Source organism: Zingiber officinale, chromosome 11B (genome assembly GCF_018446385.1).
Source record: "Zingiber officinale cultivar Zhangliang chromosome 11B, Zo_v1.1, whole genome shotgun sequence".
Classification (NCBI taxonomy): domain Eukaryota; kingdom Viridiplantae; phylum Streptophyta; class Magnoliopsida; order Zingiberales; family Zingiberaceae; genus Zingiber; species Zingiber officinale.
The window spans coordinates 62,276,444-62,343,890 of NC_056007.1; the positions used below are offsets into that span (position 1 = coordinate 62,276,444).

A 67,447-nucleotide genomic window follows, 5' to 3' on the forward strand; every position below is an offset into this window, starting at 1 on the left:
AAAGATAAATGACATGGTTTACCTATGGTGATCAAGTATGGTTCACCTATGCTTCTCCTAAATTCCACTAAGCTATTTCTCTCCCCCCACACTTAAGTTTTTGTCCGTCTCGGACAAAACACTCACCATGTACTTCCAAAATATCCACATCCATGAGAAGAAAGCAAAAGAGGGAAATAAATGGAAGAGAGAAAAAAATGAAATGCTCAAAGATAAAGGAATTATTCAAACAACATGTGATAACAAAAGGAATGAATAAAAGGAAGTGAGATAGCCTTCATAAAAATCATGCAAACCTATGATAATGTGGCCTCGAAAGAATTAAGCAAGTTCTAGAGTAGCATTAACCACAAGTGCATCACACATCAATAGGAATAATAGGCTTAAAAATATCCTCACTAGGTATATCAAAATTATCATCTCAATCTACCGACATAGAATCCATCATCAAGTTGTAATCACATGCAATCCCAGAATCCAATCATGACAATAAATCATCAAACTTGACAATCAAATTTAACTAACTTTCATAATTTCTAAAATGATAAAAAGAACGTATAGGGAATTTATTGTGAATACTGACAAGACAAACTAAAAATAAACTATCAAGCAAAAACAAACAATGCAAACAAAGCAAAGAAAGTAAAGACATATATACAAGCAAAAAGAGAAAGAAGAAATAAGATGGAATAGACTCCCCTGAATTTCTGGCGATCAGAGTCGATTCAGGTCAAGAAGCCAATCTGGAAGTGGAATGAATGTAGGTGAAGTGAGGATTGCTCCCTCCACCTTCGTCTGCTTAAAAATTTTCTCCGGTGGCCGAAGACGGTTCAGTTGGAGTGTCCACTCTAGAAGCTTCATTATTGTATAAAAGGTTAGGGCTTTCTTTAAATGATAGAATGCATCCTTACGTGATTGACTGCAAATGAAATATCTGTAGAAATCCTGCACACTAAAAAGAAAAGGATGCATTCCCTGCACGCATGCTGTGTGAGAAGTACTATAAACAATATCAAAATAAACAGAGCATGAATCAAAAGATATGTCACATCCACTACAATCAAAATGAATTACCTCTATGAAATTTGCTAAAGATTCAGAAGAAATATCATCCTTACCATCCTGAAAGGTACCTGGAGGGTCTAAAACAGTGAATGCAACATTATCTTAGTCAAGTAAAAGATCTGGCTCTGGATCAGGTACAATCAATGGAAGTGATTCTTGAGTTGCCCCAACACTTCCATCATCACTAAGTACAACTGCAGGTTCAACTGGCTCAAATGGTGGTAGAATAGTCAAAGGAAGCGATTCTTGGGTCTCCCCTACACTTCCATCATCAAAAACACTTGCAACATCAAGAATATCTGGAATAACAATATCATCAACAACAACATTATCAGAATCAACTACAGCATCACAACGTAAAAAACTAGAAGAGTCATGTAGAGTAGCATAATCAAAGTCAAGGATATCACAAACTCTACGATCCATCTCCTCGGAAATTGATGCAGTAGGTTGATCTGATAGCAACTGCAACTGTGTCGATGAATGTGTTCTTGGTTGGAACTGTGTTTCTTGATGTTGCAAAAATTATTGTGACTGCTACCAAAAATGCTGCTCCCACTGATGCTGAAGATATGACTGATAATGTTGGGACCAATCAGAATTCCCTTGTTGAGTGTTCCCATACCCGAATCTTGCAATGAAATTATACATGTCCTGCTGATAGATCTGATAAGACTAAGGATCAGGCTGAAAATACTGGATCTTGGTAGGGAGTACACTGGCAAAGGAATGAACATCCTCGGTAATCGTCGGTCTAGTCCCATATTGCAGATAATTTGTAGTCATAATCTCGATAAGTTCTCTGGCCTGAGTAGATGTCTTGTTAACTAGAGCCCCTCCACTAGCTGCATCAACTATACTCCTGTCCATGGGAAGCAATCCCTCATAGAAGTATACAATCAGTAGTTGATCGCTAATTTGGTGCTAAGGGTAACTAGCAACAAGTCTTTTAAATCTATCCCAATATTCTTGAAATGGTTCTCCTTGTTGGAAGATCGGTGGCCGGCTTGAAGGGGGGTTGGATAGCTAGGCCACCCCCAAATCGATTTCTTCTCTACAGTACGTTAGTTTGCGCAAGCGGAAATATAGAAACTAAAACAATGAACCACAAACGAGAATACAAACGCTAACACGCTCAATGTAACGTGGTTCGGAGATTGCTTGCTCCTACTCCACGACGTGTCCTTGAGGTGGACGAGCCCTTGATCCTTTGGTGGATCAGTCCCCGGCAATCTCCGGCTAAAGCTTCTCCTTCTCGGTGGAGCAAACCTCTCACAAAGTTCTCTTCCTTTTTACAAGATGAAACTTAGGGTTAGAAGGAAGAGAGTTGGCTTGGAAGCTTTGGGCAAGATTCAGAAGGTTTACAATGAGTATCAGTAGTCCCTTCAATGCCCCAAAGCTCCCCTTAAATAAGAGGAAAGAGTTGATCACCAATCAATTCAAACCCTGACACCAGTCGACTGGTCCATGCACCAGTCGACTGGTGCTAGCCGTTAGGCAACGCCAACGGCTCTCTTTAGAGCCCGTTTTCTGCCAACGGTCATGTACCAGTCGACTGGTCTTAGGACCAGTCGACTGGTCCCTTTAGTCGACAAGCACAGAATGCTTCTGTGCATTCTGTGAAGTTGGATCAGTCAACTGGTCCCATGACCAGTCGACTGGTCCCAGTACATTCACTCCTCTCATCCTTTCCGGAGTCGCCTTTGAAGTCCTCTTCCTCGGCCTTCATCCCCAGATGCACCCGAGCCCGTGGCTCCTCTCCGTGCCATCCTTCATGCTGCCTTGAAGTCCACTTCCCTCGGCTCCACTCCATTACTCCTTGTCTTGCGGTCCTTCGGATGTCTTCCACACCACCCTTCACCGACTCAACGATCCGAGCCCTTGGATGAGCTTCCCACACTTGGCCGCACCAAGTTCTCATGTGTTCCACAAAGTCCTGCAAGACTCAAACACATATCAAATACATATGAAAGCCTAACTTAAACTCTTTGACACACACATCAAAACCTAGGTCGATTGCACCAACAATCTCCCCCTTTTTGATGTGTGGCAATATGTTTAAGTTAGGCATAAATAACAACTTTGAAAATTTTGAAGCAATATGTAAACATGAAGCATAAAACCCAAGCTCCCCCTTAACACATGCTCTCAACCTTAATTTTCAAAGATTTGTACACAAGTAAACCAAGTAGGTTACTAACTTAACTTAACCTTCCCTTTTCTCCCCCTTTGACACCATCAAAAATATTGTACCAGACACGTACACATACTATGGTATCAATTTTAATCAATGTTGGACCAAAAACTTGATTTCAGAAACCCTCAGAGTGCTGTAAGGCTGGTACCAGTCGACTGGTACCTGTCACAGTCGACTGATACATGCTGAATTCGAATTTCAGCCTTCTGAGGCCAACTTCAGAAATGCATAAAAAATTCCAGAAAATTCAAAAAATCATGAAATTTTGAACACATATTTCTTGACATGTTCTTCAACAAGGAAAAAATATGTTTTCATGAAAAGTCAAAGTATTTTTGAAATTTTGACCAAATCTCAAAAATCTCAAAACCATGCAAGTTTGTATCAATTTAAAACTCAGTTTTGCACTCATATGTTTCAATATAGCTATACCATAGTAAATAAAACATAGGATTATTTTCAAAAATATTTAAAATATCCAACTATGATCTATGGGCAAGATGTCCATTAATTAAACATTTACTTTCCCCATAGTTGGCCTATGATCACTAAACATTGATACACTTCATAACTCATCAAAATGCCATAAGCATAAGTGAATTATTTGTATCATCCTAATATCTCACATTCATGGTTAGAAAATAATACAAATCATTGTGAGATAAAGGTAACCTTTACTTAGCCCTTTTGATCATAAATCTCTATCAAGGCTAAGCCCTCCCCCTTAAGGTCTCAAGTCAACCATATAGGAAAAATTTGAATTATCGACTTCCATGGTTGACTTGCCATAAAATCCTCTAACCCTTGAGGATTGATTTTGGTACCCAATAGAAATTCTTTCTAATTGGGTTGACCAAGTACTCTTTGGGGATCCATTGCCTATCTATGGTCTTTGTTTTGGATTGCCCCCTAGCAAGTAGACAATGATAGGTCTTTTCATTATTTTGTTCATTGTATCCTATCCCATTTTTCTTAAAACTTGCCCTTTGGCTCCCAATGATCATATTTAGGGTTTTAGAGCCAATTTCAAATTTCCTAAGGGCATTGGTAAGATATTCTATCTTTTCCCTTAATTCCCTATTTTCTTCTTCTAAACATGATACATTTGAACTTGAGGAAGAAAGAACATGCTTATTGTAGTCCTTAGAGCACATGGATTCTAATTTTTCTTCAAGCATGCTAATATCATGTTTCAAAGACTTGTTTTTCCTTTTTACCTTGAACAAATCATCATTTGTGCTTGAAATAATTTTAATTAAAATATGAGGAGGAAGATTATGTACCTCACTTACCGAGAAGTCCGAATCCGATGATTGACCTCCCCCTTCACTTGAGCTCCCCTCTTCATCTTCTTGTTCGGATGAGGTGGAGGCTACATCATCAATCCCCATGAGAGCAAAATTGACTATGTGATGCTCTTCTTCCTCCGATGATGATGAAGGATCATCCCATGTTGCTTTTAGGTTTTGAGCCTTCTTCCCCTTTTCTTTTGTCTTCTCCTTCTTCTTCTTCCCTTCCTTCTTTTTCAAGAGAGGACAATCATCTCTTATGTGTCCTTCTCCTTGGCAATTGTAGCAAATTATCTTCCTTGTCCTACTTTTGCTTCTTGAGCTTTTCCTAGCATGAGATTTGTTAGATGAAAATTTTCTAAAAGCTCTTCTCATTTTCCTTACCATATACGCCTCTTGATCACTATCCATTGAGGCGCTTGATTCTTCGGATTCGGAGGATGGTGGGGATGAAGACTTCTTCTTCTTACCCTTTCCCTTGTTTGCCACAAGGGCTACTCATCTTGATCTATTTGCTTCTCCCTTTAATCCTTCAACCCTTGTTTCGTGAAGCTCCATGGTTGAGAAGAATTCATCTAGAGAGCTCTTTTCAAGATCCTTTGAGATATAGAACGAATCTACAATGGAGCTCCATGTTGAGGATCTTGGGAAGGCATTGATAGCCTTGATTATGATGTCCCGGTTGGAGAGTTTCTCACCTACACTTATTAGTCCACTTAAAATTTCTTTAATTTTAGCATGAAGTGTAGATACCTTATCTCCCTTCTCAAGTTTTACATTGTTGAGTTGAGTTCGAAGGAGGTCCCTTCTTGCCAATTTAGCCTCCGATGTGCCTTCATGAAGCTCCACTAGCTTCTCCCATAACTCCTTGGAACTTGAGTAGGTTCCAACTCTTGTTACTTCTTGTTGGGGAAGAACATGTAGTAGATGATGGATGGCTTTCGAATTTGCTAGATGTTCTTCCCTTTGTTTCTTGCTCCACCTTGTTTTCTCAAGTATCTTGTTGTCTTGATCCCTAGGCACTTCGAAACCATTTTCCATGATTAGCATAATATCAAAATCGGTTTCGAAGAATACCTCCATTCTCTTATTCCACCAAGAGAAGTCCCCTTCGAATTTGGGTGGATGAATGTTTGAGCCGGCCATTGATGATGTTGTTCTTCTTGGCGATTAGTCCGTTGAAGAGCGTCCTTGCTCTGATACCAATTGTTGGAAGATCGGTGGCCGGCTTGAAGGGGGGTTGGATAGCTAGGCCACCCCCAAATCGATTTCTTCTCTACAGTACGTTAGTTTGCGCAAGCGGAAATATAGAAACTAAAACAATGAACCACAAACGAGAATACAAACGCTAACACGCTCAATGTAACGTGGTTCGGAGATTGCTTGCTCCTACTCCACGACGTGTCCTTGAGGTGGACGAGCCCTTGATCCTTTGGTGGATCAGTCCCCGGCAATCTCCGGCTAAAGCTTCTCCTTCTCGGTGGAGCAAACCTCTCACAAAGTTCTCTTCCTTTTTACAAGATGAAACTTAGGGTTAGAAGGAAGAGAGTTGGCTTGGAAGCTTTGGGCAAGATTCAGAAGGTTTACAATGAGTATCAGTAGTCCCTTCAATGCCCCAAAGCTCCCCTTAAATAAGAGGAAAGAGTTGATCACCAATCAACTCAAACCCTGACACCAGTCGACTGGTCCATGCACCAGTCGACTGGTGCTAGCCATTAGGCAACGCCAACGGCTCTCTTTAGAGCCCATTTTCTGCCAACGGTCATGTACCAGTCGACTGGTCTTAGGACCAGTCGACTGGTCCCTTTAGTCGACAAGCACAGAATGCTTCTGTGCATTCTGTGAAGTTGGATCATTCGACTGGTCCCATGACCAGTCGACTGGTCCCAGTACATTCACTCCTCTCATCCTTTCCAGAGTCGCCTTTGAAGTCCTCTTCCTCGGCCTTCGTCCCTCAGATGCACCCGAGCCCGCGGCTCCTCTCCGTGCCATCCTTCACGCTGCCTTGAAGTCCACTTCCCTCGGCTCCACTCCATTACTCCTCGTCTTGCGGTCCTTCGGATGTCTTCCACACCACCCTTCACCGACTCAACGATCCGAGCCCTTGGATGAGCTTCCCACACTTGGCCGCACCAAGTTCTCATGTGTTCCACAAAGTCCTGCAAGACTCAAACACATATCAAATACATATGAAAGCCTAACTTAAACTCTTTGACACACACATCAAAACCTAGGTCGATTGCACCAACACTCCTGTGCATTGTTGAATTCCACAAATACTCCTCCGAATAGCTACAATCCTAGAAGCAGGAAAGAACCTCACCATAAATAATTTCTTCATCTCGATCCAGCTGGTGATAGAGTTGTGTGGGAGATAGTACAACCAATCTTTTGCTGAATTTGCTATTGAAAATGGAAATGCTCTAAGTCTAACATCTTCTTCTGATATGCCAAGTAGGTTCCATAAAGAACAAACCATCTCCAAATCATGCAGATGTCTATTAGGATCCTCACCAGATAGTCCATGAAACTTCGATAATAGATGAACAATTTTCCATAGCTCGAAGTCTACCTTCAAATCGGAATAACAAATGCAAAATGAATCAACTGACAAATCTGGTGCCCAAAATTCTCTGAGAGTCTTTTCAGTGTTGTTCTTCATTTTGATCGACAAATCTGAGATCTTGATCACACTGAAACTCTAAACTACTGATAACACACAAATTTCCTGGTCTTTCCTGAAACACTCATGCAAATACAATCAAAAGACACAGGAAATAGACAAGATAGAATGCTTGAATACAAGAGATGAAATAATTAAACCCTAACAATGTTTTTGAATTTTTGCAACCACAAAAAAAAGAAACAAGAAAAGAGAGAAAATAGAGAAACAATCCTAAGATTACCAATCACCGCTACTTTTCCCCGGCAACGGCGCCAATTTCATTATTTGATGCCCAATTTCACGTTAGTCATTTTCTTCTTTTGTTGATTTGCTCAAGACGAGCAAGAATAAGTGTGGGGGAGTTGATAACATGTATTTTTGTGCATTATTTTGGCTCTTATTATTTAGCATTTTTGTCTTCTCACATGCTAATTTTGTGCTTATATTATATTTTGTGAGTATAATTTATTTTGGACTTAAATGTAAATTTCCTACAATTATGGAATTTAATCTCATGTTTTTATGTGGTTTTGTAGGAAATATAAAGAGCCATTGATTATGGTCGAGGTGGATCAAATTTGACTTGATTTGGAGGTCAAATGGAGGAGATTAAGCTGAATTAATGTGGACCGTTGATCAAGATCCAGTGAGATCCTGCCCCTTCATTCAGATCTAAATGATCCAGCCCTTCATCCTGATTTAAAGTGATCTAGACCATCCATAGAGATCATTCTCATCCAAGTCCAATTCATCTCCAATTTGGATTAAGAGAAGAGCCCAATTTGATCCAAAAGCCTACTCTTCAAACCCAATCTTCAAGCCCAATCTTAAAGCCCAATTCATTAACCCAATTTCAATCCTTATTGATTATTGGATCCGGATCTCACTTAAATCATGGCTCTTTGAATTTCCTACAAAACCACAAAAAACATGAGATTAAATTCCATAATTATAGGAAATTTACATTTAAGTCCAAAATAAATCCTACTCATAAAACATAACAAAGCACAATATTAAGTATGTGAGAATATATAAAATGCTAAGTATAAGAGCCAAAATAATACACAAAAATACCCATTATCAACGAGCTGACCAGATGTCTGGAAAACTGGTAAGTTAAGGTAAGTCACTGGAGGAGAGTGACCAAGTGAGGATGCATCCCGGTTGAAGGGATAGTAGGCGTCGATCTAGTTTAAGTCCATTTGGGATCCCTAAACTGAGACCTTGACTAGTTCCTAGTCCTGGGAGGACAAGAACTAATTACTCCTCTATATTATTATTAAATTATCCTAATACTTGTTTTGCATGGTATTTTAGACTAACATTGTTTTATAGAGTAAAGAGAAGAAAATTGCCTTCGGTTGAACAGTGTCTGAAGGTGCCTTCAAGCTTGATGGAAGACGTCTTCTATGAATAGTACGAAGGCGCCTTACATGGCTATGGAAGGCGCCTTCCACGGGATAAAGTTTGGTCGAAGTCATGGATGAGCACCAGGCTATTTAGGATCGAACTTGCCTGGCGCCTTCCATGCCTTTTATAAGGCTGTCTCGAGAAGGCATTGAAATACAACACTTATACGAGCTACTACGCATTCATTTGAAGTTCCGACTGCTTCGGGCTCCTGTTATGACTCTACTGTAAAGCTGCTGAGCCCGACAACTAGTCCGAGGACTTTCGATATATCATGGACGACAGACCGACATCGACACGAGAACTTCTACTTTAATCTTTAAGTGTCAGTCATTTTTCTTTGTAATTAAATACTACAAAAGGACAAGTATAGTGTGTTGCACTTGTTCAACTTTCTTATACTCGATTCTCTTTTCTGGAGGGACCGGAAAAGGTTTTTAGTGGATTACCCATCGATAGGTGTACAGGACCTGGGTCTTGGAGTAGGAGTCGCTGAAGGCTCTGAACCAAGTAAACCTACCGTGTCTATTTTTACTTCGCTTAATTGTTTTTTCTTTTCCATTGCGTTCGTACTTTGATCTTAAAATCGAAAAGATGAGTTTTTGAAAACTACGTGATTCACCTCCCTCCTCTCACTTGCGTAATCGATCCAACACCTATCTAAGTTAAAGTTAGATGAACTTTTTTGTAAATTGAAGCTATACGAATAGACTAACACCAAACCCAAGAAAGGTGCTGATTTTATTACAAGAACATCAAAAGAAAATACCAGAACCAAACCGGAACCTAAAGTTGAGTCTAACCAAAACTCGGACGGTGAAGAATACTTGGTGAACCTGGTAAGGAAGATATTCACCAGGCGAAAGAAAAATTTCACAAAAAGGGACTTGTAGAAGATCAACTCAACCTCAAACTCCAGCAACAACAAGACGAACATCACATGCTTTGGATGCAACAGAAAGAGACACTACAAGAATGACTGCCCAAATATGAAGAAAAAGAAAGCCCTCAAGACGACTTGGGACGAATCATCCGCAGAGGAATCAGATGGTGATGAACCGAAGCACACCACCTACCTCACATTGATGGCTTACGATCTAGAATCGGAAGGCGACTTAAAAGATAAGTCTGAACTTGAATCGAGCCATGAGTCCGCACTCATTTCTAAAGGTTCCAATGAGGTACAATTTACTTTAAGCAAGAAGTTTTTAAAAATAATAGCATGTTTAAATAAAGAATTAACTATGTCTGAAAATAAAATAAACGAACTAAATCTAAAAAATAAATTACTTAATGATCAACTAAACTCAAACTCAACAGTTAAGCCAATTCAACTCGAAACCCTAACTCAAGTTGCAAAACTTGAGGAGGATAATTCCAGATTGAAAGGCAAAATACTTGAACTAAAAGAACTACCAGAAAAATTTACAACTAGATCCAAGTACCTCAACATGATACTTGGATCACAAAGAACTGTATACAACAAGTCCAGTCTCAAACCTTTATATCACTTATGGATCAAATAAGAAACTAACTAAAACCTGAGTTCCGAAAATGTGTCTAACCACGCAAGTAGGACTCAATCAATTTTATGAACCAAAAAATGAAATCCATATCTAAAACCAAATCCAACTAAAACTATAAATTCAAAACTAAACCTAAAAAATAATTCAAAACCAAACCAAACCAAAATAAAAAGCTAAATTCTAAAATTAATTAAATAAATCAAACCTAAATCTAAAAGGTAAAATAAAGTTAAACTCAAACAGAGAAAATAAATTCAAATCAAATAACTTAAATTACCATCAGGTCCCCAATAATTAAAAAAATAATCGACTTAAATTACCATCTGTTCATGAATTCAGACACAACAAGGCACCTTCTATAGGTCTCTCCTACGATTTTTCTATAGGTCAAACCTCAAAAATATTTCCTAGTTATACCTTAACTCAAACAATCTAGTGAATATTTGATTACATATGAATTTTCTTTGTCAATCTGTGCTTACATGCTATTAGGAAATGACGACATATTACTCCTAGACCTAGTAATGCCCCATATACTAATATTAGGTTTTCGTCTGAGCATTTTAGATTAGATTTTGTCACGCCTCGAGGAGTCCCTGCCAGACGAAAATCCGGCAGCATATCCCCCGTACCGGTGACAATATGAATCCCAAGATACATATATCAACATACTCGGCCCACACGGCCGACACAATACACTAAACAGAATAAGAAGACAATCCACGCAGTTTATAATGCAACCTCCGGCTGCCAACAAATATTACTAAAAGAAAAGATGATATAGAAAACATCGTAGATATATGTAAACCTACTCCACTACAACGAAGAAAACACACTCCATGAAGTAATGAAAATACCACAGCGAAAAACAAGAGTAGCAAACCCAAATGCTCAACAAAAAGTCCACAAATACAACCACACAGTCCACAGTATAATAAAACTCAACAAGGAACTATAAAGTCAAAAATCTAAAATTCATCGCGACGGAAGTGGGGGACTAGCGACTGGAACCTCCTGACGACCTCAACCTGAAATGGTAATATCAACGGGGTGAGTTCAATGAACTCAGCAGGTAACCAATAGATATGTACAGTAACATATAGCTACTAGCAATAACCTAAAGTACGATCTCCTAAACCATATAATAAAATGCATAACTAAATAAACTTTAGAAACCAACAATAGGCATGTAATACAGTCTCTTGAACAAAAATAAGTAATGCCAAACTGAAAATAAACTATACTCACCAGCAAGTTTTATCTGAGCATATAACTGTGAACATACAATAGGTAAAGTTAGTCAGACCAAATAAGAATGCATCCTGTATGCATGTCAATCATATGTAGTCACCAAAATGCAGCATCCAATATGCAACAATCAGATACAATAAATGCAATCTGTGCATATGATGCAATATGAATGGTCACCCCTGACCTCAATCAACCATCTCACACGCGATGATGAGACCGAGTGGGTAGGGCTATGACAACCGTGCACTCTGCCATCACTACTCCTGAGTGATCGAATGTACAGGATGCTATCGGAGTACATCTATCCTCCTACCTCAAACATAGTGAGGGAGCACAATGCTCTCATCTCCCTGAAACAATCAAGAAGAGGGATCCTTGCCCGCTACCACGCTGCGTCACACTACCCATGAGCGGACCAACGGAGCCTGACAGAGCAACATGCTGCAACACATCCTACCTGATATATCACTAACCCATGAGTGGTTGTGTGTGCAGATCCATGTAACTGAAGCGATGTACTCAACAATAATGGAGTCGACAATCACCCAGCATGCAATCATGCAAGATGGTGCATGATGCTACAGCATGCCAATCATGAACATATCCTCATCCATAATATATGTGTCGAAAAGGTAAACACATATATAACAATGATATAAGCAACATGAATCCAAGATCACATATCAAATATGTATTGCAACTAATCCATAATACAGAAGTACTATATATATCTATCTCTATGAACATAGATACGCATGGCAAGAGATAAGAGCATACAAGTCTAATGTATAGCAGCTAGTAGTAGAAGCATGTAACAGGTATCAAATAAGCTAAAATCCGAGAAATAATAAATCTACCAATTACCCCTAGTTATATATATACTACACATATCATAAGACATTATCAAGAGATAAGTCAAAGGGTACCCGCCTCAAATAGAAGATCCAATCACCGACGTCGAGATGCTGGTCTCGAATTAATGTCCTGCATTAGTCAATATATATATATTTTATTTAGCTAAATTCATAGGAATTAAATAGATAAATAAAATTCCCAAGCTAATTTAGGGAAACCCTAATCGACATAACATCAATCTACCTAAATTAAATCCAACAGTTAATTAGGGTTAGTTACCTTAACCCTAATCATTCCATTAGATTAATTCTAAACCTAAATAAATCTACACATGATCAACCATCTAATAATCATCTACAACATGTATCAAAATCCCTACACCATATCTCAATTCACAGCCGCTGTCGCTGCTGGAACAAGGTGAGTTGTTGGACCAAAGAACACCACAACAAGACCTCCCTGCTAGAATTCTTCCCCACTGGTCGGATTAAGACAACATCAAGAAGTAGAGATCACGAATTCAAGCAACAAGCTAATTAACAACCTAATCTTACCTCAACCGGGGCCTCAATTAGCAACAATAAAGAAGAAGTCCAAGACTTGATATGGGGATACAACAAGAAATTAATTTGATGCTTCCCTCCTAGTCCAGTACCGGAAAAAGATTAGAATTGCTTGATCCAGCGATGTTAGTAGGTCGAATCGAAGAGGAAGGCTTGAAGCTAGGGCACATATCTGAGAAATAGAAAGAAGAATGTTCGGTCGCTTACCCTCGGAGCCCTAAATGCCTCCTCACGCCGGCAATCGGTGGATCTGGCTCGATCTAGTGGCATCGGCAGCCATTGCACGGAGACGAGAGTGTCTGCAGCTCGGAGATGAAAGGCGTTGGCCGGATCTGAGCTCAAGCGACGTCGCAGCTAGCAACCGGTTGCGCGATGGAGACGACACGGGAGAAGAGCACGTCGAACAGAGGGGAGATCGAGGAAAAGAGGAAGAAGGGTTCGGGATCGCGATGGGTTAGGGAAAGAAAGGGAAAAAGAACTATATATATTAAAACATTTCCTCACTTAAGTGAGGTAACCTAAACAGGCTTTTCTCTGAACCCCCGATTCATCCCTTCAAACCCGTCGTACAAACTCCGAAAAATTCCCAGAAAATTTCTAAAAATTCTGGAAAATTTTGTTAAGGTTATTCATCCATTTAACCTTATTATTTATTTGTTGTATATTACATTCTCCCTTACTAATAAAAATTTGATCCCCAAATTTCGTTATCTACCATCAGCAAGCACTATAGATAGAAAAATAGTATAAATGTTGAACAGAACTCTAACCCACATACCTCAAGTAGCCTCCTCGTTAGATAGCCTGAGCTCCCAGGTAGCTTCCTCATCAGAATGATACTGCCATCCAACCTTAACCAGCCGGACAGTCTTATTCCACAGCTGATGCTCTCTGTTGTCCAGAATTCATACCGGAACCTCCTTATAGGTAACATCAGGCTGAATGGGAACTGATATATCTGACAGAACATGTGCTGGGTCAGATTTGTATCTCCTTAGCATAGATACATGGAATACATCGTGTAGGCCAGCTAAAGATGGTGGTAATGCCAGACGGTAAGCTACTGCTCCAATCCTCTCTAAGATCTGGAACGACCCAATATATCGTGGAGCTAGCTTACCTCGGAGACCAAATCTCTTCACCCCTTTTGTAGGTGAAACTCTCAAAAATATATGATCACTAGTAGAGAACTCCACGGATCTCCGTCTCCGATCAGCATAACTCTTTTGACGGTTCTGAGCCTCTGACATCCTCCGTCTGATAGTGCGAACCAACTCTGCCTCCTGCTGAGCTCGATGAGGTCCTAACAGCTGGGCCTCCCCAACCTCCTCCCAGAGGATGGGTGCCCAACAAGATCTACCATACAATGCTTCAAAGGGTGACATCTGGATAGCCGAATGATAGCTATTGTTGTAGGAAAACTCCACTAATGGCAGGTGGCCCTCCCAGCTGCCTCTGAAATCCATAATGCAAGGCCTCAACAAGTCCTCCAAAGTCTGAATGGCCCGCTCTGACTATCCATCTGTCTACGGATGGAATGTCGTACTGAAACGGAGTTGTGTGCCTAAAGGTTGCTGCAGACTCAGCCAGAATCGGGACGTGAACCGTGAGTCTCTATCCGATATAATGCTCAAAGGAACTCCATGCAATCTGATAACATCTCGACAATATAACTCAGCTAATTGATCCAGAGAATCATTCTTCTAGATCGCTAAAAAGTGTGCAGATTTGGTTAATCGATCAACGATTACCCAAATCACATCATGTCCTCGTCGAGTCCTAGGCAATCCTACCATAAAAATCTATAGTAATATGCTCCCATTTCCATTTTAGAATAGGGATCCTCTGAAGTAATCGAGCAGGTCTCTGGTGCTCAGCCTTCACCTGCTGACAGACGAGACATTTAGCTACAAATTCTGCGATGTCTTTCTTCATACCATTCCACCAATAGGAACTCCTCAAATCGCGATACATAAGGGTTCCACCTGGGTGGATAGCAAATCTAAAGCGATGAGCCTCCTGAAGTAGCTCCTCCATGACTGGGTGAGACTGAGGCACACATAATCTGCCTCTAAAATAAACAATACCCTCATCATCTCGTGTAAACTTAGTCTACTGCCCGGAAGCTATCTTGCTTCCAATGAACTGTAAATGCTGATATCCGGCCTGGGCCTCTCGAATCCTCATCCTAATCGACGACTGAGCAACCATGGTAACAAGAATACCTTGCTCTGTCCATCCCTGCTCCTCAAGGCCCAACTCGGAGAAACCCTGAATCAAGTCCGTGACTAAAACTCGGTAGCAAGCTAAAGTCCCTCTGAACTTCTTGCTAAGTGCATCGGCAACCACATTAGCTTTGCCCAGGTGGTAGCTAATAGTACAATCATAATACTTCAGGAACTCCATCTATCTCCTCTATTAGAGATTAAGTTCCTTCTGTGTGAAAAAATATTTGAGACTCTTATGATCAGTAAGAATCTCAAAAGTAATAACATAAAGCTAAGATGATGCCACCAAATCTTTAAAGCAAAGATAATGGCTGCTAATTCTAGATCATGTACTGGGTAGTTCTTCTCATGCTCCTTTAACTGACAAGAAGAATAAGAGACTACCCTGTTGTACTGCATCAAAACAGCACTCAAACCCTGTAGAGATGCGTCGGTGTAGAGCATGAATCCGTCCTCTCCAAAAGGTAAAACCAAAACTGGTGCCGATACTAATCTCCACTTCAGCTCCTGAAAGTTGGTCTCGCATGCTTCTGACCAAGTGAATTTCACTCCTTTCTGTAACGCCCGCCCTCCCTGCTAACCCTAAGGGACGGGGCTACGATACTCCATGTACAGATTTTTCTTTTTAAAACAGCGGAAGACTTAAAATAATTTTCTTAGTTTAATAAAAACTTTTCTTTTGTTTTTCTTTTCATCAGATTCGAACTACACTATCACGGCATCAATAACATGATATCAAAATTAGTAGAAACATAACATCAAGTCACACATACGGTACTACAATTCATGATACCAAAGCATAATTCTTTAAAAGTTTTTAAAGCAGGTTCTTATTTGGACGCAAGTATCTACAACCCGGAGATGAAAGGCGCCGGCCGGATCTAAGCTCAAGTGGTGTCGCAGCCAGCAATCGGTTGCGCGATGGAGACGACTCGGGAGAAGAGAGCGTCGAGCAGAGGGGAGATCGGGGAAAATAGGAAGAAGGGTTCAGGATCGGGATCGGGATCGCGATGGGTTGGGGAAAGAAAGGGAAAAGGAAGTATATATATTAAAACATTTCCTCACTTAAGTGGGGTAACCTAAACATGCTTTTCTCCGAACCCCCGATTCATCCCTTCAAGCCCCTCGTACAAGCTCCGAAAATTTTCCAGAAAATTTCTAAAAATTCTGGAAGTTCCGTTATGGTTATTCGTCCATTTAACCTTATTATTTATTTGTCGTATATTATAGATTTTCTGAAGCATACATATGTTACATTGAAATCTAGATATCTAAGTAGGAGTTTCTTTACCCAATATTGTACGCCTATTATAGAGATTATAGATTACTACAAGTTAGATACGCTAGTTTACTGTAGCTATACAGTAAATCTAGACTTATGTGCACAGTTTTATAACAATCTTGTTAAGATTGATGACCTGACCTATTCCACTAGAGTTGGTGGGAAGGACTTTCAGTTTTCCCCCACTTTGTTGTATGACAGCCTATGACTCAGGAGGTCAGCCTATCCATTTTTATGCTACCCTAGTAGGAATCTGCTATTTGGCGAACCCTACTCCCATATTACGTTAGACACTATCTACATGTATTTCTTTGGGGAGGAGAGATTACCTATATTCACTGACTTTAGGTCACTCTCACTCAGGGTACAGGACTATATTTTATATTGAGTTCTGACCACGTACATTCTGTCGATCACATCTTGCGACATTGTGATGATGCGACCATCTCATTCATTCTTCCTGTATGCACTATACCAGCACCTTGACATCAACATTGCATTACACATATTCCACAATGTCATTCATGCATCTAGTCTAGTCACTAGGTTGCAGGTTCACATGCCATACTTCCATATTTTGACTTATATATTCTCAGCCATAGGGGTAGATATAATGCAGGGTACAACCACTCCCCTTAGTGCATATGACGAGATTGGCCAGCGTCAATTTACATTAGTACATATAGACATTGCTGCTCAGGAGAGACTAGCTTAGAGAGCGGGACCACAACTAGATATACCAGGCGAGGATGAGGACGATTTTCCACCTATTATTCTAGCCGGGGGGAGGAGTTTCCGACATTCATGGAGGAGGAGCTCTTAGGACATCCTCTGACTCTGACTCAGCCCTTGACCTCAACCCAACCCTCGACCTCACTATCTGTGGAGGACCAACTAGCTCGACTAGCTAGACTCGAGGAGTCCTTCGCACAGCTCCGGTAGTCAGTCTCAGATCAATTATGCACTATTCAGGGAGAGATGACCACTGACTTCTCTGCTCTCCAGGAGGAGATGACCATTGGCTTTCAGCAGATCCTATGGACTATGCAAGCGCTTGAGCAACCTCCACCTCTAGCTGATGATCACCTGTGACTTTATTTACTATACAGTGCATATTTTGAATTTTGTAAATATTTAAACATATACTCTTTGCCACTTTTTATCTCTATTGCTTGATCAATCTAGGAATATGTTTCATAGGATAGGATTGCTATTTTTTACTTTCTTTAAAATAGTTTGAAAATTCTAAGGAAAAATCTTTACTTTTATTTTCTTAAAATTCCCATTTCCTTAGACTTTCAAAATTGATTTTAGCCTTAGTCTAGATCAGATCCATAGAAAGCATGTTCCTATAGATTTAGGACTTAAGCATCTTACAAACACACTGAGACTCCCTTGATTGTGTATTCCAAAACTTAGAACCATGTGAGATGCGTAGGCCATTTGCCTAGACTTAAAATTCTTATATTTGTGCATCAACACAAGTTTGGGTGAGAAATACCAAATTATAGTGATCATGTTAAGTAATCCATCTTAGTTAAATACTAACTGGACACATAAACTGTCATGCCCCAGAGAAGTACTCGCCCGACAAATAGATAGCATCTCTCCTGTAATAGTGACAATATGAATTATATATACAATGCCACACGACTACTCACAAGCTATAATCAACATCCCACACAGCTGGAACATATACACCCACACAGTTATATACACAGCCTACTCGGCAAGAACAAACTGATCACAACTATGTAGTTGTATAATAAACAGCCCACACGGCTATACTAAAAATATAGTGGAAAACGAAAGAAAGCCCATAAACCAAAACAACACACTGCTAGCCGGCTAGGCTTTACACACAACCACAACAAGATAAATACAAGATACCAATATAGCAAAACTCTAAAACAAAATCAAAGTAATACAATGCCAAGCTCACAAATTCATAAAGCAAGTAAAGTAAGAAGCAAAACCCAAAACCATCCTCAGATGTGACGTGGGACCGATAGACAGAATATTCTAAGCGACTCCACAATCATCTACCTGCTACCTGAGGAAAAAGACAATACACAAATGCGGTGGTGAATGTGAGTCACTCAGCGGGTAATAGATAAGATAGTGCATGGTCTATATAAAAACACAGAGATCAAAGTATGCAGTCTCATCCGGGAAATAAGAACATGATCATAAACTGATATAATGAATGTATATACCCAATCTAGATCCAACACATAATATCATGATCATAATGTCATAATAAATGAACCTACCCAATCCGGTACTAACATATAAGGTTAAGATCGTAAATGACATAATAAATACACATATCAAATCTGGAATCGATATATTATATAATGATCAGTAACTCACCGGGGATCAACAACAGATCTATTAGTAACACCTGAGCAATATAACCGATATCATATACATGTATAATAAATGACATGTATGAAGTATAGCAACCATATGCAACAATCATAGCTCAAACAAGTACAACATATCACAACCACATGTAGCTAGTATTTGCTAGACATGTATGCAAATATATCTTCACAAGATGCATCGCGCATCATATGCAAATGCACATGCATGCCACATGGTCACCCCACCACCTCTCTAGAGTCCACGACCCTTGAATAGTCGAGAGGCCTGGGTCCATGACAACTGTACTATCCTCCAGATACCACAATAGAGTGGCCGAGGCGGACAGTTTGTTATGTAGCTATCTAGCTACATAGTATCAGGGTCCTTGACTACTCACATTTCTAGCACCCTAACTACTATACCCTCCAGATACCACTATTCATGAGTGGCCGAGGCTGACAGAGTATAAGACTAAGTGGCCAAGTGAGCACAACAGGACTAGCTCAACTCCTAGCTACCACTCTCCCACAGTGGTCGAATGGGCAACTAACATGACTGACAACTAGCTCATACTAAAAGGGAGCAATGGTCGACAAACCAGCACATACCACATGGGAGCAATGTTCATCAGCATGCATATGTATATATGACTGTCAACTAGCTCATACCACAAGGGAGAAATGGTTATCAGTGTGCATATGATGCAATGATATACATGATATAAATAATCATGATACCGACATGATATCAATACAATCATCATCAATGCAACACCTTAATCCACATAAGTAACTCCAGTAGAACACATCATGCACGTACACCCTCTACAATGTAGATATAATCGACACAATATCTCGAATATCACACCAGACACATAAGATCATTAACACAGGCATTATTGACATGATTTCTCAAATAGTACATATCAGACACATGTACACACAACATAAATACAATCAACATGGTTCCTCCATTAGCAAACACTGGACATGTGTACACATACAACATGCAAATGGACAAACAACCATGTGACAACTACAACACATACCAATCATGTATAACTCAATATCAAATGTATAATCATCATGTTAACTCAGTCATCAAGATATCCCCTACAATACACACTCTACATGTGTACACACAACAGAGTCTAGATATCCAAAAGTCAAGACTGCATGTGATATAAATATATCATCTCAAAGGTCAAGCATAAGTATCGAGCAGGATAACAATACAGATAGATTTAAGGTAAAGCAACATAATCCATCAATTAAAAATAATCACGCACTAAGTTCAAAGAACTAAAAAGGCTAAGGAAGAAATACCCGCCTTTATCTATTGATCGTGATAAACCAATCTCATGTCAAGACGCTCATCCTAAATCAAAGTCCTATATTTACATGATATTCAGATTTAACTAATTACATATAAATTAAATAGATAAATTTAATCCCTATACCAATTTAGGGTAGCCACAATCAAAATATGATCATCAATTAATCCATAATTGATGATTAACCCAAATAATATTAATTCCTTAATCACCTTTAATCCTTCCCCAATTGCTTAAGTTGGGATAACCCTAAATGGTCCATAATCAACCTAGATTAAGTTTAAGCATGATTCACCTCTCGATTCACCCAAAGATAGTAGCTCTAGTTAACACACCAAATCTGATATAAATTCAGTTTCAACAATCCATCCACATACTTCTACTAGTTAGCAACTAGCTAGGCATCCAACTAACCAGATAAAGAAGCCAAACAATCTATTATTAACGAAATCTAAACTAATGCATGCATTAACTTTAGTACCTAAAATCCTCACAAATCAATGATACTGATCATAATCCCAATCAATTGCTAACCAATCTAGAATTAACATAATTCAAAGCACATCTTACCCAAGTTCAGAATCCCAGCCGCTTAGTGAAGAACACGGATTAAGTTGTGAGGAAAGTGGAGCTCCCCTTCCTCGATGGACAATCATTGCTCTAACAACAATCCACGGGTGACAGATAGTCAGCGGTAGTTGCACATCAGATGAAGCAACGACCGAAGAGGGCCACAGTAACTTGGAGGTCACACAGCAAGCCTTTTGCTCAATCCAACGTTGAGAGAGGAAAGGGTTCAGCTGGGTTGTGAGGTGCTGGAAGTGGCAGCGACATCAAGCAATAAGATCGGGAGAGAAGAAAGGTAATGCACGAGAGAGAGCTCGGGCCAAACCCTTGATGTGCATAGGTTTTATACACTTGTTTAGTATGTTTTGACGCACATTCCTATATTTTATGCATGTTTTATCTATGCATTTTCATACTCCTTGCTTCACTTTTAGCATATTTACTCTTCTTTGTTCGGAGATATGGTCTTGTTTATTTTCTGTTTACAAGAGTTAAATTTGGAGAGGAAATGATGTTCTTGCCGATTTTGATCAACGAACAAAGGAAGTCAATGCTAGCCATGTGTGCCACACGACCATGTCAAAAGAACAGGAAGGAAAATGGTCTTGGCCGTGTGGAGCAGACCGGATGTGTAGTATCAGTAGAAGAGGGGGCTGACATGGCCGTGTGGTATCACACAGCCGTGTCACTTTTGAAGCAGAATGAGAACATGGTCGTGTAGATCTATGGTAGCTATCCAAATGCAGCATGTCATAAATAAGCTCCCAAATTAATGTAATGATCGAAAACCCACAACTACACAAGGAAATGTTTTAGCATAAGGGTCGAGTCAAATTCTTCGAGGAACATGTTAGCAATGTACTTGTCTCAGATTTAGACACTTGATTTAGGGTTTTCTAGTTATAAAATGTGGTTTAGCATTTAAAGGAAATCGTGATCTGGAAAATAAAATTGCAAACACAACTAATTAATTCAATGACATAGAATCTATTCTACTGCAAAAAATAAATCCTAAACAATCAAGAAGACGAAAACTACAAACCTCTCTTTCAATGAATTGATCTCAACTAAATTGTAGAAATTAAATTTTGTAAATTCTAAATTAAATTGAAGGCAATCTAGAGTAAAAACTACACAAAATTATTCGGAACTAAAATCTACTTAACCAAAAGAAGTCATCTAATCAAAACTCAAGTGCAGATTTTAGCTAAACAAATGGCAGCATCAATATTTAGCTTAAGTGTATCACTACTTCTAACTAGACAAACTAAAACTTACTTAATCTAATAAGCTAACTGATCTCATCATCTAGTTGATTGCTAAAATAGAAAGTGCTAGACAAGAATTAAGAAAACAGAAATGCGGTAGAGACTGCTGAACAAAACAGAGCAGAACAGAGAAGTGAAGAACAAAATTGTGCAGAAACAAATTGTGCAGAAAAGAGAATAACAAACAGGACTACACTATAAACTAGCGAATTTGGAATCAACTTGCAATAACAAAAAGAACTACACTAAAGAATTAAACTGCAATGAAGCTAAACATCCCTACAACCAAATCCCAGACCAATTTGTCTTCTCCTTGTCGTCGCACAAGGAACCGCAGGGAATGCTCCAACTGGTGTCAGATTGGAAGCCTCTAGCTCAAAGCTCAATTCAGATTCACTTGTATATCCACAGAATTCTTCCACACATTCGAGATTCTGAAACGGTTCACTGTCGCCTCTGGATTACTGGCACTGGAATCACTAAGCTGGTAGGAGAGCTACGAAGGATGGTTCACCATCGGAAATGGACCAGCATCACTAGAGGAATGCCGCTGATAACTCTGAGGAGGAATGGGAACTCAAACCGGAGGAACGCCGCCGATCTGAGGAAGAAGTCGCAATTCGCAGCTACAGTGCTCCGCCAACAAAACCCCCTCGTTGGTGACGCCCGATGGTCGGAAGCTGGTTGCCGGATACTAAAGACCTCCACGCCGATGAAGACAAGCTAATTCGCAGATCTGGATGCAGAGAGGGAGCCGTAACCGCGGGTTGAGAAAATGGCATGATGAATAGTAGCACAAGCTCACTGTTAATCCTGCCAAAATTTTGATTTTATACTTAGGGGTTTGGTTCAATTTGAGGTCTGACTTGGGTTTAGGCTCAGTTAAGGTCTAGGTTCAGTTGAGCCCACATGTGGTTTTGTATTCGTTCATTTGGTTGGATGGACCAACTCTTCATTTGAATAATAGATCCCTTTTAATACCCTACAAGATCAAGAGAAGAAACATCATACAGCTCATAAAGACCTTGCTTAGTAACATGATCAAAATTGGAAATTAAAATATGCAAATGTATGAAGAATACCACATATTAACCCAAAAATAATGTAGCTAATCAATGCTTATCAAATCCCCCACACTTATTCTTGCACGCCTCGTGCAAATGAGCTAACTAAAGTAATGACTAAAATGGTACCCCCTTTCCCTATCTATTCTAGATCATGTTTAGAAGATAGTAAAAGGAAGTTACCTGAAATTATTAAGTTTCATAAACTCAAACATTCATGCACTCTATTCTTACCTTGGTTCAACACTTAATAATTTCATCCATCATGAATAAAATGAGAATGATAACATTTCTAATTATCACAAGGTAATTTGAAGTAGCTCTCTTCCTAATCTCAATTTCTTGCAACGGTAGAGATCACTCAAGCTACTCATCGCAAAAGCACTACCATAAGCTTGCTTCTCATCTAATTTTTACCTCCATCACAGATATCAAGATGCACAATTATGAAAATTTACAACCATTGTAAAGGAGAACAAAATCATATGTGAATGAGAGATTTAATACTGATAAAGCCAATAAGAAATCAGATTTTCAAAGAGAGGTAGAAGACATGGAACCAGGATGTTATGTGATGATGCATTTCGACCATGGCATGAAAATCTAAACGCTATCTCCCTTCTCTAATCCTCAATTTAAGAACTATAAAAGTTGGTGCATTCATTAACCTTTTGATAACCAGATATTGATAACTCATCAATTTCCAAGATTCATCTTTTCTCTTGTTTCAGTTAACAGTCAAGGATATAACCAAGCTGCAGATTTGGTTCAGCTTTCAATTCTCAATTTTATGTTTCTATTTGATATCAAATTATTGTCTAAAAATCTTGTAAACTCTGGATAAGAAAGATATCCATTTATCACCACTAAAATAACAACTGGATTTCAAATTTTCCATGAACAAATGGCCTTAAACTCCATTTTGCACAGCTAGATATAGATTTCAATTTCTTCTTCATATTCTGGACTTTGTATCAATTTGTCACTGTTTAGCCATAAAAAATTTCAATACTTCTTCATCTTGTCTCTTAAGACCCTTATCGATGCATACTCCAAATATTTTCAGATTTAAACAACTCTAATTTATCATAACTCATTTTCTAAAATGGTACAGAAATGCCTCATTAGCAGGGATTCTACATTTTCTTTCTTTCTGAACTTCTTTGAATTTCCGGCCAAACATTGAACTCTAACCTTCAAAAGATTGTCTTCTTATCAATCAATCACAGTTAGCTTGCCCTTCAATCCCTTCCAATCAAAAAGATGTTTATGCACTCTAAAACATCCCTGTATAGCTCTTTGCAGATTTTTGCATTTTGTAGATTTCAGCAAACTCAGTAACTCCTTTGCCTTCCAGCAATTCTTGATGAAAGATGTCCTTAGCACTACAATGGTGTTTCCAAATTCAGTGGCCTTCATTAGCTTTCCATTCCTGCACAGCACGAATGTTCAGATTTGATCATGTTTTTGTAGCTTTGAGCATGATTCTGTTGTACACAAATTCCAGCTACCAAAACTTCAATTCCATTTAGCACTGCAAATAAGAATTACTGAAAGTATTAAGGTTTGGATTGTAAAGAGTTGGCCTCAAGTGAGGAATTCATTGGATAACTCATTTGAATTGAACTTGAATCTAAGTGTTGTAATTTAGAAACAACATAAAGGTTTGGCACAATTCATCCTTCCATGTCTGATTTCTGATTTTTTTTCTGCACTTCTTGCCAGAGTTCGAATCTAATTTCCATGAATTCACTAACCAATCCTTGAAGTTTTAATCTCCATACAACATCTTAGTATGTATTCAATAAATAATAGCTTAAATTTATTTAATTCCAGCTCAAACAAATCAAATTACAGATTGGCACAACCCCTACAATTCAAACCTGCATTCCTTCTTTGGACCCAGATTTCATTTCTATTTCTTTCATTCTTTTAAATTAGAAGCTAAGCTTATAGTAGGAATCTGGTACAAGAAAATTGGCACACTAATGAACTCTAACAGTAGTTTCAAGCATTACAATTTTCCAGATTTCCATTTCATATTTTGAGCAGCTTAACTTCATAGTTTCAATCATCTCATCATTTGTGCTGATTTCTGATCTCTGATCAAGCTTTGATCTATAATCCCTCTAGATTGTTTCTTTTAACATTCACTCAATAACAGCTTGATTCCCATTTTGTTTCAGCTTCATAACATCAATAAAAAGGTCAATGCAGTTTCAGAATTCCAGATTTAAAGGAATTAATGATCTGAACCCATTCCTCAAACCCACAAGGTTTCAGAATCTATAAGTTAAAGTAGTTTCAACATGTATCTTGTAGACTCAACTCCACAAAGAATAGCATTTAGCATAGAATCAATACAAAGTTGAACTCTAGTGCCTGCTGTTCAGAATCAGCACATACGATTGGCACTAAACATGACCTTGAGTATTGGAGAACATACTGTTCCACAAATTACAGCCCTTCACATCTTGTAACACATTGACTTTTCGAAGAATAGTCCAAAACTCAAAGCACTAAACACTTAACACTTCCCCCACACTTCTTCTTTTGTTCGTCCCGGCCAAAATAAAATCATCACATAACATACAAAGTAACCACATCCAAAGAAATAAAACATTGGAAAAGAATAAAGATATGGTGAATTATGACAAGAAAAATAGCAAAGATAATTGTGGGCAATATGATAATGGAGTAAAATTCATAAAGGTGACTCAATTCTGATCTAGTTGTATTTAACATATTTAAAGTAAGTTCTAGAGTGACTTAAGCCACAAGTGCATCACTCAAATAGGCTCAAACCTCGCTAGGTAAATAAGATTTATCATCTCATTTAATCAATCAAGAATCCATCACATAGTATTAACCTCACGTAGTCCTAGAGTTCATTCATGTCATTAAGTCTCTAAACTCAATAATCAAATTTAAGAACCTTTTTTTTAATCTCTAAAAATGATACAAAGAATTGTCAAAAGAAAGAGGTACCATTTATTCCTAAAATATAGACTACCAAACTTAAGGAAATGGTAATTACAATGAACGTCAATCCTAAAGTCTAAAATACTAATGATGTGAGCATAAAAACTACTAATGAGGCTAAGAATTTATTAATGCAAAAAGAGAATTCAAAAATGAAACCGAAAGCTTTATCCAAAGAAACAAAAATTATTCATTATTAGTGAGCATAAAATGGATATCTACAAATGATAAGTGTGAGATAGAGTAAAACTCCCCTTCAACTTGGGTAGATAGCATCAATATGGTCCATTGCTTCCACCACTAGTCCATTAACTCCCTCATGGAACTTCTTAAGCCCATGTCCATTCACTTTAAAAATTCGGCCAGTAGACATTTCCTATATCTCAACCACTCTATAAGAAAAAATGTTAGTAACACAATAAGGTCCTTCCCATCTAGATCTCAACTTACCCTTTATCAATTTGAGACGAGACCTATATAGAAGCACTTTGTCACCAATTTGGAATTCCTTTACCTCAATTTGTTTGTCATGAAATCTTTTGGTCATTTCTTTATAAATCCATGAGTTCTCATAGGCTTCCAACCTAATCTCTTCAAGTTCTTGAAGTTGCAATTTCCTTCCTTCTCCAACCGTGCTACTATCAAGGTTGCATGCTTTAACTACCCAATACGCCCTATGCTCAATCTCCATAGGTAGATGACAAGCTTTTCCATACACAATCCTATATGGAGACATTCCTATAGGGGTCTTGAAAGCAGTTCTGTAAGCCCACAGTGCATCATCAAGCCTTTTGCTCAAATCCTTTCTATATGGTCCCACAGTCTTTTCAAGAATTGTTTTTACTTCCCTGTTAGACACCTCTGCTTGCCCATTTGTCTGAGGGTGATAAGATGTAGAAACTTTGTGTGCAACCCCATACTTATGTAGAAAATCTTTCATGTGTCTATTACAAAAATGAGACCCTTGTGTTGGTGCAACATCCCTCAGGTCAAGGTTGACCTGGTTGACCAAGCTGAGTCTTGGTTTGAGTTTAGATGTTTGACAATAAGATATTGATTGAAGAAGAGTCAAGTAGGTCAAGGTTGACCGAATACTTGACTGGGAAGTCCTAACTGGGATGTTAGGCAGAAGGAAAGTCCTAGTGAGTGAAGCTAGGCAGATGGAAAACCCTAGTGAGTGAAACTAGGTGAAAGTCCTAGTGATTGAAGCTAGGCAGATGGAAAGTCCTAGTGAGTGAAGCTAGGCAGATGGAAAACCCTAGTGAGTGAAACTAGGTGAAAGTCCTAGTGAGTGAAGCTAGGCAGATGGAAAGTCCTAGTGAGTGAAGCTAGGCAGATGGAAAACCCTAGTGAGTGAAACTAGGTGAAAGTCCTGGTGAGTGAAGCCAGGCAAGGGAAAATTCAGATGGATCAAGGATGATCGGACATCTGGTGTTGGGAAGTCCAAGTAGGTCAAAGGATTGACTGGATACTTGGCATGAGGAAATCCAGATGGGTCAAGGTTGACCAGACATCTGGTGGAAGTCCAAGTAGGTCAAGGGAGTGACCGGATACTTGGCACGACTAGAAAAGTCCAAGTGGATCAAAGGATTGACCGGACACTTGGTGGGAAGTCCTAGCGGTCAAGGGTGACGGATGCTAGGCATGATGTACCAACGGGTCAAGGTTGACCGGTGTTGGTTTGGTAGGCTTGGGACTTGGTTTTGGGCAAAACCATAACCGGATCGATCGATGGATCGATCCAAGCCTTTCCTAGCGAACAGAGCCCGGATCGATCCGTGGATCGATCCAGATGTCCCAATCGATCGGTGGATCGATTGGGACGCGTCGCGCGATAAGCACCGGATCGATCCGTGGATCGATCCGGCGTTCGAGCGCGAGGCGCTGGATCGATCCGTGGATCGATCCAAAGCCTCCGATCGATTGGGAACATTTGAATCGATCGGGTTCCGACCGTTGGCGTCGAAGGCGAGCGTTGTCGTCGGCATCTCTTCTCCGATTCACTCCGGATCTCTCGCCCTCCTCCGGTGCTCTCAAAGATCAGATCGCCAGTTCTTGAAGGATCTTGGAAGCTTTCCAAGTCAAGAGGCGGATCAAAGGCAAGAAGAGAAGCTAGGGTTAGGGTTTTCTATACTCATTGTAAGCTTTGCGCTTGTATTTCGTTTCCCTTTCCTTTCTTCTTGTACTGAGAGTCTTGTAGGGCTTCTCCGCCCTCGGTAGTTACCGAAAAGGAGTGTTTTCATAGTGGAGGGTGCGTGCGTGGTGTGGATCCTTGGATTAGTCACCTCTTGTGAGGTGGATACCAAGTAAACCAACCTTGTTAGCGTTGTGTGATTGTTTCTGCATTTTCCGCTGCACATCTTAGAAGAAACGAGCAACGCCGAGCAACGAGCACGCGACGAGCTATTCACCCCCCCCCCCCTCTAGCTACTTTTGGTCCTAACAAGTGGTATCAGAGCGAGGCCGCTCTTCACCGGAATCATCGCCGGAAGGGTCAAGCATAACAAGAAAAGCTAGAGGGTGAAGAAGTTGGAGCAAATTCTTCAAGTTCAAGACTTTATCAAGCTCAACTTCAAGATGCAATTCCAAGATGGACTTGGATTTGACACAAGGGTGGCTCCACCATACACTTCTACGAGTTTCGATTCTTGGAAATCAAGAATCGAAAATTTTCTTATGATGGAGATAGAGCAATGGTTTGCTCTAATGGAAGGCTTCAAGGCTCCAAGAAATTCAAAGGGCAAAGTTCTCAAGAGGAGCAAGTGGAGCCAAGAGCAAGTCCAAAGGTGCGAGGCTAATGACAAAGTGACCAAGCTTTTGGTCAATTTATTGCCAAGCACCATCCTTTGCAAAATTGGAGAATTTGAAGATGCAAAGGAATTATGGAGCAAATTGGACAAGCTTCATGAAGAGATCCCCTCCACTGTACAAGATCATGAAGAATCCAGAGAGGGTGACTCTTTGGAGCAAGACCAAGAGGAGGACTCCGAGGTTGAGAGATGCTCAACCTCCGAAGAAGAGGAAATCCAAGAAGCTTCATCCTCAAGGGAATGCAACGAAGGGAACAAGGAGGGAGCATACTCCTTGTTTCATGTTCAAGATGATGAAGCCTCCACCTCTAGGATTGAGGGGGAGCAATCCTTGGTGACGCCGGATCAAGAAGAAGGAGAAGCTTCGACATCCGGGTCAAGTGAAGAAGAAGAAGGTGGTGCCACCTCCGAAATTCAAGAAATAGCAAATGGAGGAGGAAGTGCCAACCCTACACAAGAAGGTATAAATGTTTCAATTAAAAATAAAAATCATATAATATGTTTTGAGTGTAGGGAAAATGGGCACTACAAGAGCAAGTGTCCCAACTTGGCCAAGAAGAAGGACCAAGTGGCACAAAAGGGCAAGGAGAAGCCCAAGGAGACCATCCCCGGAACAAAAAGGAGCAAGGAGCACATTGTGTGCTTTTCTTGCAACCAAAAAGGGCATTACCGAAGTCAATGCCCCAAAGGGAAGAAGATGGTCAAGGCTCAAGGAGGCATTAGTCAAGGGGGAGCCTCCAAGGTAAAGAAGAAGGTAACATTTATTGAGCCTACCCCTTTACATTATGGTAAAAAGCATGATAGTTCTAACTTTTATCATTTTAATGCGATTTACCATAAGAATAGGAAGCATGAGGGCTTTAAGGAAAAGCATGTGGCCCTACATGCCAAAACTACTACACCTAAGGCTAGGAATGTAGGTAAAAGTCTAGGCAAGAACACTAAGGATAATAGATACAAGCCTAGAAACAAAAATGCTCATGAACTTAATGGAAAACCAAAAACTAAGGACTTAGTGATGGAAAATCAAGTCTTGAGGTCAAGACTTGATAAAATGGAAAAGACCCTAAAAAGGATGGAAAATATCCTATTAGGGCAAAATGAGCATAACCTAGATTTAGGGGTACAAAAGCCATCAAATGGCCATAGAGGTTTGGGATACAAACCAAAGGCTAAGAAGGATGTGCCCTCTTACCATAGAGTTCCATATAGTTATGGAACAAACCCTAGGTCTAGTGGTCAAGCCAAAAATACTAGGGAAGTCATCCCTAAGAGTATTTTTGCAATAAATGTGACTAAGGCTTCTAAGAAGTCTAAGAAAGTCACAAACAAGGTCACAAGGGAGGTTATCCCTAGAGTTGACCTAGAAAGTGTGACCAAGGCCTCCAAGAAGCCAAACAAGGTCATTAGGAAGGTATCTAGGGAAGTTATCCCTAGTGAATACCTAGAGCATCCAAGGAGCACCAATAGGTGTTGGGTTCCTAGGAGCATCTTCTCTACCCCATAGATGGGTTAGAGAGTGTCAACTCCGATTAGAAGGGTAGTTAACCCAACTTTGAGGAAATTGACACTCAAGGAGCATTTTCAAGGTTTTTGTTAACCTTTGAAAATGAAATGGAAGTATTATTTACTCCTTGAAAGAGTAAAATGTGCCTAATGGTGGAAAATTGATTTTATCTTAAAAAGGCATAAATTGGGAAAACCTAGAGAAATACCAAGTTGGGATTTTGGTATTCTCTTATAAATTTTAAGGTACTCCGGGCCTTGATTTATGTGATCACTCTTGAGGAAAAATGAAATATGCCAACATTTGAGGACATGCTTAATTTTTAAGTGGCATAAACAAATCAAGAGAAATAGAAATGTCAATTTAGGTTTTGGCATTTCTTTGAAGCATTTAGGGCAATCTAGGTTTAACGGTTTAAGTTAAAACAAGTGGTTTTGAGGTAGCTAAGTGGTTAAGGATACTTAGATAGGTAATCTAGGTATATTTTATTTATGCTAAACCTTGCCATGATTGTTTTCTCATAATATGCCATGACATCATATTTTATCTTATTTGTATTTTGCATTCATGACGTATCATGAAAAATACAAAAATACCATGTCATGTCATACATACATCATGTAGTTATAGGAATCTTTCTTTTGAAAGCTGTTTTATTTTGATGTATGCCATAACATTATCATGCATTATGTTTATTTCCTTGTAATTAAGGACAAATGGCATTTAACAACAATTATTGACAAGTGACATCCTAGGTGGATGTCTAATATCTCTAGAATGCCTAGATAGATATGCATGATCCCTAGATTAGGGCAAAACCAAAATCTACATCTCACAAAGACTATAAGGTGACTTGTATGTGCTTTAGTGCACATTAGATACAAGTGAGATGTTAGGATGATGAACAAAGCTCAAGATGTTGATTTAGTGCATTCTTTTGAGTTTTAAGTTCATCAAAACACATAGTTATGTGTTTTCCCATCATTGGGAAAGCTAATGTACAAGTCATGTGCATTATGCCCAAGGAACATGATGGGATATTGGTTTTGAAAATGTTTTTAAAAGTTTTTGGAAAACCTTGGTGAAGGCTGTCTTTTGATAATAATCACCATTGAATAGTTAGACACAAACTTGAAGAAAACACTAAAGTTTTTGCAAGTTTTCAAGTTTGTGTCAATCTTTAAAAATATGATGTATTTTCATAGAAAACTATTTTTCCATGATTAAGTATGCCCTAAATAATGTCTACACAAAATTTCATGATTTTTGGATTTTTGTAGAATTTTCTAGGGGTTTCTGAAGTTGACTGAAATGGAATTTCAGCAACTATCAGAGCTCCGATCGATCCATGGATCGATTGGAGTTTCTGAATCGATCCGTGGATCGATTCAGAAGGAGACTCTTGCGAGCAGAAACTCGCTGGATCGATCAGCCGATCGATCCACACATCCTGAATCGATCAGTGGATCGATTCAAATAGGTTGAATCGATTGGAACCCAACTCCAATCGATCCAGGATGCTGTCTTTGGCTGGGAAGGCCTGATTTCAGCACTCTAAACCTATTTTAGTCTAGGTAACCATTCCAAACCCCTTAAAATATATTTGTATACATAAAAACGGGTGTTTTCGTGTGGAAAACAAGGATGGATTGGTTAAGGAAGACTTCATTGAAGTTTAGGTTGAGGTTTGTTTCAAATTTTGAAAATTTGAACCTCAAAACTTCTAAATTTGGGTTTCCTAAAGGTTTAGGGATTCCAAGTCATTGTTGGTACAATGACAGAAGTTACCACCATGTCTTTAGGGGGAGGGACTCTTTAAAGACATGAAAAATTATTTTTCATGAACCTTGGAAGGTGGTTAACCTTCTTTAAAGAAAATGCTCATGGACGAGCTTTTGAACTTGAAATGGGGAGTGGATATCCTCATTATTTCAAGTGGAAACTCAAGTGGTTAGAAAATGCTCAAGGTTGGGTATTTGTCTACATTGAGGGAGAAGTTAAGGATAAATGAAGGGTATGGGACCTTCATTGTCGTGTTGATCACAACGAGTGATGTTGTGAACAACGATGAGCAACTCTTCAGGGGGAGAGTTGTCAACAAATGGATTTGTTGATGTATACCCAAAATTGGGGCATGGGTTGATGTGTGCCCAAAGATGGGTTGATGTGTTTTATCAGTAGGGGGGTTGATGTGTGCCAATAGGGGGAGAATGAAAGGACTTGTGAATGGGAGTAAGTTAGGCTTTCATTACCTAGAGGGAGTTTGCCCTCTTAGGGGGAGAATGAAGAGTCTAACTTATGTGTTCATTACCTAGTGGCATGAAGAATGAGGCTATGGGATTAGCTTAACTTACATGTGGTATTGTAAGTGTTATTGTGGTATTGTCAAACATCAAAAAGGGGGAGATTGTTGGTGCAACATCCCTCAGGTCAAGGTTGACCTGGTTGACCAAGCTGAGTCTTGGTTTGAGTTTAGATGTTTGACAATAAGATATTGATTGAAGAAGAGTCAAGTAGGTCAAGGTTGACCGAATACTTGACTGGGAAGTCCTAACTGGGATGTTAGGCAGAAGGAAAGTCCTAGTGAGTGAAGCTAGGCAGATGGAAAACCCTAGTGAGTGAAACTAGGTGAAAGTCCTAGTGAGTGAAGCTAGGCAGATGGAAAGTCCTAGTGAGTGAAGCTAGGCAGATGGAAAACCCTAGTGAGTGAAACTAGGTGAAAGTCCTAGTGAGTGAAGCTAGGCAGATGGAAAGTCCTAGTGAGTGAAGCTAGGCAGATGGAAAACCCTAGTGAGTGAAACTAGGTGAAAGTCCTGGTGAGTGAAGCCAGGCAAGGGAAAATTCAGATGGATCAAGGATGATCGGACATCTGGTGTTGGGAAGTCCAAGTAGGTCAAAGGATTGACTGGATACTTGGCATGAGGAAATCCAGATGGGTCAAGGTTGACCAGACATCTGGTGGAAGTCCAAGTAGGTCAAGGGAGTGACCGGATACTTGGCACGACTAGAAAAGTCCAAGTGGGTCAAAGGGATTGACCAGACACTTGGTGGGAAGTCCTAGCAGGTCAAAGGAGTGACCAGATGCTAGGCATGATGTACCAACGGGTCAAGGTTGACCGGGTGTTGGTTTGGTAGGCTTGGGACTTGGTTTTGGGCAAAACCAAATCTTGGATCGATCGATGGATCGATCCAAGCCTTTCTTAGCGAACAGAGACTCGGATCGATCCGTGGATCGATCCAGATGTCCCAATCGATCGGTGGATCGATTGGGACGCTGCGCGATAAGCACCGGATCGATCCGTGGATCGATCCAGCGCTTATCACATAGGCGCTCTGGATCGATCCGTGGATCGATCCAAAGCCTCCCCGATCGATTGGGAACATTTGAATCGATCAGGTTCCGACCGTTGGCGTCGATTTAAGCTGCAGGCGTGCGATGGCTGCGGCATCTCTTCTCCGATTCACTCCAGATCTCTCGCCAACTCCTCCACAGTGCTCTCAAAGATCAGATCGCCAGTTCTTGAAGGATCTTGGAAGCTTTCCAAGTCAAGAGGCGGATCAAAGGCAAGAAGAGAAGCTAGAGTTAGGGTTTTCTATACTCATTGTAAGCTTTGCGCTTGTATTTTATTTCCCTTTCCTTTCTTCTTGTACTGAGAGTCTTGTAGGGCTTCTCCGCCCTCGGTAGTTACCAAAAAGGAGTGTTTTCATAGTGGAGGGTGCGTGCGTGGTGTGGATCCTTGGATTAGTCACCTCTTGTGAGGTGGATACCAAGTAAACCAACCTTGTTAGCGTTGTGTGATTGTTTCTGCATTTTCCGTTGCACATCTTAGAAGAAACGAGCAACGCCAAGCAACGAGCACGCGACGAGCTATTCACCCCCCCCCCCCCCCCCTCTAGCTACTTTTGGTCCTAACACCTTGATCACTTATGATCGCCCTGGGTACTCCAAACTTGCAAAATATGTGAGACCTAACAAAACTAACAACAACAGATGAATCATCAGTCCGAGTGAAAATGACCTCCACCCATTTGGAAACATAATCAACTACCAATAAAATATATGCAAATCCAAAAGAGACAGGAAATAGACCCATAAAATCAATACCCCAAACATCAAAAATCTCATAAAATAATATGAATTATTGAGGCATTTCATTTCTAAGTCCTATGTTTCCAGTTCGTTAACACCTATCACATGATTGATAAAAGACATAAGCATCACAAAAAAGGGTAGGCCAATACAAACCACATTCTAATACTTTCTTAGTAGTCCGTTGTGGTCCAAAATGTCCCCCACACTCAGATGAATGACAAAAAGTAAGTACAGACTGAATCTCATAATCAGGTATGCATCTCCTAATGATTTGATCACTACAAAATTTCCATAGATAAGGAGCATCCCAAACATAAAATTTTGAATCACTTTTTAATTTATCTTTTTGAGCTTTTGAAAAGTGTTTGGGATAAACATGTACTACTAAGAAATTAACCAGATCCGCATACCATGGTGACTCACCATGCAGCTGTAGAAGCTGCTCATCCCTAAAATCATCGTCAATGACTATCTGATCATCATCCCCTTCGATCCTGCTCAGGTGATCTGCAACTAAATTTTCCTTCTCGCTCCTATCACATATTTCTATGTCAAATTCTTGAAGCAGAAGCATCCATCTGATCAACCTAGGCTTTGCATCTGGCTTCTTGAGGAGGTATTTCAAAGCCACATGATCAAAAAATACAATCACATGAGAACAAAGTAAATATGATCTAAACTTATCTAAAGTAAAAACAATAGAAAGAAGCTCTTTTTCTGTCGTGGTGTAGTTTGCTTGAGCAGCATCTAAGGTCTTGGAAGCGTAGCAAATAACATGTGGTGCTCCATCAACCCTTTGTGCAAGTACAACTCCCACTGCATAATCTGAAGCATCGCACATCAACTCAAAAGGAAGGGTCCAGTATGGGGGTCTGATAATAGGTGTTGAAGTAAGAGCTTTCTTCAATCTATCAAAAGCCTCTTTACACCTCTGATCAAAATGAAACATAACATCCTTCTGAAGCAACTGAGACAATGGAAGAGCAATCTTACTGAAGTCCCTAATAAATCTCCTGTAAAATCCTGCATGGCCAAGAAAAGTTCGAACATCCCGCACACAAACGGGGTAAGATAAAGAAGATATAGCGCTAACTTTTGCATGATCTACCTCAATACTATTGGAACCCCAAGTTATTTTGGTGTGATCAACAAGTTAAGTTAGGTCCTGTTTGTTTCTAACCTTGTGTCTAAGTGTGCAAGAGCTTAGGAGCACAGGTAGTCGAGCGGAAGACTCAGCCAGCGAGAAGGACGGCACGTGGTGCGTCCGAGGGACAAGGCGCTCCGGAAGAGTACACCGGCGGACGAGAAGGAAGCGTGCGGTGGTTCCGAGGGACGAAAGCCGGAGCGGAAGATTTCTCGGGGAGCAAGAGACGCAGCTAGCGAGAAGGACGACACGCAGTGCGTCCGATGAATGAAGACTGTGGATGAGTACATCGGTGGACGAGAAAGAAACACGCGGCGATTTCGAGGGACGAGAAGCCGGAGGGAAGCCCGCTCGAGAAGATCGGAAGTTAGGTTCGGGTGAGCCCTTTTCCGGATGGCAGAGATCACCCAAGCGAGCGAAACCGGAGTTGAAGATCCGGACCGAGGTGAAAAAAGTCAATCGGAGTTGACTTAGGGTCCGGGGCGCCCGAACCAGCCCGGGGTGCCCAGACCAGCCCGGGGCGCCCGGAGCAGTCCGGGGCACCCGGAACCCTTCCGGGTGCCTGGAGATTGAATTTTGATCAGATCGAGTCAAATCTCGATATGAACATTGGGGGATAAAATTTATCCCCCCCTAGGGTGCTCGGAACCCTTCTAGGCGCCCCGACCAAGGCTATAAATATAGCCTTGGTCCAGAAGCTTTCATATAATTCAGAACTACTCATTGTAACAACACTTGTACGCTCTCTCACTACAAGAAAAACTCTCATAGACATTGGTGGAACAACAACGGTTTTAAGCAAAAACCGATGTCTTTGCATATTTTACACCGGTTTTTCCAAAAATCGGTGTCTATGAGCGCGGATTTTTGCTCATAGATATCAGTTTTTTTAGCCGATGTCTATGAGCGCCTTTTTTTCATTAATAGACACCGATTTTAACCACGGTTTTTAAAACCCGGTGTCTATGAACCAAAATTCTGGCGGGCTTTCTTAGCGCACTTTCTTTTGGGCTTCTCCTCGCCCACCATAAATCGAAACCCTAATCCTCCGCATCCTTTTAGGAGTTACCATTTGAAAGATGAGCAATGGATCTCTCGACGGCGATGTGGATGGCGGCGGTCGTCAGTGCTGTCGCGGCCTACTGGTTTATGTGGGTGATGGGCTCGGCGGAAGTGAAAGGCAAGCGGGCAGTGAACCTTAAGATGGGATCGATCATGCGGGATAAGGTGCAGGACAAGTACAAGCAGTACTGGTCCTTCTTTCTCCGCTCAAAGGAGGGCATTTCCACCGCGTCTGACGACGATAACGTCCCTACCTTCGTCGACACCTTCTACAACCTCGTCACAGACATCTATAAGTGGGGATGGGGGTAGTCCTTCCACTTCTCTCGTTTTCTCTCGATCTCACAGCGATGTTTTTGATATAGGTCGAGCGGGTATGGTCCGGATCCAAGAACGCTCGATACTCCGACCGCTTAACTCTCTCAATCCCCTTTTGCCTTGACTACATCAAATGTGAGAATAATCGAAGACCCCCCTGTTTGAGTTATTGTCGTTCTTTTTTTTTTTTGCCCTAATTGGAATCGGATTCCTTTCAGGGGATGTGATCTACAATGCGCTCCACCCATCACTAGCGCCGGATGTCGTCTTTTCGCTGGAGGACGATGACTTCGATCCCCCTAGGTGATATAGCAAGGGAGGGGGAAATGCGGTTGAGCAAGAACATCTTGTGTGATTGGAATGGAAAAGATCCATCGAAGCTGATGGCTCTTGTCCATGAACTCAGGTTCTTCGTCTTGGACCACTCATATTTGTGTGATCGATAGTCGAGTTCGTTTGTGGTTGCTTATTTTTATTTTGAAATTAGGGATCTGTACACACATTATCAGAGGCGGAGGGTAGGGGAGATTGATGATGCTAGGCTTAACTTTGAACTTAATACTATGCTTTCGAGGGAGGTAATTTCCATAAGCGTGTTCTTTGTCTCCTTTTCTTGTGGCTTAACTGGAACTAAAGTTGTGTTTGCGGAAGATATATCCAAGATAAAATTATAGTGGAAGAAATGATTCATAGAATCTACCTCCAAAAATTTTGAGATCTGCCTTGGCTATTTTTTTAAATGCTGCTATTATTGGTTTCTAGTTGCTGATGGGTCATGTAAATTTGTTGTTTATGAAAAAAAAAGTTGCAGTTTCTAAGATATTTTTTTCTTTTTACTAAATTTTGCTTCTGTAAAATGCTTTACCACATACACCATATTTTTCTCTTCTATTTACTTCTTCCAGAGTTTACTCTTAACTTACTGCTTGCATTACTAATCCTTTCTTAACCTTCACTGATGTTTTTTTTCTATTTGAAATTACCATAGCTCATTCTCATAAATGGGATAATCTAGTGACTTTGTTTTCATGCATTTTTTACCTTTTCTATATGTTGTTAATAATAGATGAAAATATGAGAGATAGCACTTTATTTTTGGTAACTCCAGTTGTTATTGTACAGGGGATTGAAGTATGTATGGTTCCATCTCTTGATAGGGTAAGTTCCAATAGAAATTATACTTATTGTTTGTTTTGTGAATAATTCAAGTATATGAATGATAAACCTCTAATTCTTCATACTGTATTAAACACTCATATAGCCAGAGGAAGTAAAATTTTCTGTACACTTAATTGATACGGACTTAAACAAGTTAGTTACATCATGCAATTGGAAACATCAGTAGAAGATCTACTTGCAGGTATCTTTCTTTTCTTTTACCAGGGATATCATAATTTTGCTTCCATGTTTTGAAACAGTTTAAACAGACTGCAATAATTGGGATTGAACCTTATGTTGAGTGTTTTGGTCATTCTCTCAATATTCCTAATCTAAATCAGGTTGTATTTATACACTTTGCTATTACACTTTACTATATGTATCAGGATCTTGGTCAATTATCCCATCAATTTAATGGTTATTAATATTAAGGTAAAGTGTGGTAAAGGATTCTACTTGGGTGAGGAATTGACATGTCTTATCTGTATAAACGGTGGTTTTCTTTTTCAATTTTATTTGTGCAACTATGTGACATTTGTTTTTATTTGGAAATTTGTCATAGTATTTGTTCTTAAGTATGTGAAGATCAAATGTTATTTGTTACTTCTTCCATTGATATTCTGATTTTCTTTTGATGCCTTGGAGTAGGATAAATATTATTCCTTTTGCTTTGATTCTGTTTAATTTTTACCAAGATTGCAGTTATATCTAAGAGGTCAAGGAATATGCAGGCCAAGGTTCTAGGTGCTCTCTAGCCCACATTTTGCACCTCCTTTGAGCTGGAGCATTATTTTTTTTGGAAGAATTCATATTCCTTTTCAATCTCATGTTTAATGAACCTTTCAATAAATTAGTGTTAATGTATTCGGATCACAGAATATGAATTCACATCTATTGATTATGTGGAAGTTTAATTATAATCATGCCTCCTCCATGATGCTTAGATTTATGAGGTTTAAGAATGAAGGAAGAATCTTTCATTTTGTTCTTTTGAAAATTTATTATGTTAATATAAATAGAATCTTTTTGGAGATAGTGTGAATAAATTATTTTATATATTCCAAGAAAAATCATAATAATCTACTATACACCATGCATCACTATATTTAGCTTCTTTCAAATCAGTTGCCTTATAACAGATTATTTCAAATTTGTAGATCAAAGAAGCTGAGCAAACAAGTAAAATTATGGTAAATGGTTTATTTTTGTAAAGCATTTGATCCCATGTATCTGAATTATTGGCTTATTATTGTTTTCAGTGTTTTGGTTCCTGGTCATTTATGTTTTGATAAATTATGCAATTATATGGAATGATAGCAGGAAAAGTAGTGAGGACCTGATTTAAACAATACCTTAACCGTTGACTATTGGATTGAGGAATTGTTCTTTCTTTTAGCACACAAAACTCTGGTATTGCATTTTTAGGCAGCAGAGTTTTTTGAAAATCTCATTTATCATTGTTCTATTGAAATTTGTTTTTGGAAATTGAATGTAACTAAGCACATCACAACATGCTAGCCATATTCAGAAAGATACTAGAATGGCAAAGTGGAGGTGACTAGATGTAGTTTGAAGTGGTTGCATACTGAAATTGTATATCTTTCCATTGAATGCCCTCAGTACTCATTGAGTTCCTTTTACAAAATGATCTGTTGTTTCTTTTTTGCTTTAATGAGCTCTACTTATGTTCTCCAACTAGTTGCGTGTTTCCTCTTATCGCATATCCATGCTAATGATTATTTGCTAGCATGTTTAATCCTAACCACGAGATCAATAATTATTTTCATATGTTCCTTTGTTTAACATTGAGATACTAATTTTGGGTGTTGGTGCACCAAATGTAGTTTCTTATAATCGATGAAGCCGACCGAATATTGGAGGCTAACTTTGAGGAAGACATGAAGTAAATATTTAAGCGGCTGCCAAAGGTATGCTATTTAGTTCCCTTCGGTTTATAGTTATTACAGGAGTGTTACGAAGTCAGCATCATGTTTTATAATTATCACATTCACTCCCTAATACGCAGACAAGGCAAACTGCTCTATTTACAGCTACCCAAACTAAGCAGGTTTCTATTTCTTTCTAACTACTATTCATAATCATTTTGGTTTTCATTTTCTTTAACTTATAAAAAAAATTGCAGGTTGAGGATTTTGCGAACTTGTCATTTAAGGAAAATCCTGTATATGTAGGTGTTGATGATGGAAGGTTGAGGATTCGACACGAGTTATCTAAACAACTAATCAATGGATTGACAAAAGCAAAGTACAACTATGCAAAGTAAAACATATAAACTAAAGAAATAAGAATAAGCGCTATGATAAAGGTATGTTCTAGGAGTTTCGGTTTCTTTGTAAGGTTATTCAATATAAATGATCTACCAAATCTTATTCCTCAATTGTCCATCATTTGTAGAAGGTTACCGGTTCCCTCTTGCAATAGACAACCGGCCTAGGACTGTAATTTATATCTAAATGTGATCAATTAGGTATGAATCCTATGATGTCCTTACACGGGCTTGCCTGTCACGTGCGTCCCTCGGATAATCAACATAGGAACTCATTGCTTCTCAACCTCATCGAGATACAAAAGATTATTGCACACAATCTATTCTATCTCCTTGAATAACCCTATTTCACCCTCAAGATAATCCCTCAAACGTCCTTACACGGGCTTCTTCCTGTCACGAACGTCCCTCGAAAAATCGAATGAGAAACAATCTCTACAAGATCCACAAGATATTCAAACATTCAATCAAACATGGGAATTAGGTTCAAACCACAACAAATCACACAAGATCAAAGAGATACAAACAGGAAAAAATTATAGAAATAGGGAATTGGCAAATCCATAAGAGTTTTATATCAAATCTTCATTACAAATACTCCCTCCATCCTAGAACATAGAGATCTAATCTATAGAACAAGAAAAGAAATCCGAAAACAAGAAGATTACAAGCATCTTGATCCCCAAATCCAAGGAAGAAAGGGAAGAATGGCTTATCTACAATGAAGAACGGTCTTCGGATCCAATCCTTGCTTCCGGAGTTAAAACGTTGAAGAATCTACCCTTGAATCGCTAGAAAATCCCTCCAAGATGGAGAGAAATCGCCTAAATCTCGCTCCCTCCCAAAGGGGAGAAGATCCCCTTTCAAATCTTGAAGAATGCCTTATATAGAAGGTGGGTTTGGGCGCCACACGGCCCCGAGACATGGTCGTGTGAAGCTCACACGGCCTGTGCTACTCCCTTCTCTTCTTGTCTCACACGGTCGTGTGTGAGACACGGTCGTGGCTTGCTCTACCACTGCTCCCCTTGCACGGTCGTGTAGATCTACACAGCCTTCACTGCCTCTGGCTTTGGAGCTCCTGCAAGGTCGTGTGGTGCACACGGCCAAGGCATTCTTGGCCTCTGGAAATGTTGCACGACTGTGTAGATCGTGTAGATCTACACGGCCATGCACTGCTTCAATTCTGGAGGGCTTGCAGGGTCGTGTGGTGTACACGGCCTGGCTCTGTTGGCTTCAAAACTTGGCACGGTTGTGTGAAGCTCACACGGCCATGGCCACTCCCTTTCCTGCTGCAGCCACACGAGTGGTGATCCTCACATGGCCTGGGCTCCCCCCATGGTAGGGGCGTGTGGCATACAAGGATGGTTCCTTCCTCCTTTGGTTTGCTTGCAGATCTAGCCACAATCATAAATCCTTCACCAAATATGACTCCTATGTACAGAAAATGCACAAAAGCATATCTTCGAACAAAAAGAGTAAATATGCTAAAAGCAAAGCTGGAAGTACGAAAATGCATAGATAAAATATGTGCAAAGTATGTGAATGTGCGTCAAAACATGATAAACAAGAGTATACAATCTACGCACATCACACCCCCAGACTTAAACCTTTGCTTGTCCTGAAGAAAAATGTTGTAATCTAAATTCATATGTTCTACAACACACTCATATCCCTAATGCATTTTCCTAACTCTATCAAAAAGTTTTATTAATAAGCATGACCATGGAAACAAGTCAAGAATGGCTCAAGCATAAGTATCTTGTGCACAGTGCAATAAGTAACTCAAAACCCTTCAAGTTTCAATCTTCGTCCTAGTCAAGTCGTCATCAAATTTGAGTTCCTAATGTTTTCGGTGATAGGCATGTAACCGGTGATAGACACTTACATACCACACACTTGGTTCATATTTCTCAATCAACCCAAGGTCTCAAAGGCGTGCTCAATCTCAAGAGAAGCTAAGCAGTCATTTCCCCAGTAACCTAACTCGGTCTCAAAGGGGTGACTTGCTAGATTCCACTCACGACAACTGTTTTTTATATCCCTTATTCACTTTTTTTTTCATAAGTATTTTCATTGTGTAAATCTTATTCACAAATGTACTTTTAGCACAAATGTTGGGATATTTTGATTTTTCCAAATGAGCTTACATGATTTGAGTCTCATCCAGTAACCAAAATGAAGTTTGAGAAATCACCATAGAAACCAAGTACTAAACAAACAAGATGAATCATGACTATTTCAATGATATCAACAATCCAAGCTCAAATATAGTGAAGTGAAGGTAAGATCCTTAAGGTCAAGCCAAAACTAAAACCTATCTCCATATAATACTTAGCTTATATCATGCTACCCAAGATAGAGAAAAGAAATACACTAAGCATACTACTAGCATCATTTACAACATCATGAATCTAGATAATGAACGTGCTAACATTTTCTCTTGAAGACAAGAAAGCATATAAGTGAAGTTTGATGTTCTCAAGATGTATGCCACAAAGTTTTTCAAAAGATAGTCAAGTGACTATCAAAAACAAACAATCAAAGCAAAACAAGAACAAATGCAAAATAAAATAAACTGCAGAACAAAACAGAAAAAATGCAAAAAAATTCAGGTTTGCAAACCACGCCCCCCAGACTTAAATTTTTCATCGTCACGATGAAATCAATATGGTGGAGGAGGTGGTGGATGAGGGAAAGCATGTCTACGTCGTTCTCCGATAGGAAAACTAGGAAAATCAGGCATTTCACCTAGGAATCTATGATATTCATAAAGAGCATCTATTTGTTGGCTAGTAATACTCATGCCCTGCATAAAATCTCTCATTCTAGCCTGATCAATATCATAGTCCTGAATAAACTCAGCCATTTGACCTTGGAAATTCCTCGTAAATTGAAAGTGATTTTATACCTCTCTAAACTGGTCATCTGAACAAATTCAACATTTTTTATCATTTCACTTTTTCCTTTTCAACTTTTTTTTTCTTTTCATTTTTCCTAAGTGATTGCAAGGTGCAACACTTAAACACTAATATACATAAGCACAAATGTTGGGATATTTTAATTTTTCCAAATGAGCTTTCTTGATTCAAGTCTCATCCAGTAACCAAAATGTAGTTTGAGAAATCAACATGAAAACACTAGTACTAAACAAGTTCTATGAATCTGTTGGGTTCGTCGGGCCGCGAAAACCGCTTTTTCGCGTCGCGGAAACCCCGAGTCACCCAAAGCCATGGATCTCGTGCAAAGATTCGTAAACAAAATTTTTCGAAAAACCTTTTTCTTGTACGAGTTTGTAAAAACTTTAGATCTACAATAAAGTTAAGATCATTACCCTTGATGCGCGCCCCACGCGAATCCCGCTCGTCCAAATGGTGCCGGATCTCAAGACCGTCAAGCGTACGGTCCTCTAGAAGTATCCACACGGACACACTAGATGGAGGTGACCAAAAACCAAGGTGTGCTAGCACCTATGTGGTTCGGCCAAGGAAGGAGGAGAGGGAGAGAGCAAGAAGAACTCTAGGAGGAAGAAGAAGGAATGAATGATGGAATAATTTTCAAAATGAAAATTATTCTCCTCATTCAAGTGGCCGGCCACCTTCTCATGTCTAACTCCCATTTCCACATTAAATGCAATTAATGTGGAGCCATTAAAGAGTTGTAACCCCCATGAGGTGGCACTCTAGGATGATGTGGATCAACACTATTGGTCCACATCTTGCCACCTCACTAAATGACATGGCAACAAGTGTAACCTCCTCATTTAATGTGGGCCGGCCACATTAAATGCTATGGAGGCTTGTAACCTCCATGAGGTGGCACACATTGATGATGTGGAGCAATCCTATTGGTCCACATCTTGCCAACTCACTAGTGATGTGGCAAAAAGTCAAGTCAAACATGACTTTTTCTCTTCCTCTCAAATCAAGTCAAACTTGATCAAATCTCTCTCATGGTTGATCTAATCCAACCATATGATTCAAGCCAACTTAATATAATGAATCTAATTCATTAAATTAAGTTGATTTAATGAGTCATAATCTAAATTAGACTCATTGAATACATGAATCAACTTGAGTCCAACTCAATTAGCCCAATTTGGATTACTCTTAATCCAATATGATTCATCAAATAAATCTAATCCTCTTGGTTCATCATATGAACCAAATCTCCATCTAATTGTCCTTAGTGTGTGACCCTATAGGTTCTTGTAACGTTGGCAATGCCCTAAACCTATTTAGGAGCATAAGTAATGAGCGGTATCTAGCAACACATCATTACTATCCAAGTTACAAGAATGTCGAGATCCGACATCACCTTGTGACTACTAATTGTGACTCCTCACAAAATAATGGCAAGTGTCCTTCTATCCTAGACATCTAGATTGATCAATATGAGGCATAGACCGTGTCATCCTCTAATCAATCTAAATCTTGAACCCCAAGTAGACTCACTCAATCAAATGAGCTCAACATCTAATGTTGACTCATTTGGGCATGGCCATGCACTTAGTGGTCTCACTCTATCAAGAATAGCGATGTCGCTCCCGTCATATGGGAGGGATAGATCCCATCTACATCACTCACATCCCTCTGCATAATTCGTTACATACCCAGTAATCGCCTTTATAGTCCACCCAGTTACGGGTGACGTTTGACGAAACCAAAGTACATAACTCCTTATGTAGGGATCCATGGTGACTTCAGGTCCAAGGACTAATAGTCATACTAATAGCCACATGAGAAAGTATATGACACTCATATAACGATCCATGATACTTTCTCATGGCGGGTCATTCAGTATACATTCTCCAATGTATACCCATGTGTCAACTTGATATCTCTATATCCATGACTTGTGAGATCAAGTCATCGAACTGACCTACATGCTAGTCTTATTGCATTAACATTATCCCTGAATGTTAATACTCGACTAGGAATGATTTAGAGTAGTGTTCCCTATATCATCTCACTATCGATTCAACTAATCGATTGATATAGGTATGAACCTTCTACTCAAGGACGCTATTATACTTAGTCTATTTGGCACTAATACAAATAAGTATAATAACCAAACAAATGCCTTTATTAATATACAAGAATATGATACAATGAGTCCATACAATCATCAAATGATTGGCTCTAGGGCTCTAACTAACAATCTCCCACTAGCACTAGTGCCAATCAGTATAGGCTTTAAGGCCTAATGACCTAGTGTGACCATCATGCTTCCTCTGTGCCAAAGCCTTGGTCAAGGGATCTGCGATGTTAGCCTCTGTAGGTACTCTGCAAATCTTCACATCTCCTTTGTCGATAATCTCTCGAATGAGATGGAAGCGCCGTAGTATGTGCTTGGTCCGCTGGTGTGAGCGAGGTTCCTTCACCTGTGCTATAGCTCCATTGTTGTCACAATAGAGCTCAACTGGATCAGCGATGCTAGGAACCACCCCATGTTTAGTGATGAACTTGCGGATCCAAACTGCCTCCTTTGCTTCCTCTGATGCAGCAATATACTCGGCCTCTGTTGTAGAATCAACTACTGTGTCCTGCTTCGAACTCTTCCAGCTCACAGCACCACCATTTAAGCAAAACACGAACCCTGACTGCGATCGGTAATCATCCTAATCGGTCTGGAAGCTGGCATCACTGTAACCCTTTACAGTTAGCTCATCATTGCCTCCATATATCAAGAAATATTCTTTAGTCCTTCGTAAGTACTTAAGAATATTCTTGACCGCTATCCAGTGACTTTCACCTGGATCTGAGTATCTGCCCGTCATGCTCAAAGCATACGAGACATCGTCGAGTACATAGCATGGCGTACATGATCGATCCTATGGGTGAGGCATAAGGGATCTGATCCATGCGATCTCTCCTCTCTAGAAGAGGGAACTTGAGTCTTCGAAGACTCACGCCATGTGACATTGGCGAAATCCCTTCTTGGAATTCTGGAAACCAAGGAGTACCTTGTCAATGTATGTACTCGACTTAGGCCAAGCAATCTCTTAGATCTATCTCTATAGATCTGAATCCCTAGAATGCGGGATGCCTCACCTAAGTCCTTCATTGAGAAGCAACTCCTAGCCAGTCTTGACAGATGAAGCATAGGGATGTCCTTCCCAATGAGTAGTATGTCATCCACATACAATATGAGGAAGACAACTATATCCCTACAACCTTCTTGTAGACACAAGGCTCATCTTCGTTCTTGATGAAACCAAACTGTTTGATTGCATCATCGAATCAAAGATTCCAGCTCGAGAAGCTTGCTTTAGTCCATAAATGCAGCTTGCATACTCTGCTAGTATGCTGTGGATCTACAAAACCCTCAGGTTGTGTCATGTACACATCCTCGAGTAGGTTTCCATTCAGAAACGCGGTTTTGACATCCATCTGCCATATCTCATAGTCATGGTAGGCTGCAATAGCAAGCATGATCCGAATAGACTTAAACATCGCTATTGGAGAAAAGGTTTCATCATAGTCAATACCATGAATTTGCTTGAAACCTTTAGCTACCAAGCGACCCTTATAGATAAGTCCATCCATGTCAGTCTTTCTCTTAAAGACCCACTTACACCCAATGGGTTTTACCCCTTCAGGTGGATCAACCAAAGTCCATACTTGGTTGGTGTACATGGAATCCATTTCGGATCTCATGGCTTCTAGCCATTTCTCGGAATCTGGTCTCATCACAGCTTCCTGATAGGTGGTAGGCTCATCCTCTATGAGCACAACGTCATCATGGTCAGACAAGAGAAATGAGTATCTCTCAGGCTGACGACGTACCCTATCAGACCTGCGAAGAGGTATGTCTACTTGAACTGGTTGTTGTTCCTCAACTCTTTGTGGAACAACATCATCCACAACACTTTGTGGTTCGGTTCAACTTCCATCGAGGCATCGGTGATATTGTTCGCATCTTGAACTTCTTCAAGATCGAGCACCCCACTAGTCTTTCTAGAAACAAAGTCCCTTTCTAGAAAGACCCGATCTTTGCCACAACTACCTTGTGCTGATGGAATGTAGAAGTAATATCCCTTAGTTTCCTTGGGATATCCGATGAAATAGCACTTGTCGTATTTGGGTCCTAATTTGTCTGAGACTTGACGTCGTACGTAAGCCTCACAACCCCAAATCCTCATGAAAGACACCTGGGCATCTCTCCCAGTCCATATCCTATATGGTGTCTTTATCACGGCCTTGGATGGAACTCGGTTGAGAATGAAAACTGCCGTGTCTAGAGCATATCCCCATAGATATGTCGGAAGATCTGTGTGACTCATCATAGATCGTACCATATCTAATAGGGTACGATTCCTCCTTTCGGATACACCATTCCACTGTGGTGTTCCAGGAGGAGTGAGTTGGGATAGAATCCCACACTCAGCTAGGTAGTCACGGAACTCATGGCTTAAGTATTCACCACCTCGATCTGATCGAAGTATTTTAATCCTCTTGCCAAGCTGGTTCTGTACTTCATTCTTGAATTCTTTGAACTTTTCAAAGGATTCGGACTTATGTGTCATCAAGTACACATAACCATATCTACTGAAGTCATTAGTAAATGTGATGAAGTATCTATAACCGCCTCTAGCAGCAACATTGAAAGGGCCACATACATCACTATGTATGAGTCCTAACAAATCAGTTGCTCTCTCGCTATGCCCACTAAAGGGGGTCTTGGTCATCTTGCCTCGTAGGCATGACTCGCATATCTTATATGATTCTAAATCAAATGAGTCCAGCAAACCATCCTTATGGAGCTGGGATAAGCGCTTGTCATTTATATGACCTAAGCGACAGTGCCAGAGGTATGTTTGGTTCATGTCATTTGACTTGAACCTCTTGGTACTAATGTTATAGATAGGGCTCTCAAGGTCTAGAATATAGAGTCCATTTATTAGTGGTGCACTACAATAGAACATATCTTTCAAATAAACAGAACAATATTTGTCTTTTATTATAAAAGAGTATCCTTTCTTGTCTAAACAAGAAACTGAAACTATGTTCTTAGTAAGAGCAGGCACATAACAACAATCATCTAAATCTAGTACAAGCCCAGAGGGCAGAGATAGCTGATAAGTTCCTACAGCAACAGCAGCAACCCGTGCTCCATTGCCTACTCGTAGGTCTATCTCGCCCTTTGTCAATGCTCTGCTATTTTTCAGTGCTTGTACATTAGTACAAATGTGCGAAGCACATCCGGTATCTAATACCCACGTCGAAGAAATAGAGAGGTTGACTTCTATAACATTTATACCTGAAGTAGAAATCTTATTTCTCTTCTTGTTAAGATCTTCCAGGTGTCCTGTGAAGTTCCTCTTCCAGTGCCCAGCTTGTCCTTGATATAGTTGACGAAGATGTGCAACCATATCGTAAGCACCCATCAACTCATGTTGCTTCTGAAGCTCAGAGTTCATGGTTGCGAGCATTAGACAGGACACATCTAATGCGTCATCTTGATGCTTCTTATAAGCATCCCGGTCAGCTCGCGTGGCAGTGGCAGGAGGAGCCTCTGGAATGGGCTGATCCAGAACGTACAGTTTACGTTCCTGAGTGAGAACTATTCTCAGGTTCCTGTACCAGTCCAGGAAATTTGCTCCGTTGAGCTTGTCCTTCTTAAGGACAGATCGCAGAAAGAAAGTGTTCGTATTCGACGTCATGGATATTCTACAACAGAAATAAATGCAGAAATAAATATCATATTCTTTTAAAATCATTTAATTAGGCCTTTAATTAAATGATGCTCCCACTGAATTCTATAATTCTTATGGGACAAGATCCACATCATACTAACCCTTGAGTTAGCTTTAGCTAATACGCTCAAGGCTTAGTATGATCGGTAGGTAACGATTACCAATTACATCTCTATGTAACTCTTGTTTATAGAATCAATATTTGCATTTATATTAAAACTCGAGTTAGCTTTGGCTAATACGCCCGAGAGTTAATATAAACGTGATTTTGTCCTACCTTTCCAACTATTGGAAGAATGCCTATAGTTGACTCGATCCAACCGAGTAACAAGGAATACTCAATCTAATTGAGTTTGTATTCACCCATGCGTTGATAGGTGGGACCAAGATTGTCCCTCCGTACCCTACCAAGATAATATGTATTGCTCTGCTTTGGCAGATTCAACAATACATGTGATCGAGGTAGTGATAGGTATCACGGCACGGTTAGGCATTTAGAGTTGGTTCGATCTAGATCTAATCTAATAGAGAAGGATGCATCTTGTGCACGACTTAGATCTAATCTAATCGCAAGGGTGCATCATGTGCACGACTTAGATCTAATCTAATCGTTAAGGCACTAATTAATTAATTAATTATTAAACATGCATCAGATACATAATAATTAATTAATTAATCTATTTGTGATTTAGTCATGGCCCTACTACGATCTTCTCAAGCAAATGAGAAGATCGAATGGTCAACCTAGGGTCAACTTCTCAAGCTCCTCCCTTTGACCACCTTGTGTTGCTCGTGCCCGCCTCGGAACTCCGTCTCGTGTGGACCCTCCACCGCTCCAATTTGTACATTACAATTTGAAAATCGAGTTACATTCGAGTCTAAATCTAATTTACAACCAGAATAAGAGAAAGGCACGACGCGCAGGCCGTGGAAAAAAAATAAAAATATAGCACACACAATCATATGACGGCACGCAGGCCGTATTATGAATTACAACACAAATCCAATCTTATTGGGTATTTTGGGCCATGACTATCAAAAATTAATATATAATTCAAAATTATATATTTTTCATAATTTTCTATAATTTTAAAATAATTTTTACAATTTTTATGAATAAAATTTCCCAGCGGTCCCGTTTAGCGGTTTTGGGCGCAATCGCGGAACGGATCCCCTTGCTGGGCCCAGGGGCAGCGCCCCTACCCGCGATCTAACCATCGCGAGGGTTCCTTTGCGATCCAACAGCACCTAAACCCGCTGTCCCAAAACGATTTGGGTCGAGACATTACCGTTTCGGAAAAATCTTCCCGGCGGGTTCGTTTTTAGCGATTTCGGGTGCAATCGCGAAGCAAATTCTCTTGCGGGGTTAGGGGCTATGCCCCTACCCACGATCTAACCATCGTGAGTTGCTCCTTTGCGATCTAATGGCACCCGACCCCGCTGTCCCAAACGGATTTGGGGCAAAACGAAGCCGTTTAAAAGAAAACTTTCCGGTAGCCGAAGCCTACAAGTGCCGAGACACTTGTGCTTCGCTTCTACGGAAAAATTACTCATAAAAACTCTAAAAACTCAATTTTTACAGAAAATTACAGAAGGGTTATTTTTCATAAAAATACAAACGAACTCGTACAAGTCTTTGCACGTGGCTCTGATACCACTGTTGGGTTCGTCGGGCCGCGAAAATCGCTTTTTCGCGTCGCGGAAACCCCGAGTCACCCAAAGCCATGGATCTCGTGCAAAGATTCGTAAACAAAATTTTTCAAAAAACCTTTTTCTTGTACGAGTTTGTAAAAACTTTAGATCTACAATAAAGTTAAGATTATTACCCTTGATGCGCGCCCCACGCGAATCCCGCTCGTCCAAATGGTGCCGGATCTCAAGACCGTCAAGCGTACGGTCCTCTAGAAGTATCCACACGGACACACTAGATGGAGGTGACCAAAAACCAAGGTGTGCTAGCACCTATGTGGTTCGGCCAAGGAAGGAGGAGAGGGAGAGAGCAAGAAGAACTCTAGGAGGAAGAAGAAGGAATGAATGATGGAATAATTTTCAAAATGAAAATTATTCTCCTCATTCAAGTGGCCGACCACCTTCTCATGTCTAACTCCCATTTCCACATTAAATGCAATTAATGTGGAGCCATTAAAGAGTTGTAACCCCCATGAGGTGGCACTCTAGGATGATGTGGATCAACACTATTGGTCCACATCTTGCCACCTCACTAAATGACATGGCAACAAGTGTAACCTCCTCATTTAATGTGGGCCGGCCACATTAAATGCTATGGAGGCTTGTAACCTCCATGAGGTGGCACACATTGATGATGTGGAGCAATCCTATTGGTCCACATCTTGCCAACTCACTAGTGATGTGGCAAAAAAGTCAAGTCAAACATGACTTTTTCTCTTCCTCTCAAATCAAGTCAAACTTGATCAAATCTCTCTCATGGTTGATCTAATCCAACCATATGATTCAAGCCAACTTAATATAATGAATCTAATTCATTAAATTAAGTTGATTTAATGAGTCATAATCTAAATTAGACTCATTGAATACATGAATCAACTTGAGTCCAACTCAATTAGCCCAATTTGGATTACTCTTAATCCAATATGATTCATCAAATAAATCTAATCCTCTTGGTTCATCATATGAACCAAATCTCCATCTAATTATCCTTAGTGTGTGACCCTATAGGTTCTTGTAACGTTGGCAATGCCCTAAACCTATTTAGGAGCATAAGTAATGAGCGGTATCTAGCAACACATCATTACTACCCAAGTTACAAGAATGTCTAGATCCGACATCACCTTGTGACTACTAATTGTGACTCCTCACAAAATAATGACAAGTGTCCTTCTATCCTAGACATCTAGATTGATCAATATGAGGCATAGACCGTGTCATCCTCTAATCAATCTAAATCTTGAACCCCAAGTAGACTCACTCAATCAAATGAGCTCAACATCTAATGTTGACTCATTTGGGCATGGCCATGCACTTAGTGGTCTCACTCTATCAAGAATAGCGATGTCGCTCCCGTCATATGGGAGGGATAGATCCCATCTACATCACTCACATCCCTCTGCATAATTCGTTACATACCCAGTAATCGCCTTTATAGTCCACCCAGTTACGGGTGACGTTTGACGAAACCAAAGTACATAACTCCTTATGTAGGGATCCATGGTGACTTCAGGTCCAAGGACTAATAGTCATACTAATAGCCACATGAGAAAGTATATGACACTCATATAACGATCCATGATACTTTCTCATGGCGGGTCATTCAGTATACATTCTCCAATGTATACCCATGTGTCAGCTTGATATCTCTATATCCATGACTTGTGAGATCAAGTCATCGAACTGACCTACATGCTAGTCTTATTGCATTAACATTATCCCTGAATGTTAATACTCGACTAGGAATGATTTAGAGTAGTGTTCCCTATATCATCTCACTATCGATTCAACTAATCGATTGATATAGGTATGAACCTTCTACTCAAGGACGCTATTATACTTAGTCTATTTGGCACTAATACAAATAAGTATAATAACCAAACAAATGCCTTTATTAATATACAAGAATATGATACAATGAGTCCATACAATCATCAAATGATTGGCTCTAGGGCTCTAACTAACAGAATCATGACTATTTTCATAGTTTTCTACCATCAAAACTAGGTAAAGTGTAAGAGATCCTAAAACAAGGCCAATACTTAAACTCTTATAGTAAAACATTGCTCACTTCATGCTATCATAGATAGAAAAAGATATATCACTAAACATACTAGCACCATAAGTAACCAATAAACCACATAAAATCTAGAATAAACGTGCTAGTATTTTGCAATAAGAAGCAAACAATCATGATATGATGAATGATGCAACTAGGAAATTTTATTATACAAAAAGAAAAACTAAACTAAATGAATCTAATGCATCCCCCCCCAGACTTAAACTTTTCATTGCCCCAATGAAAACTAAAAATAATGTGGAGGAGATTTAAAGTAAGAGAAGTTACCAAGTGATAAGCTCCAAATAGTTGACATTCATGTTTTAAAAATACTCCTCTATCCAATGCTCACATCCCTCCACAACTTTAAATTCTACAAAAAATAAGATAGATAAGAAAAATTAAGTAGAGGGTGTGATTTATTATCAATGAAGTAAAAAGAAACTAGAAAGAACTAAAGACATAAAAGAAAACAAGGAAAATGAACTCGGGTTGCCTCCCAAGAAGCGCTTGTTTAAGGTCATTAGCTTGGCCACCTCATTGGATTCATCTAATCTCGCTCTTGGAGGGGTAAGATATTTTAGAACCTTCTTACCAAGGGTTCTCAGTTTTTCAACAAATAAGCTCTCCTTCAAAGGCTCAACACTATCTTTACCTTGTGACTCCTGTGCAACGTATGTCCTGCCACCATCATGCTCAAAAAAGAATTGATTAGTAACAATAGAAAAATGAATTGAAATTTGACTTTTACCAATCACTAATGTAAGAAAATCATTGAGCATGGTTTGACATTTAGATAAGGAAGGTTGTGGCTCAAGTGGTGGTCTTTCTAAAAGAGGTGATTCTTGAGACTTAGCTTCAATTGCACAAGTCCCTACACTCTCAACATCAACTAGTTCATGTCCTACATCATCCAAAGTGACTAATGGTTGTGTGACTAAGGGGAGTGATTCTTGTGGCATCCCTACACATCCCTCCACAATATGACTATAAATTGGTTCAGATGTAGGAAGGGAAGGCTCTTCTAAATCTTTGACATTAGGAGGTAATGGAATTAAAGTGGTGCACTCCTTTATCAAAGTCTCAAATTCATGATCCTCAAGCTCATCACAGTATTTTCTCATTATAGACTCTTGCAAAACTAAAAGATTAGCTAATTTTCTATTATTTATTGAGTCTATACTATCAAGTGTAGCATGCATTTTCTTAATGTCCTTGCGTGATTCAGCTTGAATAGCTAGAACCTCCTCTAAACCTTTCAACATTCTATCCATAAATGATGAAAATTGGGGGTCATTCAAGTCAGAGCCTTATGTGTGTGAATTTGATGAAGTCATTTCATCTATTTTTCTATCAAGTTCATCAATTGATGTTCCCAAATTGAATAACTTGTAACAACTCTCAATTGAATGGCCTATTTCATTGCAAGCTTTACAAAAATTTTGCTCTGACCTTTGATTAAAGTTAAAGAAAACACCCCTTCTTTCTACATGCATTCTATATGGATGGTCAAGCAATATTGGACAATTATCAAATATATGACCAGTTACACAACAGAATTCACAGAAAAGAGTATTAGAGTTCACAATAAATATTTGGTCAAACTTTTGAAATAGAGCTTTCAATCTAGTAATCAGTTTAAACATGTCCATCTAAATGATTATAGCTAAAACAAGATAGACATGTAGAAGTAACAAAAATAAAATGCAGAATTTAAATTGTAGAAAAAAAATGCAAAATGAAAACAAGTAAGAGAATGCAAAAAAGAAAAAGAAAAATGTCTAGAGTAACTCATATGCTAATCAACTAATGTTAATCGAAAATTGTCCCCGGCAATGGCGCCAAAAACTTGTTACGAACCGCAAGTGTACGGTTACGTCGTCAGTAATAATAAAAGATATCATATCCACAGGGACTGTTGATTTAGCACTAGTCAACTTCGCACAACGAATTATCTAGACAAACCTAAGATTGGTGAGAAAAGAGAGTAAGAGAAAGAGAAGAGAAAAGAGAGAGAATGGATCTTAAGAGGGATTGAGCTTAGAGGATGGTGGATGATGGATTCTAAGATTTTGGTTTCCTTGTAATGCTAGGTGATGTTACATAGATTGCTTAGTTCCTATCCTCTATGTTCATGCTCTTGTAGGAAGTTAGATTCATTACCGACTCTCCCTTGCAGTGGATAAGCCGGCATGATCTCCTTCTCCTACTCCATGTCCTATGCTACTAAATGGGAATTATTCCTATGTTGTCCTTACACGGGCTTGCCTGTCATGTGCATCCCTCGGATAATCAACATAGAAACACACTAACACACAATAACATAGAAATAGAAATAGTGATTATGACCGATCCCCTACTTCCTTGTGGAGATTTGCTTCTCCTTTCAAGGTGATACCCTAAGTTGTCCTTACACGGGCATGTCTATTACATACGTCCCTCGGATAATCGATCTAGGGTATTACCCTTTACGGGATTAACAATTCTACACAACCATTTGATAAAACATGCAAAAGATATAAACAAGATTCACACACACATTACATCAAACATGAACAAGGCATCAATAAATCATTGAATAGAAAATATAGCAAATCTACATAGTTTTACATCATCATCACATCACAAATACTTCCTATATCCTAGATCTAGAGATCTACTCCATTGCTAAGGAAGAACAGCCCCAAAACATAAAGAAAAGCATACTTACAACCCTAGATTTGAGAAGAAGGGGAAGAAGAGATGCTTGTCGATGATTCCGATGTCTTGGGGATGCCTCCTTGCTCCGGAGATGGATGGATCACCAAGGGATGGAGGAGAATTAAGCTCTAGGGTTTCCCCCTAAGGGGAGAACCCTTCCCCAAGGAGAGGGGCGAAGTCCCAAACCCAAGATGAGTCAAAGAATGAGGATCTTGACCCTTTTATACCTCCTCCAAACTGCCCAGGAAAACCAGGAAACCAGGGGTCTGGTAAACTAGGTTTTTCACCTACTAAACCAGGTTTTCTCGTTATTTACCCTGAACCAAAGTTGTATCTCTTGAAATTATCTTCAATATGATACTTGGATCGAGCCCTGGCTCCAACCAAGCTGAAAGTTATGGTGGTTCAAAGTTTGGTCTGTAGTCTGGGCGGAGGTCCAGTTGAACCCGTAGTTGGGAGGCACTGCCATGCCATTTAACATGGGCAGATAAGTCTATCTCTCTATTGGACCTGAAGAAAAGTTATAGATCTTGAAGTCAGCTAAATTTCAATATAAAGAACAGCCCGAAACTTCAACGGAGTACAAAGTTATGGCCGTTTTACAAACGGTCTGCAATCTGCCAGAATTTAGCACAGCTCTGTTTTTGGCGTGGCATGGCCCGTGTTCTTCGTCACACGACCGTGTGGAATCCACACGGCCTCACACGGCTCCCTCCTGGGTTGAGTCACATGGCCATGTGGATCACACGTCCATGACCTTTTTCATCTCAGTCAAGGTCACACGACCGTGTGATTTCACACGGTCGTGGCCTTCCTCTGCTCTGGAAACTTGGCACGGCCATGCCATTTGGCACGGCCATGCCATTTGGCACAACCGTGTGCTGCCTGGCCACGGGGAGCTTGGCATGGCCGTGAGAGTCACACGATCGTGGCCTTCTTCACATCTGATGCTAGCACGGTCGTGCCATTTGGCACGGCCAAAACATACCAATAGCCACATGGTCGTGTGGCATACACGGCCTAGGCTGGATTTCTTCCGGAGTTGCTCTTGTGTGCATTTTTACTCCATTTTCACTCTAAATAGTGTCCTGTCAATCAAAACAAGCAAAGCGCAAATCTCCGAACAAAATATAATGAAAGTATGACATTACAATGAAATAGGGTGTAATAAACATAGATTATGCTAATGAAATACAAGTAGATGTGTATCCAAACATGCATAAAAGTGTATATAATCTACGCACATCATCTAGATGTGCATATCTAAAGAAGGAGCCGAAGCAAAATATTACCTTAAAGGAAAAAATGGAATCTCTCGACGATGATGAAATGACATTTATGGTAAGAAAGTTTTAAAAAAATTAGATCTAATAAATTCAATCAAGTGCAAGCAAAGAAAAGAAAAAGGAAAGTGAGATGCCATCACTACAATGAAGAAGGGCACTTCAAAAATAACTAACAAAACTGAAGAATAAGGACAAGGATAAAATACCAACCCAGAAAAAGCATAAAAAATCTAAATACGACGTGGGACAAAACATCATCAGAGTTGGAGATTGAAGCCAACACTGGACTTGCGCTGATGGCAAGTCACCAAGAAAATGACGAAGCAAGCTCATCTGAAATGAGCATCGATGAAGGGGGAGCAATGTTAGAGGAAAGCAACATAACAGCGATGTTGGAATGTATACTAAAAGCCTAGCTTTTTGTATAAACATTTATTTATTTAGAAATAAGAATCACATTGGTCAAATGTCTACATTTATGCTAAGTGTAGTTGTCCATTTAATTTATATTGTAGATAACATGGTGTAAGGAGACACACAGAAGATCATGTTATCAAATCCTTATAAATTATAAATAGTAGCTCACAACCAAGATGGAATGGACAAACCATTCGAATGGTTGTAGTGTAATTTGGTATTAGTTTATTTAGACTATAAAATTACACTAGTACACTATGAGTGTATTAAGCAGGACCATTTGAGGTAGTTTCTTTTTATACTGACTATATAAAAGAACAAAACCTCTGTTATTATGGAAGTACGTACTCTTAATCATGATATAATAACAAGCACGTATATTTAATATTTATTTCTTTAATTTATCAAAGGGTGCGATTTAACTCGTTAAATCAATAAGCCCGATAAGTTGAGAAATTATATTATTTATATGGTGTGTTGTTGATTATAGAATGAAACTGTTGGTCCCTTTGGAGGCCGACAAGAGGGGAGGGATGAATTGCCCTACAAAAATTAAACCAAAAACCTTTCTCGGATATTCAACTAATTTAAAAAAACTTGTAATAAAAATAATAGAGACTAATTAGAAACTAATTCAGACACAGAGGGTTTACTTGGTTTGCAATCAGAGGATTGCTAATCCAAGGCAAAGACGACGCACTATCTGATTCTCCTCTGGGCGGAGTAGCCTTTTACAACGTTGACAGTACAAAAGAATAGAAAGCACAGATAAAATGAATTACAAGTTAGTTGATTTAACTGTGCAGATCAGTGCTATATTTATAGCATTGGTCGGGGTGCCCCGAAGGGGTTCCGGGCGCCCTGGGGAGATAAAATTTTATCCCCCAATGATCAGATCGTGTTTGACGCAATCTTGGTCAAAATCTGAGTCTGGGCGCTCAGAGTGGTTCCGGGCGCCCCGGACTAGTCTGGGCGCCCGGAATGGTTCCGGGCGCCCGGACCAAGAAAGTCAATAGAGTTGACTTTTCTCAGTCTGGGACCTCTGCTCTAGTTCAGCTCGTCTCGGTCTGGGTCTTTCGCTCCAGCTCCGCTAGCTTAGGTGATCTCGGTCATCCGGAATAGGGCTCACCCGAACCCAAGTTCCGGCCTTCTCCTCGAGCAGCCTTCCTTCCCGGTTTCTCATCCCTCGAACGCCGTGCACGTTCTTCTCGTCCACCGGTGTACTCTTCCGCGATCATCTCGTCCCTTGGACGCACCCAGCCCGTCGGCTCTCTCCCGTGCCGTCCTTCTCGCTAGCCGCATCTTCCGCTCGACTTCCTGTGTTCCTAAGCTCCTGCACACTTAGACATAAGGGTTAAACAATGCAGGATCTAACTTAGCTTGTTTGATCACATCAAAATACCTTGGGGTTCCAACAATCTCCCCCTTTTTGATGTGAGCAACTCAAGTTAAGTTAGGGAAAACATATGCAATAAAAACAATTTATTTATAATTAAGTCCAAAGATATTTCAATTTAAAAATTATATACCTCCCCCTAGACTTAACATCTGTCTCCCCCTTTGATCACATAAAAAATGGGGTTTCTTTTAACAAGTCTAAGGTAAATTCTAAAAAAAATCTTAAGTGTAAAAAAGTTTAAGCAAAATGGTAAGTAAAGACACTCTTCAGAATTTTTCTTTCGAAAAAATTTTAAGTAAAACATTTTTAAAAAAAAACAATCATAAGTGTTAACAAAAATTTCTTAAAATTTAAGTTTGAAACTTATTTCAACATTTCCTTAAAAAAAAATCTATAAAAAAATTCATAAATTTCTAAAACAAACATTTTCTAAGTTTAAACAAAATTTTCAAAACAAATGTTTAACAACTTTTAAGCATTATTTAATTCTAACTTTAATATTTTATCCAGAAAGTTAATTAAACATTTGATTTCAGTATTTTGGCTTCTAGGTCGTGGCGAGGCACTAGGCCTTTTTGGTTATTGGAGCAACTACCACTTTCTTAGACAAAGCCTTATAAAGAAACTATCTGTTTAACTTTCTTGCTGAAAGATGCTAAGTTTAATTTAAAATTCAAGTTAAGCATGTTTTCAGAACCCAATAGAGGTTCCTACCTACAGGGTTAATTAAATATTTTCTAGATACATAGGCCTTTGACATTTTTCTAATTTGATTTTGGTGAAACCTATAATACCAGTTTAGTTCTCTATAATTTTTAAAAGCAGAACCATTTGAACCGTTGGACTTTTTCAGCCTTACTATTTCTTCTTTTAGTTTTTCATTTTCACTTTTCAATTTTTCAAATCCTCTATAAGACATGATTTTGTCAAAATTCTTTTTGTTTCTAAAATTTTATTTTCTAATTTGGTATTTTTATTTTCTAATTTATACATGGATTTCGCCATTGCCTTAATACCAAAGTAAAGTTGATCAGGGGGTAAGAGGCATACCTCACTTACCATATCAGACTTGAAGCCTGAATCTCCCCCTGCTTCGCTACTTTCATCTGAGGTCGCTCCCCCTTCATCGATGCTGGGTTCTGATGTACTTTGCCCTTCGTAGCTTGCCATCAGTGCTATCCCGGCATATTCTTGAATCTCGGACTCTGATGAAGAAGTGTCGTCCCAAGTAGCTTTTAGGTTCTTGTGCTTCTTGGGAATCTTGCCTTTGTCCTTCTTTAGTTCTGGGCAATCTTCTTTTAGGTGTCCTTCCTTTTGACACTGGTAGCAACGCATCCTTCTTCTATTTCTTGGATTCTTTTTATTCTGCATTTCTTTAAATTTATTAGATCTAAAAAAATTTTTAAAGTTTCTTACCATGTATGCTTCCTGATCATCTTCTGAGTCTGACTCGGGTTCATCCCTTTTGGTTGCGTTTAGTGCGATCATCTGGCTTGATTCCTTTGTTCCTACACACCTAGTTTCATGCAATTCAAGAGTGGAGAACAGTTCTTTTAAAGTACTTACCTCCAGGTCTTTCGAAATGTAGTAGGTGTCAATGATTGATGCCCATTCTGAAGTTCTGGGAAACGCGTTGAGTGCGTAGCGTATTGTGTCCCGATTTGTTACCGTTTCTCCGAGGTTCTCGAGACCAGTAATCAGTTCTTTTACCTTCGCATGTAAATTGGCTACCTTCTCACCTTTTTCCAGACGAATGTTCATCAGCTTGTTCCGGAGGATGTCTCTTCTAGCGAGCTTCGCTTCGGACATGCATTCGTGGAGTTCCAGGAACTTCTCCTAGAGTTCTTTAGCAGATGAATAGCTTCCGATGCGGTTGACCTCTTGAGGCGGCAACACGCTCAGCAGGTGATATTCCGCACGGCTGTTCGCTACAAACTTATTCTGCTCCTTCTTTGTTCAATGGCTCTCTTCTTTTTCTTCTCCATCTTGATTCATCGGAACTACAAAACCATACTTCATAATAAATCGAATTTCAAAATCAGTTCTTAGGAATACCTCCATACGTCGCTTCCAGTCTGTGAAGTCCCCCTCGGATTTTTGATGGAACGATGCTTAGTCCGGCCATCTCGTTGCTTCGATCGACGGTTAGTCATCCTGAAGCGCCTAGCTCTGATACCACTTGTTGGTCCCTTTGGAGGCCAGTAAGAGGGGAGGGGTGAATTTGTTAGCTAGAGCCCTAGAGTCAATCATTTGATGATTGTATTTTTGGACTTATTGTATCATATTCTATATAAATAAAGGCATTTGGATTTTGGTTATTATACTTACTTGTATTGGTGCCAAATAAACTAAGTATAATAATGTCCTTGAGTAGATGGTTCTCACCTATATCAATCGGTTAGTTGAACCGATAGTGAGATGATATAGGGAACACTACTCTTAATCATTCCTAGTCGAGTATTAACATTCAGGGACAATGTTAATGCAATAAGACTAGCATGTAGGTCAACTCGATGACTTGATCTCACAAGTCATGGATATAGAGATATCAAGTTGACACATGGGTATACATTAGAGAATGTATACTGAATGACCCGCCATGAGAAAGTATCATGGATCATTATATGAGTGTCATATACTTTCTCATGTGGCTATTAGTATGACTACTAGTCCTTAGACCTGAAGTCACCATAGATCCCTACATAAGGAGTTATGTACTTTGGTTTCGTCAAACATCACCCATAACTGGGTGGACTATAAAGGCGATTACTGGGTATATATCAAATTATGCAGAGGGATGTGAGTGATGTAGATGAGATCTATCCCTCCTATATGACGGGAGAGACATCGGTATTCTTGATAGAGTGAGACCACGAAGTGCATGGCCATGCCCAAATGAGTCAATATAGGATATTAAGCTCATTTGATTTAGTGAGTCTACTTGGAGTTCAAGATTTAGATTGGTCAGAGGATGACACGGTCTATGCCTCACATTGATCAATCTAGATGTCTAGGATAGAAGGACACTTGTCATATATTGTGAGGAGTCACAATTAGTAGTCACAAGGTGATGTTGGATCTCAACTTTTCTTGTAACTTGGGTAGCAATGATGTATTGCTAGATGTCGCTCATTGCTTATGTTTTTAAAGGAGTTTAGAAACATTGCCAACGTTACAAGAACCTATTGGGTCACACACAAAGAACAAGTGGATGGAGATTAGGTTCATATGATGAACCTATTGGATTAGGTTCATATGATGAACCAATTGGATTAGGTTCATATGATGAACCAATTGGATTCGGATTGATTTAAATTAGACTTATTGAGTAAGATTTAATTAGATTCAATTGTTGAATGAGTCTAATTTAAATTTGATTCATTAAGTCAATTTATATTAATGAATTGAGATTCATTAGATTGAAATTGGCTTGAATCAAAGAATGAATTCAACTCAACATGGAAGAGATTTGGTCAATTTTGACTTGACCAAAATGGGAAGTTGAAACATCAAGTTTGACTTGATGAATTGCCACTTCATGGAGGATGACTCATCCTACATGGCAGCCACATCATCTCCTAGTTGTCAAGGAGGTTACAATCCTCCATTTAATGTGGCCGGCCACATTAAATGAGGGGGTTACCCATGTGTGGCCGGCCACATAATGAAAGGAGGTTTCATTTTTTGTGGCAATTGATTAGGTGGTAATTATTCCATCTTCTTCCTAGCTTCTTCCTCCTCCTTTGCTGTGGTTGCCGTGAGCTTTCATGGAGCGAGAAGGTGTATGAGTTGTGTTCCAAGAAAATGGTGAAGTGAAGGTCACAAAAGAGGGTACCTAAAGGATTATGTGAGATCTCTTTTCTTTCTCTCCTTTCTTCCCTTTTTAAATCCTACCCGAGAGCCCTAGAGAGTGCTAGCACACTTGGATGCTCTCTTCTCCATCCTTGAGTGTTAGAGAACACCTCTTGTTCGTGTGGATATCACTAGAGAGTTGTCTACGTTGACAACTTTGAGATCTGGCGTACCGTTGGACGAGCGGGATTTGCGAGGGCACGCAACAAAGGTAAAATGTTTTTCCTTTGTAGATCTACTGTAGATCGTAGTTTGAAACTCGTACTCGTGTTTTCGGAAAGTTTTCTTCGCACAAGATCCAATGGCTAGGGTGATTCGGGGTTTCCGCAACGCGAAAATGCGGGTTTCGCGGCCCGAAAAACCCAATAGTGGTATCAGAGCCACGTGCGAAGCTTGTACGAGTTTAATTTGATTTTTATGAAAAATTAAAGCTTCTGTACATTTCTGTAAATTTATGGTTTTTATAGTTTTAAGAGTAATTTTTCTCGTAGAAGCGAAGCACAAGTGTTTATACACTTGTAGGCTTCGACTACCGAGAAGTTTTTCCCGAAACGGCATCGTTTCGACCCAAATCTTTTTGGGACAGCGGGATAAGGTACTCATGGATCGCTTAGGAGCAACTCGCGATGGTTAGATCGCGGGTAGGGGTACTGCCCCTAACCCCGCAAGGGGATTTGCTCCGCGATTGCGCCCGAAATCGCTAATCGGGACCGCCGGGAAAATTTTACTCATAAAATCTGTAAAATTATAAAAAATTACAGAAAATTATGAAAAGTATATAATTTTGAATTATATATTAATTTTGTAATAGTCATGGCCCAAAGACCCAATTTGATTGGACAATTTGTGTTGTAATTCATAATACGGCCTGCGCGCCGTGATGTGATGTGCGTGTTGTATTTTATTTTTGGTTTATTTTTCGCGACCTGCGCGTCGTGCCTTTCTTTTATTCTGGTTGTAAATTAGATTTATACTCGAATGTAACTCGAGTTTCAAAATTGTAATGTACAAAATTGGAGTTGTGGAAGGTCCACTCGAGACGGAGTTACAAGGAAGGCGCGAGCAACACAAGGTGGTTAAAAGGAAGGCGCTTGAGAAGTTGACCTTAGGTTGACCATCCGATCTTCTCATTGGCTTGAGAAGATCGTAGTAGGGTCATGACTAATCACAAAACTTAGTTAATTACTTGTGTATATGATGCATGTTTAATTAAGTAATTAATTAGTGCCTAGCGATTAAGATTAGATCTAAATCGTGCACAAGATGCACCCTTACGATTAGATTAGATCTACATCGTGTACAAGATGCACTCTATCGATTAGATTAGATCTATTTCGTGTATATGATACAACATCATTTAGGTTAGATCTAAATCACGACAACTCAAAATGCCTACCATGTCGTGATACCTACCACTACCTTGATCGCATGATGTTGTTGAATCTGCCAAAGCAGAGCAACACATACTATCTTGGTAGGGTACGGAGGGACAATTTTGGTCCCGCCTATCAACGCATGGGCGAGTATAAACTCAATTAGACTGAGTATTCCTAGTTTACTCGGTTGGATCGAGTACAACTATAGACATTCTTCCAATGGTTGGAAAGGTAGGACAAAATCACGTTTATATTAATTCTCGGGCGTATTATCCAAAGCTAACTCGAGTTTTAATATAAATGCGGATTTCATCCTATAAACAAGAGTTCCATAGAGATGTAATTGGTAATCGTTACCTACCGATCATACTAAATCGTGGGCGTATTAACCAAAGCTAACTCAAGGGTTAGTATGATGTGGATCTTGTCCCACATGAATTATAGAATTCAGTGGGAGAATCATTTAGTTAAAGGCCTAATTAAATGATTAAGAATATGATACTTATTTCTGCATTTATTTCTGTTGTAGAATTGCCATGACGTCAAATACGAACATTTTTTCTCTGCGATCTATCCTTAAGAAGGACAAGCTCAACAGAGCAAATTTCCTGGACTGGTACAGGAACCTGAGAATAGTTCTCACTCAGGAACGTAAACTATACGTTCTGGAGCAGCCCATTCCGGAGGCTCCTCCTGCCACTGCCACGTGAGCAGACCGTGATGCTTACAAGAAGCATCAAGATGACGCATTAGATGTGTCATGTCTTATGCTCGCGACCATGAACTCTGATCTTCAGAAGCAACATGAGTTGATGGGCGCTTACGATATGGTTGAACATCTTTGTCACCTATATCAAGGACAAGCAAGGCACTGGAAGAGGAACTCCAAAGAATACCTGGAAGATCTTAAGAAGAAGAGAAATAAGATTTCTACTTCAGGTATACATGTTATAGAAGTCAACCTCTCTATTTCTTCATCATGGGTATTAGATACCGGATGTGCTTCGCACATTTGTACTAATGTACAAGCGCTAAGGAATAGCAGGGCATTGACGAAGGATGAGATAGACCTACGAGTAGGCAATGGAGCACGGGTTGCTGTTATTGCTGTAGGAACTTACTTTCTATCTCTGCCCTCTGGGCTTGTACTAGAGTTAGACGATTGTTGTTATGTGCCTGCATTAACTAAGAACATAATTTCAGTTTCTTGTTTGGACAAGAAAGGATTTTCGTTTATAATAAAGAACAAATGTTGTTCCGTCTATTTAAACGATATGTTCTATTGTAGTGCACCTCTGATAAACAGACTCTATATTCTAGACCTTGAGAGCCCTATCTATAACATAAATACCAAGAGGTTCAAGTCAAATGACATGAACCAGACCTACCTCTGGCACTGTCGCTTAGGTCATATAAATGACAAGCGCTTATCCCAGCTCCATAAGGATGGTTTGCTGGACTCATTTGATTTAGAATCATATGAGATATGCGAGTCATGCCTACGAGGCAAGATGACCAAGACTCCATTTAGTGGGCACAACGAAAGAGCGACTGATTTGTTAGGACTCATACATAGTGATGTATGTGGCCCTTTCAATATCGCTGCTAGAGGCGGTTATAGGTACTTCATCACATTTACTGATGACTTCAGTAGATATGGTTATGTGTACTTGATGACACATAAGTCTGAATCCTTTGAAAAGTTCAAAGAATTCAAGAATGAAGTACAGAACCAGCTTGGCAAGAGTATTAAGATACTTCGATCCGATCGAGGTGGAGAATACCTTAGCCATGAGTTTCCTGACTACCTAGCTGAGTGTGGGATTCTATCCCAACTCACTCCTCCTGGAACACCATAGTGGAATGGTGTATCCGAAAGGAGGAATCGTACCCTATTAGATATGGTGCGATCGATGATGAGTCACACAGATCTTCCGACATACCTATGGGGCTATGCTCTAGACACGGCAGCTTTTATACTCAACCGAGTTCCATCCAAGGCCGTGATAAAGACATCATATAGGATATGGACTGGGAGAGATGTCCAGGTGTCTTTCATGAGGATTTAGGGTTGTGAGGCTTACGTACGACATCAAGTCTCAGACAAATTAGGACCCAAATCCGACAAGTGCTATTTCATTAGATATCCCAAGGAAACTAAGGGATATTACTTCTATATTCCCAGTCAGCACAAGGTAGTTGTAGCAAAGACTGGGGTCTTTCTAGAAAGGGACTTTGTTTCTAGAAAGACTAGTGGGAGCGCGTTCGATCTTGAAGAAGTTCAAGATGCGAACAATAGCACTGATGCCTCGATGGAAATTGAACTGGAACCACAAAGTGTTGTGGATGATGTTCCACAAGGAGTTGAGGAACAACAACCAGTTCAAGTAGACATACCTCTTCGCAGGTCTGATAGGGTACGTCGTCAGCCTGAGAGATACTCATTTCTCTTGTCTGACCATGATGACATTGTGCTCATAGAGGATGAGCCTACCACCTATCAGGAAGCTGTGATGAGACCAGATTCTGAGAAATGGCTAGAGGCCATGAGATCCGAGATAGAATCCATGTACACCAACCAAGTTTGGACTTTGGTTGATCCACCTGAAGGGGTAAAACCCATAGGGTGCAAGTGGGTCTTTAAGAGAAAGACTGACATGGATGCACTTATTTATAAGGGTCGCTTGGTAGCTAAAGGTTTCAAGCAGATTCATGGTATTGACTATGATGAGACCTTTTCTCCAGTAGCGATGTTTAAGTCCATTCGGATCATGCTTGCTATTGCAGCCTACCATGACTATGAGATATGGCAGATGGATGTCAAAACCGCGTTTCTGAATGGAAACCTGCCCGAGGATGTGTACATGACACAACCTGAGGGTTTTGTAGATCCACTGCATACTAGCAGAGTATGCAAGCTGCATAGGTCCATTTATGGACTAAAGCGAGCTTCTCAGAGCTGGAATCTTCGATTCGATGATGCAATCAAACAGTTTGGTTTCATCAAGAACGAAGATGAGCCTTGTGTCTACAAGAAGGTTGTAGGGGATATAGTTGTCTTCCTCATATTGTATGTGGATGACATACTACTCATTGGGAAGGACATCCCTATGCTTCAGTCTGTCAAGACCTGGCTAGGGAGTTGCTTCTCAATGAAGGACTTAGGTGAGACATCCCGCATTCTAGGAATACAGATCTATAGAGATAGATCTAAGAGATTGCTTGGCCTAAGTCAGAGTACATACATTGACAAGGTACTCCTTCGGTTGGTTTGCTTGGTCTTGCTTGGTCGAAACTTGGAGGAAAGAAGAAGAAGGTGGTTTGGTGGTTCTCGTCTCGGAAGATCGTTGCCCACACAACGTCCGAGATTAGAAGAGGAATACGGTAGAAGATCAAGAGGTCTTTCTAAAAGGTATAACTAGTATTTTTCCTTTCCGCATCATACTAGTTATTTTTGGAAATAATACCAAATACAAGAGGCATGCGATTCTAGTATTTCGAATTTATTTTCGATGTTGTGTTCTTTGTTTTTTTTATTTTCCTTGTGATTTGATTGTTCCTTTCGGTTAACCTAAAGTTATTTTAGGAAATTAAATATTAGCTTTCCTTAAAAGGTTTTGTCTAGTCGGTGGTGGTTGCTCCCATATCCAAGAAGGTCATGTGCCTCGCCACGTCAGTACTGGGAA

The 67,447-nt window shown here is 39.8% G+C and overlaps 1 long non-coding RNA gene across 1 annotated transcript; it reads left to right on the forward strand.

Annotated features, from left to right (window-relative positions):
- The first annotated feature begins 39,853 nt into the window (after positions 1-39,853).
- LOC122033649 lies at positions 39,854-40,209 on the forward strand. The gene is made up of 3 exons (XR_006126602.1): positions 39,854-39,932; positions 40,031-40,072; positions 40,148-40,209. It is a non-coding gene; the product is annotated as an uncharacterized LOC122033649 (long non-coding RNA).
- Positions 40,210-67,447: the final 27,238 nt, after the last annotated feature.